This window comes from Coffea arabica, chromosome 5e, assembly GCF_036785885.1.
Source record: "Coffea arabica cultivar ET-39 chromosome 5e, Coffea Arabica ET-39 HiFi, whole genome shotgun sequence".
Taxonomy (NCBI): domain Eukaryota; kingdom Viridiplantae; phylum Streptophyta; class Magnoliopsida; order Gentianales; family Rubiaceae; genus Coffea; species Coffea arabica.
In genome coordinates, this window is record NC_092318.1 from 27,292,411 (window position 1) to 27,364,499 (window position 72,089).

The 72,089-nt window shown below is 37.3% G+C and overlaps 2 protein-coding genes across 3 annotated transcripts; one reads left to right on the forward strand and one right to left on the reverse strand.

The window, feature by feature from the left end:
• Positions 1-25,213: 25,213 nt before the first annotated feature.
• LOC113688284 (histidine kinase 2-like) lies at positions 25,214-37,328 on the reverse strand. 2 transcript variants are annotated; one of them, XM_072048457.1, is made up of 14 exons: positions 36,052-37,328; positions 33,893-34,177; positions 33,080-33,571; positions 32,637-32,912; positions 32,301-32,470; positions 31,953-32,165; positions 31,678-31,864; positions 31,446-31,497; positions 31,138-31,367; positions 30,917-31,015; positions 28,515-29,182; positions 27,190-27,702; positions 26,234-26,626; positions 25,214-25,961 (listed from the first exon to the last, which is right to left on the reverse strand). In XM_072048457.1, the coding sequence occupies exons 1-13, from the start codon at positions 36,412-36,414 to the stop codon at positions 26,362-26,364; spliced, it is 3,813 nt and encodes a 1,270-aa protein (XP_071904558.1). In that variant the 5' UTR covers positions 36,415-37,328; the 3' UTR covers positions 25,214-25,961; positions 26,234-26,361. The 2 variants fall into 2 exon arrangements, with proteins under 2 accessions (XP_071904558.1, XP_071904559.1); XM_072048458.1 differs by lacking the exon at positions 33,893-34,177 and having other exon boundaries at positions 36,052-37,200.
• A 14,565-nt stretch (positions 37,329-51,893) lies between these two features.
• LOC140006937 (uncharacterized) lies at positions 51,894-52,639 on the forward strand. The gene is made up of 2 exons (XM_072049613.1): positions 51,894-51,983; positions 52,085-52,639. Exons 1-2 carry the CDS (start codon positions 51,894-51,896, stop codon positions 52,637-52,639), a joined length of 645 nt encoding a protein of 214 aa, XP_071905714.1.
• Positions 52,640-72,089: the final 19,450 nt, after the last annotated feature.

A 72,089-nucleotide genomic window follows, 5' to 3' on the forward strand; every position in this document is an offset into this window, starting at 1 on the left:
AAATTGGTTACAATTATCACTAATTCACACCTACTAGAGTCTTTTCCCCTCATTATCAACCATCATAGATGACCACAACAACACATTCATATTAAACCAGAAAATTTCTCAAAAATATAAAAACTTCACCAAATCACTTCAAATCAAGAAATAAAGCACAAATATCATCACTTTAACCACTACTAAGCATAACTTAAGCATCATTAGATGTAAGAGTAAATTCACACACCACTCACCTAGTAACAAGAGAGGTAGAGATGTTGGCCACCTTAGCTCTTCAAACAAGCTTCACTAAACCACTCACTAGCACCAAAGGGATAGAGTTTATGGAGTAGAAACTTGATCAAGCACTTGGTTGGATGATTTGAGCTAGGTAGTTACCAAGATTTTGAAGAGTTTTCTCTTCCTTTTTAGCTCAAGAGGGCCGGCCACCAAGAAGGTAAGAAATGAATGAATTTTGGTTAATTTTAGGATATTTAACCAATTGGTCAAAATGTCAACAAAAATGAATAGTAAATCTTAAGTTACTTCCAATACAATGGTGACACTTGTCACCTCCATTAATGCACTCCTATCTTTTCTTTTTCCTCTCACATCAATCAAATCACCTCCTCTACCTATCTCCTAACACCCGATAAATTTTACACAGTATCCGAAACTTAACCTTATTGGCCGAATTTTTCCGAACTTTTCGCACTAGTGGGTCCCACGTCCGATATACGTTCTTATTTTCTCAAAATCTAACCGATACTTGAAAAATCATCTAAAACCCATATTTACTCATAAAAATTATCTGGAGAAAGTTCTAGTAAAGAAAAATGTAGAAAAGGCGGGCGATAAAGAAAAGAAACAAAAACCCCACTTAAACTTTCTAATAAAATAAACTAGGGTTTTCAACCTTAACCGAGGTTAGGGTTTTACTCCTTAGCCTTAAAACCCGAATTCCATCCCACCGATTTACGAATAACCCTCATCTCAGCTTACGGACGGACTGGGGCCTCACATTTGTTCTAAAGATCAATTTGCTGATATTTTTACCAAAGCTTTGCCATTAGATCAGTTCACTCATCTAAGATCAAAATTGGAAATAATCGAAAAATCATCTTAAAATTTCTCAAAGTCTTCGGACGTCCGAAAGAAGATGAACGGACGTCCGATAATGTTCTTCAGCTATTTTTTCCAGAAAACACCCGTTCGGACGAAGATGTCGGACGCACGACTTCGTTCGGCCGTCCGACAGTGCAACGGCTCACTTTTTAAAATCACTTTCTCCCTCATTTGCTTCAAACTCTTTTTCTTCTATTTCCTCTCGGACGACAACTCTCTCATTTCTCACTCTCAAATTCATACCAGTCTGAAGCTCTCATTCCCAAATTGACTCAAACAAAACTTTTCCTGGTTGATTGCGATTCATTTCTCCTGATCATTTCACCAAATCGCTTAACAATTCGTAAATTCCCAAATTTCCCTCAAAACCCTACTTTCTCATAACCGCTCTGTCAAATCTTGTTCAAGGCCTTTTTGTCCCAAAATTTCTGTGCGATTCACTTCCCTACTACTGTGTGCATCATTTGCATCCTTCATTCCACACATTTCGCACAATGGTGAATCTAAGAGGAGGAAAGGTTACTGCCGGACGCAAGCATCCACTCAGGGATGAGGAGGAGGATCTTCCTACGGTCAAACGTTCATCCAAACGCTTCAAGAAAGGAGCCGTAAAAGGTCAAATGTCATGGCCTACTCCACAACCCACCTCTCAACCCGAATCTGGACAGGGAACCTCTTCTCAACCGCCTCCAAAATCAGCCACACTCCCTACATTCTTTGATGATGCGGCAAAAGACAAACACTCCTGGATATCCCAGAAAGGTGTCATCCCTCAACGAATTGTAAACTCTTCTGAATTTCGCCACATAGGTTTAGAATCCATTCTGAGTCTATTTGCTTTCCAGAAATGGTCACATCTCGTTTCTATGCCCAATGTTTATTACCCTGAAATGCTGTATCAATTCTTTGCTAATCTTAGGAAAGGCACTGATCAGACTGAGATTATGTCCAGGGTTAATGGGATAGACTTAGTCTTTGATTCTGAAATTGTGAATGATATTTTAAAAACTACTATTGAACTTGGATGCAAGGACAAAATTGCAAATTTCTTTTCCTATGAAGAGCACCCTACTGCTGATAATCATTTTGATGGGGCTAAAATGTTAACTTATTTTAAAAGAAGTTTTACCTCCCCTGCTGATGCTAAACTGAATGATCTTGCTCCTGTGAATCTAATTGCCTTTTCAATCATTTCAAACCTGCTTGTACCCACTGATGGCCATAGAACTGATGCAAACAAAATGGAGTTGTATCTCTTTTACTGTTTTCGAGAAAAAATTCGTATTGATTTTGGTTTTGTCATGTGCAAGTTTTTACTTCGCTATGCCACTGATTCTCGCAGAAAATTATCTTATGGAAAGTTTCTTCAAAAGATTTTTGAGTTTTACAAAGTTCCAATTCTAGGTGTTTGTCCCAAAGAAGCATCTTCTTATGCCTTTACCAAAGGATATTTTGAAAGGAAAAATCTTGTTTTTAAAGATAATCTGTGGGCTTATAAGGGGGCATCATCTAGTGAACAGAGGTCTAAGACTGCACATGATCCTTCATCTGTTTCACTCACTCCCATTCATCCCAGGAAGTCTGCCACTAAAGCAGCTTCCTCCTCCAATGATGAAGTGATTGAGTTCCTTCGTGAACTCAAACAGCATGTTCTTCTTCTAGAACATGGTCTAATGCTCACCATGTCCTCTGAGCAACAAACAGCCTTCCTAGACAAAAAGAACCTTCTTTTTCCCCACCTGTGGTTGAGGAAGTTTCCCATGACAAAGAACCACACCCCACTGATCCAAGCTCATCAATTCCAGACCCTGGTTCATCAACTCCTGTGACTCCTCATGGCCCTTCCACAACAGATAAAGGCAAGGCACCAGTTGAAGAGGCTGCTGCAGATGATGAAGAAACTGAAGAGGAGGACCTCTCCCAATATCAGCTCTCTCGAAGAACACCTGGATCCACATAGTTCACCATTTAGGACATTTGCATTTTGTTTATTTCATGTGTTTGTGGTGTTCAACAATGGATATGTAGATGAATTCAACATTTGGTTATGATTATGTTTATGTTTCTTTTGGTACTGTGTGATAGATGTTTAAGTATTTTGAATGATGATTGTGTGGATGTAATGAATTTTGTGGATGATTGTGTGGATGTTTAAGTATTTTTGAATGATGTTTGTGGATGAGATGGATGTGATTGATTGCCCTTTTGTGATGACAAAAAGGGGGAGAGGACTGGATTGATTGATGATTGATGATTTGATCAAATTTGGATTGGCTGATGGATTGAATTGGTAAAATATTGGATGTTGGCTGCTTAATTGTCATATTTTGGATAATTGTTTAATTCGGTTGGGCAGCCAAGTGAGGGGGAGTTTTTCAAAATTTTTTTATGATTCACTAAGTAAGGGGGAGTTCTTGTCTATTGAGAAAGGGGGAGTTTTTATTGCAATCATCAAATCTCATTTCAAACCTTTGTTTTGTCATCATCAAAAAGGGGGAGAATGTTATTCTTAGTTTTGATGATCACAAAGGTCTTTGAAATGTTTGTTTAACTCTCTTCAAATATAAGTGTTTTTTTGCCTATCAAAGAATCAGGTACGAATATGTCAAGAAATGAAAATCAACCAAAAGAAGAAGCAAAAACAGGACACTCATGTCGGACGTCCTAAGGAATTGGTCGGACGTCCGAAAGGATGAAGATCATTAAGAAGAAGATTCTGTCGGACGCTCGTGAGGAAGCATCGGACGTCCGGATGGATCGGACGTACTCCTCGGACGCACATCGAACGTGTCGGACGTCCTAAAAATTCCACAAAATGTTGATGAATCTCTGCCAAGACTCTGTCGGACGCTCGTAAGGAAGCATCGGACGTCCTGAAGGATCGGACGCATGCTTCGGACGCACATCAATCTCATCGGACGTCCTAAAAATTCCACGAAGATTTGATAACTCTCTGGACGACGTTCGGACACAGAAGCTCAGACGATAAAATACCATCGGACGTCCGAACAACAACTTGACTGAGTTTCGGACGATGGGATCGGACGATGACTAAGACGTCGGACGTCCGACAGCTCCAACGGCTAGCTGACTCTTCATCTGCCTTCTATCCGTTGGAAGTATTAATGAAGCTCATTTTTGGCTCCCTTTAAATACAAACGATTCTGATTCAGAAGAGGACTTTTGCACACTTTGTTTACAAGATCTCAAGAGATATTTTAGCTAGAAAATAGTCTCCAAAGCTAGATTTGTTCTCCAAGTGGTGTGAATTTCTTGTGAGCTTTTCTCTTGTGGTTGAAAGTTTCATTAGTGTAGCTTTGTTGAGGGTTATCTGAGTGATTGTAAAACTTCTTAGCTTGACTAAGTGAGGCTTAGGGCAAGGAGGAAGTGCTCCCCTCATTGTACATCTAGTTGATCATCTTTCATCAAAGAGAAGTTGCTCAACCTAGTGATTGGTCTTCAAGTTTGAGGAAAGCTTGGTAGACAATCGATTTGATATTCTATCTTATTCTTTTTGTTTAATAAAATTCTCATTGCTTATCTATACTTGTTTTTCGAATCAATATTGCTCTATTCTTCTAATCTACTTGATTGATTATTACTAGAAAAGAAGGTAAATTTTTATTAAGCAAAAATTACATAAATTTGATTAAGATTTTAATCAACCTAATTCACCCCCCCTCTTAGGTTGTCTTTGGGCCTTACAGAGGTACCTAAGGCTCTTGTGGTCTAACTAAACCTCGAAGGTCATACCGTATAAGTAGTGTCTCCACTTTTTCAGAGCGAAGACAACGGCGGCTAACTCAAGATCGTGGGTTGGGTAGTTCTGCTCGTGGAGTTTCAACTTTCTAGAGGCAAAAGATATCATATTCCGGTTCTACATTAAAACGCATCCCAAGCCTTCTCGCGACGCATCGGTATAAACGGCAAACCCGTCTACTCCGTTAGGCAAGACTAGAACTGGAGCCATGGTCAATCTTTTCTTTAACTCTTTGAAATTTGTCTCACATCGAGCATTCCATACGAACCGACCATGTTTCTTTGTCAGGTCGATTAAAGGACCAGCTAGTTTGGAGAAATCTTTAATGAAACGCCGGTAGTACCCAGCCAGCCCTAGAAAACTACGAATCTCCGTGGGATTTTCTGGCCGTTTCCAATTGGTCACAGCCTCTACTTTCGCCGGGTCAACCGAGATGCCCTCATGAGAAATTACGTGCCCTAAGAAAGAAATTTTCTCCAGCCAAAACTCACACTTACTGAACTTGGCGTATAACCGATACTCTCTTAGGGTTTGCAAACCAATTCTTAGGTGTTGTTCATGCTCCTCGCGAGTTTTGGAGTAGACCAAGATGTCATCAATAAAAACAACGACAAATCGGTCCAAGTAGGGCTTAAAAACCCTATGCATTAGATCCATGAAGGCGGCAGGAGCATTGGTTAGTCCAAAAGGCATAACTGCGAACTCGTAATGCCCATATCTCGAATTGAAAGCAGTTTTCGGAATATTCTCTTTCCTAATCAACAACTGGTAATACCCTTGGCGGAGGTCCAGTTTTGAGAAGACCACTGCTCCATGCAACTGGTCGAACAACTCATCAATGTGGGGCAGTGGATACTTATTTTTAACCGTGATATTGTTCAGGCCCTGATAGTTGATACACATCCTCAAACTTCCGTCCTTTTTCTTTACAAACAACATAGGGGCTCCCTAAGGAGACCCACTCTCTTGAATGAACCCCTGCTCCAAAAGGACTTGTAATTGCAACTTCAACTCCTTAAGTTCAGCAGGGGCCGTCCGATATGGGATTTTTGAGATAGGCGAGGTTCCCGGTAATAGGTCGATCTTGAATTCTATCTCTCTCTCCGGAGGTAGGGCTACTAACTCATCAGGGAATACATCCGAAAATTCCCGTACTATGTGCACATCCTCTACCTTCAATTTATCTGTGGGGGTGTTGATTAGAAAGGCTAAAAATCCTTGTGCCCCTTTACTTAGCAATTTTCTAGCCCGAATGCCTGAAATCAATGCAGATGAGGCTAACCTACCTCTTATATCCAATCTTAGGGTCGCCTCTCCAGGAATGCGGAATTCTACCATCTTCTTCTTACAATCTAGTTGGGCGTTATACCTGGCTAACCAGTCCATGCCCAAGATCACGTCATACCCCTTAATGGACAGGCTTATCAAATCCCCTAACTTCCTCTCTCCTACCCAAACCTCGCAGTCCTTATACACCATACTAGTAACCAAGCAATAATCCCCCATAGGCATACTAACTTCTAGGTCGTAAGGTGAACTAGCAGGCTTTATGTCATTGCCACACATGAAATTAGGGTTAACAAAGGAATGGGTGGCACCGGGATCTACTAAAACCTTTGTAAAGCGGTGGAATACAGGGATCGTACCTTCTACGACCTCAGAGGAATCTGGGACCTGTTGAGGCTCTAACGAGTACACTCGAGCTGGCACCTTAGGTTTCGTCCCATCTCCCTTAGCTGGTCCAGCGTTGGTCTTTGACGGTGGTTGACTTCCTTTTCCATCTTGTTTTAGGATTGGTCAGGTGGCAAGCTAGTGGTCTGCACTTTCGCAACGCAGACATTTCCCATCTTTCTTCCAGCAGTTGTCCTCAGAATGATTTGGCTTCCCGCAGTACCCACAAGGTCCACGAGACGCCGAACCTGAACCCCTCTGGAAATTTCCTCCCTGGCCTCTCCCAGTTGGGCCACCCCTGGACGGAGCCCCTCTGCCTACTCCCGACTGTCGTCCCCCTCCGGTTCCCCGTCCGAACTAGGGAGGGGTACCCTTATCCCCCTGCCCTGAACTGCTCCCAGGAAAGCCTCGCTTCTTTGCCTGGAAGTTTCTTAATTGGAGCCTAGCGTTTTCCACCCGTTGGGCTTTCTCCACGGCCTCGCTAAAAGCATTAATCTGGGCCACCGCGAGGTCCTTCTGAATTTCTACATTCAAGCCCTGGATAAAGCGCCTTGTTCGCCGTTGCTCGGTCATGATCAGCTCGGGGGCAAATTTGGATAGGCGGGTGAACTGACTCTCGTATTCCGCTACAGACTGGGCCCCTTGGTGAAGTCGGATAAACTCATCTTCCTTCCATTCCTGGACTAGAGGAGGGAAGAATTTAGCGTTGAACTCTCGCATGAAATTCACCCAAGTCCGGAGCGTTTGCTCCCGTTCCCACTTCTGCCGGATGACGTTCCACCAAGAACGGGCCGCCCCTTCCAGTTAGAAGACGGCGAAGGTCACCTGCCTTTACTCGGTGTAGTGCAAGGCAGCAAAAATATCCACCATTTTCTCTAGCCATCTTTCGGCTATATCTGGATCGGGCTCCCCAATGAACTTTGGTGGGGCAAACTTCTGAAATCTCTCGAGAGCCCTGTCCTCGCTCTCCACGTGGTTGCCAGGGTTCCCAAGGTTGGGATTAGGGTTTTGACCCTGTTGCTGCACCACTTGGGCCAGTAAATTAGTCATTTGTTGCATAGCAACAGCTATTTGAACGTTGGGGTCAACCCTAGGTTCAGGGTTGGGCCCAGACGAAGTTTCCCCAATGCCCCCATCCGACGTGGGTTGCCTACTCCCGTGCCCACGCCCTCTTCCACTACGTGTGCCTTTCATAGAATCTATTCAATCTAGACAAATTTAACTAGAACAATAAAATAACAATACATGTACATAAGAAATCATAAACTTTTACAATAAAGCATATACACATTTCAAAGCAAAGTCACCAAAACAAAGTCAAACAAGGCACATATTAACAGTCAGTCAAGTATAACAAAGACAATCCACAAGGGAACGGCATCATCAACAGTAGTATATACATCGCTAGTCCAAACGTACAAAAATGGCTAGCTAAAGTTCTTTTCCAGGTCTACCATTCCCTATCCATCCTATACACAATAGTCAAAACCATCCAAAATCCTAAGACTAACGGCTCAGTCCGTCGTCGGGCTAGTGGACCCACCCGACGGGGTGGATTCACCTCCAACCTCGCCCCCCGCACACGAAGCCTCGTCACTCTCCTCCTCGAGCAAATCGTCGCAAAGGTTCAAAATTGACTCGACTCGAACCCTAACTTTCCTAGTTCTCTTAGTCATACGCTCACGTGCCTCTCCAAGTTGGGCGCAAAGGTCGTCCACCCTATCTTGACCTTCGATAACGTCGTACTCTAGCTCCTTGATTCGCTCGGCTTGTTTCTCGTTAGCTGTCCTTAGTTGGTTCACTTCGGCCTCAAGCCTAGCGTTATCCCTCGCCAACTCCTTTCGTTCCTCTACCACAGCCAACACTAAGGTGTTAGGGTAGGCGTAAGTGTGACGGCACTCACAACGTCGAAGGCGGTTAGCCGGACTCCAACGTACGACGGCCTCTCTTGGCCGAATCTGGTACTTAATCGTCGGAAGCACTCCACGGGGTCGCTCACCAGTAGGGCTACCACTAGGCCCACTATGCCCGTCCATCCTACACCAAAAGAGTAAATAATCATAAATAATCTTAAGGGACACAATCAAAGTAATCCTCAAGTCGAGCATTTCTAACACGCCCAGGCCAATTCAAACCTAGGCTCTGATACTACCTGTGACAGCCCCACCTTCCCCTTAGGTAAACCAAAGAGGTTAGCGGACTGCCTTTCCAACTCTCGCCAGGACTAACGGTGCAGTTAAACACAATCTAAAAGGTTCTGAAAAAATAAAAGCGCGCTCAAACAAGTCAAAATCGCAAAATAGCCAAACGAAAATCAAAATCGTCGATGAATAGTGGGTGCCATGTCATATAACTCAGAAAACATTTCCAAACCAAATAGGACACATAAACAGGGTTAAACAGTGTTATACACATACGTTTGTAATTTACAAAACAAAAGGAAGATAATTAGATCAAAATACATTTAGGGTTTTTCCAACTATCGAGGAGCTTTACAAAATATATTAAAACTAGCTCAACTCATGCTTCAAAACATCATAGTCCCCAAAAGTGGTTCCCTGTAAGGAAAACAAAATTTAATGGAGTGAGCTTACGCCCAGTGAGGTACACTCATGCAGATCAGTAAAATTCACAAAGCACATAGTTGCTCAGTCCAAACGTTCAACAAGTAATCTGAACTAACATTACATTTAAATTCAATAAAAGGATACGGACGGCTCTCAAGACCCCTTATCCTCGCTTGCCGTACTTGATCTCGCCCCGTTGACCCTCCGTCAACGCTTAAAGAAGTAACCAATACCGTAGACCCCATTTTCTTCACTTTCCATTCACCTCACATACCCCTACTGGGCCCGAACTCCAAACAGTAGAAAATTAGCAATACTCGAGTATACCGGAATCGAGAGTCTCATACTACAAGATTCCATATAACAGTCCCCATGGCTCGTCAATTTTCACGACCAAGCCCTTGCCGGCTCGATTCAATTGACCACCAATGGGGTTGAGCTCATTGAGAACAGTAATGGCCGTTGGCTACTCGTCCAAACGACACCAATTCCAATATTTCACATACCATTCAAGTAACGCAGTAAACAGTCATATGTAAGACATAAAGGGTGAGAGTGATCAAGTACACCCTCGCTTGAACCAATTTCAACGTTGCAAATAAGCATTCAAGGCATCAATTTCAAGTGTAACAAAGCCACATAGTAACAAGCAAGTGAGTGGTACACTCACCAAGCAAGCAAATGAAATTTCATAAACTTCCGCCCAAAGAGCGTCTTGAATCACCGTCACGCCCTAAAACATTCAAACAAGCACAATGAGACTCGAATACGAGTCATAAATTGAATCCACATACTACCAAAAATAAGGCTCTATTAGAACATATAAATACCAAAGTAAGCTAGGGAAAGTCCGGAAATGAAAGTTAAGCCCTAAAGCCCAAAAATAGTTTTGATGTTATTTAGCGTATTGGACACAACCGGCGCTACAATTATCGGATGAATGTGATATTTATACCACTTCGAAGATAAGACAGAGGGCTACAATGTTGAAGAAGGCCACTCAATCCAGTTTGTAGTGAAACTAGGTCAAAATTTCAATGTACCAAACCAGAACCGCAAAAACAGGTTAGCGAACCGCATTCTGGTTAAATAACCATAATTCAGGTTACCAAAGTCCAATTCAAGTGATTCCAAATCCATCCGAAAGCTAAAATACCAGGCTATATTTCTTAAGAAGACATTGACAACCAAATCAGTAGTATTCCCGGTCAAACTAACCAATTACAGAAGCGGATTATCAGTTTCGGATAGAAACAGGGCAGCAGGGGTATTTCGGTCTTTTCAAAGGCTACACTGCTCCGATTGAGCTGAAGTTTTGTAGGCAACTATAAAACATCATACGCTACAACTTTCATGTTTTAACCCAAGGCTAATTCGGCCTCTAACTTGGAGAAACAGTACCGGACAGAATGGGGTTAATTGAAACCCTAATTCCGAAATTTCCTTTCAAAGCGCAAATAGCCACAATTTATGCACTATAGCTTCATTCTAAACCATTCCCAACCATCATCCATGACCAACCAATACTAAACATATAAAAATAGAAAAAATCATGGATAAATATAAAATTCACCAATTTCTACCAAAAGTCAAGAAATAACACATCAAACCATCTCTTTAACTCACATAAGCCAATAATTACACATTATTGAGAAGAAAAGAGACGTTCCTTAGCTACTCACCTTACCAACTCAAGAAAGGAAGCACTTAGCACCTTGGTCTCCCAAATCACTTCACAACCAACCTTAATACCACTAAACTAAGAGGTTTTATGGAGGAAATCCAAATTTAATCGGTTGAAGTTGAGGATTGAGCAAGATTAGAAGCAAGAAAGTTGGGAGTTTTCTCTTCTCTTCCCCTTGAAGATAGCCTACCAAGAAGCTTGCAAATGAGGATGATTTTTGGGTAATTTTTGATTTAATTGGTAAAGTAGTGAATAGTGGTCAAAGTCAAGAATTAACCACCAAGTGACACTTGTCACTACCATTAATGCATAGCTATCCTTTTGTCTCTCCAACTCTCATCCATTGGGTATCCTCTAATTATCTCTTAACACCTGCTAAAATAAACCCGGTATCTAACACTTAACCTAACTGGCCGAATTTTACCGAACTTTCCGCACTAACGGGTCCCACGTCCGGTATACGCTCTTAATTTCTCAAAAACTAACCGATACTAGAAAAATCATTTAAAAACTATATTTACTCATAAAAATTATCTAGAAAATTTTCCTAATAAAGAAAATACAGAAAAGCATGCAATTTAATAGAATAAAACCAAAAAAATAAGAAAATTTACGGGGTCTCACAACTTTCATGTTGCAAAATTAATGACCTATTTTCAAAATCATTTTAATACTCCTGCGGAGGCAAGATTGGATGATCTCAGTCCCCAAAACTTGATTATTTTTTCCATAATTTCGAATCTGTTGGTGCCTACTGATGGTCATAGGACTGATGCCAACAAAATGAAACTTTATCTGTTCTACTGCTTTCTTGAAAAAATCAGAATTGATTTTGGCTTTGTCATGTGCAAATTTTTGCTCAAAATCAGCACTGATAGCCGTAGGAAACTTTCCTATGAAAAATTTTTTACTCCTATCTTTGCTCACTTTGAAATTCCCTTCACTAAAAAATCACCAAAAGAAAGTGCATCAACTGTTTTTTCCAAGCCTTATTTTGAAAGGAAAAATCTGTAATTTTTTTAGGGTCATTGGTGCTACAAAGAAACTGTTTCGAAGTCTAGGAGAAAGAATTTTCATGAAACTCCTGTCACCCCTAGGACTCCTCGAGATCAGTCCATGTATGTATCATCTTTCACTATCCATCCTAGAAAGTCAGCCACTAAGTCCTCTTCATCCAACTCTGAGGTCATTTCTTTGCTTGAGAACCTTAAACAACACATCCTACTTCTTGAAGATGGCCTGATGATGACCATGTCATCCAAACAACAAGCAACCTTCATTGACAAAAGAAATCTGCTTATGCCTCCCATTCCTCAAGAAAATGAAAATGCACACCGAAAGGTGCCACGAACTGTGCCAACTACTGAAACTACTCCAGAATACCATGCCTCCAGTTTTCAGCCACAGGACAAGGGAAAGGCTCCAGCAACTGAAAAAGAAACTGATGATGATGATGATGATGACACTGAAGAGGAAGAAGATCCTGCTCAGTTTCGCCTAGCAAGAAGAAGACCTGGATCCTCCAAAATCACCATTTAGGCACTTCTAGGCAAATGCACTTCATGATTAGGATGGTAGTTCATAATAGGCTTTTGGCATCTTCTGTATTTTAAACATTTCGTGTGTTCTGTACTAAAGATTCTATTTCCCTTCCTCTGCTAGTCTGTAAAAACTATTTGGTTATCTTTTGTGGTTTGAATTAATGTTATTTTTTATGGATTATCCCTTTGTCATGGATTATCCCTTCTGCCTAACTCTGTTTGGCCTCAAATTTCTGATATTGACTGCTGTTGATAATTGCTGGTTGCTGCCTCTAATATGGACTGCTGTGTTTTGGATTCTAGTTTTTTTGCTGATAATGGTTGATAATTGTTGATTGTATTATTGATTGATTACTAGCCTTTAATTGATCTAATGATGACAAAAGGGGGGAGAAATGGATATTGGTCTCTAAATGGATACTGGTCTCTAATGAGGTCAAGTGTAATAAAGGGAAGTCACTCTAAGGGGGAGTATTCACACATAAGAGGACATCATTCTGAGGGGGAGTATTCACTCCTCGAAATGCATTAAGTAAGGGGGAGTTGTGCCTAAATTATTTTTCTCCATCCATTGTTTTGTCATCATCAAAAAGGGGGAGATTGTTTATCTCAGTCCGTAACTTTTGATGTGATGTTACTAATGTTCCCTAAATAGACCTTTTTTGAAATGGAGCAAAATAGGGTCAAAGATTAAGCACAAAGGATGCTGAAACTACTGTCGGACGCACAAGAAGACTGGATCGACTGTCCGACAACCTTTGCACAACTTCGGACGCATGAAGAACTTCACCCTCGAACGTCCAAAGATATTGAATCATTCCTTCTAAGCTCACTGATCTCGATCGGACGGACATTATCAGAGCACCGGACGTCCGACAAACGTTGCGACACTTCGGACACAAAACATTAGAAGCACTGGACGTCCGAAGAGAATTGAAGAAGAATTCTCAGTTTCACCCCCTACCCTTGGACGCATACATTGAAGGTACCGGACGTCCAAAATAATTAAAGAAAAATTCTTGAGCTCACTACCTACGATCGGACGCAAGAAAGTGGTTTACTGGACGTCCGACACTACCAACGGCTAGTTGACTCTTCAGGTGCCTTTTGTCCTTTGGAAGCATTAATTGAGGAACTTTTTGGTCCCATATAAATAGGACAAAGTCAACCACTCCCAAGAACTTTGCACATTGAGACTACATCATATCTAAAGTGATTCAAGTGCAAGAATACTCTTAAAAGAAGATTTGTACTCTTAGTTGTGTAATTTTTGATTAATTCTTCAAGTGTGTTTCAGTTACTTACTAAGTGCAGTTTTGTGAGGGTTATCTGAGTGATAGTAAAACTTCCTTAGTTGACCAAGTGTGACTTGGGGCAAGGAGGAAGTGATCTTTCCCTTGTACACAAGAGATTGGTTGTAAGTTGATCAATTTGAAGAAGCTTGCTCTATAAAGTGACATTCAAACTCAAGAGGAGTTTGTATTTGGTTTGATACTTTATCTCTTTTACTTTATGTTTTGATATATAAATTGCTCATCTCTTCTACTCATAAGCACTTGTGCTTTCTCATTCATTGCTCCATTGTGTGATCTTTTAGAAAAAAGAGGGCAAGTACTCAAAAAGTGACTCATAACTTGGCCAGTTTTTAACCTACCTAATTCACCCCCCTCTTAGGTTGTTTTTTATCCTTACAGTGTCCATGTTTAAGAAGTATCACCCAGACCCTTCTCATATCTTGCAACCGAAAAATATTGAAATTGATAAGGCGCTGACCTATGAGGAGAAACCGGTAAAGTGCCTAGATCGTAAGGTGAAAGAATTGAGGAACAAGCGGATTTCGTTGGTGAAAGTTCTCTGGAGGAACCATGGACTAGAGGAAGCAACCTGGGAAGTTGAAAAAGAAATTCGAGAAAAATATCCAGACTTATTCTCAAATCAAGGTAAAATTTCGAGAACGAAATTCTCTTAAGGGGGAGAGGATATGAGGACTCGTAATTTATTTTATTTTATTTATTTATTTTATCAATTTATTCACTTATTTATTGGTTTACTCCAAAATAGTTATTTTCATGATTTATTACCCAATTATTAATTAGTTATACTATTGTTACAAGAATTTCTTAGAAATTTCGCTTTATCGCGCGCGAGTCAGAAGTTCGCGTTTTCGCGTGCGCAACTAATTGAAGAACTTTAGAAAATTATTGTTAGACTACTAAGAGTGGATAATAATAGTGTTTAAGGAAGTGCATTAGAGATTTAGTGCACAAGTGAAACAAACCCGAGAGAAAACAGGCACGAAACGCGTGCATACGCGCACTATTGAGAGTTGACTTTTGTGCCAAAATTTGAACTACAACTATCAAGCTTCCAAGAGAAGCTTCACCATCAGCACAATCTCTCTCTTTTTTCACCCTTGCTGACCGAAACTCCAAAGGAAGAAGAAGAGTCAAACCCTTCATCATATCACTTCATTTCTTGCACCTTTTCACTCCAAATTCATCACACAAACTCACAACAACTTGGAGAATCACTTGGACTAGGAAGAGAGCAACTTTCTCATGATTTCTTGGAGCTTTTGGTGACCCAAAATTTCTGATTTTTCATCATCCAAGAGGTGGTAATCATCTAACCTTTTAAACTTGGTTCTAGTGAGTTAAATTTGACTTGGAAGCTTGTAGCTTCATGTGAGTATCTTTATTTGGTTGAAAATCATTTGAGTAGGCTCTATGAAATCCCAAAATGGACATGTTGGACTGATATGATGATTATGGATGTTATTTATGCTGATTAAGTGTTAAACAAGTAGAGATAAGTTGAAAAAGTGGAAAGAAAATCAAAGGAAAGTTGCATGAGAAGCTTAGCCGATTCTGCCCTATTCTTGTCGAGCCCTTGGTTCAATTTTTTTGTGATCAAATGGCCTTAAATTTGTTGTAGATATGTTGCATAGGTTGTGTGGAAAGTTTCCACAAAAAATTACTTGATTTAGTTAAGAAAAAGTTGAGTTTTGAACAAGAACAAACTGGAAATTCGCGTAACAGGGGTTATCTGGCAGTGAACTTTGAACGATCATAACTCTTTGCTCCGATGTCAAAATTAAGTGCTGTTTGCGGCATTTGAAACTAGATTTTCCAGTTTTCTAATGATATAAAATGCATCCCCTGATTCAACTTGAGTGAGCCGTACCAGTTCTTTAAAATTACCTATCCTGTTTTACTGCTGTGCTCGAGAGTCAGTGATGAGCTGAGGGTTGTTGCTTGAATTTGAGCTAGCTACGAACTGAATTTCAAAATGCTTTCTTCTGATAATTCTATCCTATTGAATGTAGTTTCCAACGCCACCAACCATGCCCAATTCCAAGTTGAATTGACTGAATTATGGCCAAATTACAGAACTGCACCAGTGATAGAAAACCCTAATTTTGGCTAGCCGAATGGCTTAGATCGAATTGGGACTGGTTATTTTGAAACTTTTGGTGTCAATCACCTACCAAATGTATGTTGAATATTTCTTAGACTTTTTATTCATAAATGAACCATGTTTGAGATGATTTCATTGGCCAAAGGTTCGAAAAAGAAAAGCGGAAGCATGAAGACAGTTTTGTCTTCGGATTTCCTTAAACTTTGGTAGTTTAGTTAAATACCTTCCCTTGTGAATTTTTAAGCAAAATTTGGTAGAAGAGTAGTCCTCATATGCAAGTTGAATTGTCCCAATTTTGGTGTCATTCTAAGACTGTTTTGATGTACAAATAAGTTACCAAAGTTATTCTTCCAAATCTGGAAAATTGCCCAACAGTCCTCATTTTGAACCAACTTTGAGCTGCTATATCTTGCGCTCAAAACTCCGATTCTTGTTCTGTTTATTGTGTTTTAAACTTTGATTGTAACTCTAATTTAATTTCAAATTTTAGAGGCTAGTTCACTTTCTGTGAATTTTTCCGAATTTCCAAAGTTTGCTAGAAACCAACCCCGAATCTGTCTTGGAAGTGCAAGTCGGTAGCTTTAAACTGAAATTTGAGTGTCTTCCATTTAGAATCATGGAAAAGTGTCTTCTAGGAACTTTTAGTACTTTGAAACTAGTTTCCAACGGTGCCAAGTTTTTTAATTTTGGACCTACAGAGAGTGAGATAGGATTTTTCAAAGATTGCACCTCAAATCTGGAATTTCTGAACTTGAAGGGAATTAAGTTTTTAGAAACTCTCCATTACCCTTCGATATTGCTTGACCGTTTACACTTGGTTTCAAAGATGAAAATTAGTTTTTCCTTGTATTATTAATCTCCACTTTTGAGTCTCGATTTACGAGTAATTAAGGCTCTCTTTCATGATATTTTCTTAGGTTGTACAAGTGTACAATCTACCTTGTTAACTAGGGATTTATAAGGGATTGTGTGTGATAGTTAATTATTATTTTCTCAGGCACTCAAGAAGACCTTCAAGAGGATCTCACAGTGGATGCCTAAAACCCTTACTTGAACACTTGATTGTGCACCATTCTCTTATTTTGACTAGGTGAGTGTCAAGTGCATGTTCTGTTGCAATTATGTGAATTGCTTCTCATGAACTGAAAATTGATAACTACTGAGTCGAGTGTGTACTTTATCGTACTCGTTCTCATTTAAATGAATTGTAATTGAATTGCCTGAATTGAATTGGATTACCTAACTTGAATTGAATTGAATTACCTGACCTGAATTGAATTGAATTATATGCTATGACTGCATATGTCGCTAGAGTAAAACTCCTCGACCACACCTGACCTGGAGGACGCCCAAATTTCATCGACTGACCTTGGTCTCGAGCCGGCATAAGCTTGGTCGGGAACCTTGGTGAGCTATGAGAAAACCTGTATAAGATTCATCTATTGGAGAGATCTTTCTTGGCCTACTCGTGCAGTAGCGCCTTTATAGAAGTTCAGGCCCGATGGGGGGTTGTATGGTGGACGGACCTGGGAAGTTAGTGGAGATCTACGAACTTAAAATACCGACCCGGTTGACGGAGTGTCATCGCGGAAAAGTATTCGATCGAGGTTGGCAAAGCAAGTGGAAATTAGCTCCTGAGAGCTACCATATCCTTAAATTGTTTCTGTTTAAATTTCACTTGAATTGTTAATTATCCGAATATTACTGTTTTACTTGTTAAATGGGATTGTTACGTGGACAACGTGCTTGCATGTGTGTTTCTTGGCCTCACGAGCAATCGCTCACCCCGTAGATTTGTTTTCCTTAACAGGAGCGGAGATGGGGTGAAACTTGGAGAAACCTTTGGGATGAACTTTTGTATTAGGGTTTCGATTGTAATCGACTAGACATCTTTTGGCAGTTGTATATTTTGGAAAATTGATGTATTTTGAACTCGTGGTGTAAGATCGGATATTTATATATGGAAGCATATGCACTTTCTTACTTTGTCTTGTCGCATTAGCTATTATTGTATTAAGTTTGAATTGAATTGTCTTGAGTCCTGACAAGAGTTGGGCAGGCATCCCGCGGATACCCTTGGGTTCGCCCTTGGGAGAAGTGGGGGTGTCACAGGAAAAACTAATGTTGTTACTGATACATTATAGCGTAGACATTCCTTGCTTACTCTACTTGATGCAGAGTTGTTAGGTTTTGAGTTAGTTAAGGAGTTAAACTCCAATGATCTGGATTTTTCAGTTATTTATTTGTCTTGTGGTTCAGCAACTCAAGGTAAATTCTATATCCTTGATGGATTTCTCTTTTATCTCAATCGATTGTGTATACCTAATTTTTCTATTCATTCTTTGCTTGTTGGGGAAGCACATGGAGGTGGTTTGATGGGGCACTTTGGCATGACCAAGACTTTAACTATCCTTCAAGAACACTTCCATTGACCAAGGATGAAAAGAGATGTGGAACGACTGGTAGCTAAGTGCATTACTAGTCACAAAGCTGAGTCAAAATTTTGACTTTATGGCCTTTATAGTCCTTTACCTATACCTACGGAACCTTGGATTGATATTCCTATGAACTTTGTTTTGGGGTTACCTAGGTCAAGAAAGGATAATGATAGCATCTATGTTGTTGTTGATCGGTTTTCTAAAATGGTACATTTTATCCCGTGTCACAAAACGAATGATGCATCTCATATTGCTGATTTTTTTTCAAAGAGATCATTAGGTTGCATGGCATGCCTAGAACGATTGTCTCTGATAGGGATGTCAAATTCTTGAGTTATTTTTGGAAGACTTTGTGGGGAAAGTTGGGTACTAAATTGCTCTTTTCTACTACTAGTCACCCACAACTAATGGCCAAATTGAGGTTGTCAATCGCACACTTTGTTTACACTCTTACGTGCCATCATTAGAAAGAATATTAGGACTTGGGAAGAGTGCTTGCCTCATGTTGAGTTTGCATACAATCGAACTGTGCATAGTTCTACTCGTTTTTCACCATTTGAGATAGTCTACTAGATTTGTCACCTTTGCCTCAATCTGAGCGTGTTAACTTAGATGGTGGTAAGAAAGCAGATTTTGTGAAGAACTTGCATGAACGAGTTCGTGTGAATATTGAACAAAGGACGGCTCAAATTGCTCAATGAGTTAACAAAGGGTGACAACGCATGGTGTTTGAGCCTGGTGACTGGGTATGGTTGCATCTGCTCAAGGAAAGATTTCTTATACAAAGGCACAATAAGCTACTTCCACGAGGAGATGGACCGTTTCAAATCCTTAAGCGCATTAATGACAATGCCTATAAGCTTGATCTTCCTGGTGAGTATAATGTGAGTGCTACATTTAATGTATCTGACCTTTCTCCTTTTCTTGCAGATGATGAAGCTGATTTGAAGACAAATCCTTTTCAAGAGAAGAGGAATGATACAAGTCAAGCCATGCCATCGAACAAGATTCAAGTTCCACTAGGACCGGTTACATGAGCTCAAGCTAAGAGGCTGCGAGAGGCACTTCAAGGGCTGGTTCGTGGAGTTCAAAGTCAAGAGGTTGCTCCGAAAGCCATTGAAGGACTTGAGTATGATGATTTGAAGTTGGTCCATCTTGTGCAAGCAAAGGAAGGTCACGAAGGACCAAGTCCTAGTTGATACTCGACCTAGGGTTTGGGCAAATCCAATTTCTTGTGTAGTCGAGCCATGGTGATGGTTAGTTGTTTAGTTAGTTATTTGGAGTATTTTCTAGTCATGTTTTTGTCATTTCAATTAGGGAAATAATTCGGCCAGATTACATGCTCTTGAGAGTCGACTTTAAGTGTCCTGTTATTTAGGAAACTTTGTCTTTCCAAGTAACATTAGGGTTACCGTTTGTAAGGTTATAAATACTATCCTAAGTGTCGTTCTTTTAGACATTGAATAATATTCCAGATTTGAGAGTTTTCTTTCTCTTGGCTTTTACGAAAGCACCTTGAACATCTTAGAGGATTCCTTTGAGTGTTCTATGACTTATCAATCGAAGATCACGTTCGATTGTGGTGTCATCTACCTTATACCAAGGTTTGTTAACCACGTGATTAACGGGTCAAGGTCTTCCGCTTCCAAACTTTGGTACCAATTCTAGATCCTTGGGCTTCTCTCTTACGGGTTTCGGCACAAGATTCCTCCAAAGTTGTAAAACAAGTTCTCCAAGGTACTTTTTCAAGTTGAAATCATCAAAAGGTACTTTTTCAAGTTGTAAAACAAGTTCTCCAAAGTTCCAAACAATCATGTTAAAATTGTGTAACTTGTGTCTTGAAATAATCAAAAGGTACTTTTTCAAATTTCCATTGTTACTTTTGCAAAAACCAGCTGAAATTGATCTGTAAATGAGTTGAAAAGGCTATGTGAAAATTGAGCAAGTGGCAGTGCGTGTTGCACAATCACCTCAAGGAAATGTGGAGTAGGTCACGTAAGAACCCGGCGTTTCTCCTCTCCTGCTTTTTGTTTGTCTTTTTCTGTTCCAGCCAAAATGAGGGGTAAAAACGCGGACACCCTAGCCAAACTGGGTCATGTTTTCTGCTCAGAAAAATATGCTTGTTCATTTAATCATTTCCAATCTATTTTTGAATTACATCCAATGTTTTAATTGAATTTTGCTTGATTCATATTGATCTTAAATCATTACAACCTACAGATGCAACAAGCTAAAGAGAGCAAGGTCATCCTCAAAATTCTAAAAACACATTTGATGCGGATACGGGTGCGCAACAACTTCAACCTTGGGTCAATGATCCTTTGGTCAACATTGGTGGTCTGATGACAAGATCAAGATCCAAGAGGGTGAAGGAAGCTTTACAAGCCTTGATCATTCACCATACAAGCAAGGAGCAAGCTAAGTTTGAAGATTTGGTGGACTATGAAGTTACCTTGTTCACTTGTACGTTTGAAGTGAAAGAATGATCTCATACTTGTTAGCTTAGTTAGTAGTTGTTTTAAAGCTGCCTAGTTTAGTAATCACGCAAAGAACATGTTGTCCTCTAGTTTTTAATCCTTAAAGTAGCTTAGTTAGTTGGTCATAAGCTTGCTTTAGTCAAGCACCAACATTATTTGTTCGTATTAAGTTGATTAGGGTTTTCCTAGTTGCACTTGGGCTTGGGCCGAGTTTAGCAAGGGAAATTCCAAGTCGGATTAGATTTTTGTTGGCAGCTTAGTTTAGGTCTTTTACAAGCCTATATAAGGCTTCTTGTCTTTCAAAATTAGGGACGGAATATTACAACCAAAAATCGTGAGAAATTTTCCTTCAAGTTCTTAATCGAACTTACTCTTGAATTCTTGAGTTCATAGCTTAGGATTCAAATCAGACTTTATCGATTAGTTTGTTCCCTAATCGTGGTGTCTCTTCATCCATCATTATTTGCTTAAGATTGTTGATTACCTTCATGTGTCAGAGGTCTTAAGTTCATGAGAACAATCGAGTTCAATTTCCATTGGGAGAAAAGATCCAACTCTGATATTACAAAGTTGGGAGGTTCTAGGAGGGTCTTCCCCTAGGATTGCTCATCAACATTAAAACTAAATAAACGAACACACTAAAAACATGTAAATAAAATACTTATCGAGATTATTTAAAAATAATATTTAAAATAATTATTGTAGCACTTTTGTCATGTGATGCATGTGATGTATATTGAGAATATAAAAAAGTGGATAGAAAGTTTGTTTATGATATAATCAAAATAATATTTCAGACAATGTGTATTTCCAAACATGGCAATTTATATTTCAAATAATATTATCTAATTAAGTAAGTATCTTTGAGGCTGTTTCTTAAAACACAATCACATGCACAATGGAGCATTCAAGTGTTTACATCAAGTATTTCTACACTTTGTCTTAGTTAATGATTAGTAAATATTGTACGTAATAAGGGTTAGAGGTTCAGATCAGGCTCAACACTAGATTTGTTTGTATTTGAAGTTAGGTAACTCATCCTCATTGTGTGTTATCCAAATTATTTGCAAAAGAAAAACTCTTATTTTTTTTTTATTTTCTCTTTTTGATTAAATCACTTTTGTAATCTTTGAAGTGGAAAATTATGTCTTTTAAGTGTTACACATTATATAAGATTCTTTTGTGTGACTTAGAAGCTCAAACTAGAGAAATGGCATGTTTTGAAAAGTATTTTAATTTATGCATGTTTGTGGGTATTACAATATGAACCAAAACTTGCAGTTACTAATAATGAATAATTGCAACTAGTGGTGAAATGAAAGAAATAAAATTTTATTAGGACAGAAATGAGAGCTTGTGACAGAAGAACATCGTTGTCACGAAGAAAAGGATTGCAAATGTTAGTGCATGTCCTGAAATTGTTGATAGAATTACTTCTTCTAGCATATGCCCAATTTACTTGTAACTGATTTTATCGAAAGGGACACACTTCTTATGCTTGCAATTTTAAAGAGGCAAATGAACTTTGAAGTTATTTGAGTTTACAAAAGTCCACTAAAATTCAAAGATCCAGGATAATGTGGATAATAGAAGTGGTTCAACAAAAAGTTTTAAAAAATGGTGATTTTTGGATGCTGGACACTCAAAGCAAATAACTGATGATCCATCATTATTCATTCAATTAGAACACCAAGACACTATAAGGGTAGCATTTGACGATAAGAAGAAAGCAAAAGATAATTGAGATTATAAAATATCGATAAAGATGACCAAACCTTTGTTGAAAATGTGTTATTAACTAACAAATTAAATTTAATCTTGTGTGCCTTAATCAAATTTGTCATTAAAATAATTTTATGTTACTCGAAAAGGATAATTTATGTCATTAAAATAATTTTATGTTACTCGAAAAGGATAATTTATGTAATTATGCGTTAGCCTACGTGCAAGCCATCAATATATGATTTTTTATTTTTGGGTTGCGGAAGCAACTACTCGTAGCAAAAATACATATCAAATAGAGCAGCAAGAATTTATGCGTCATTATCTCAACAAAAAGGATAATTTATGTAATTATGCGTTAGCCTACGTGCAAGCCATCAATATATGATTTTTTATTTTTGGGTTGCGGAAGCAACTACTCGTAGCAAAAATACATATCAAATAGAGCAGCAAGAATTTATGCGTCATTATCTCAACAACCATTAGCTCACCCAAATATATGTTACAGAAGCAAAATCGGTTGCACTTTCCACTAAGGGTACGTTTGGTTCTACAGAATTGGAATTGAATTGGAATTGAAATTCTATAGAATTAGAATTCTAGGAATTGGAATTCCAAAACGTTGGAATTCTTTTGTTTGGGAAATGCATAGAATTGATATAGAATTCATTTGGAATTCCAAATTCTTTGTTTGGATGCGAGAAGAATTCATTAAGAATTAGAATTGTTTCCATCTAACATTTGCTTACATAAAAATTTTCTTTTTTTCTTTTTCGTATGGAATAATTTTTTAAACATTTAGCTAATTCTTACTAAAGTTTCAAGGAAAAAATCAATTAATGCCTTTAATAATTTATTTTTTCTTGCATTTAACCAATTGTTATTAAAGCTTTAAAGAAAAAAACCAATTAGTTCCTTTTCTACAAAATAAAAATATAGTATTACTCTTGTTTCCTTTATTCTTAATTAAATTATATTAGATACAAAACTAATTGGGGTATGTAAGACAACAAGATAAAGTTCGTTGTGTATGTAAGTAAAGTTTCTGGACAATGATGAACAAGAAAGTAACTATTCACAAAATAAAAACAAGAAACTATGAAGTCTAAAGTATCTCTTAACAAGACCACATTAACATGCCTTTTCATGCAGACACGTTTGACCCAAAACTTCAAGAACAGTTTTGAACAAAAACCTGCATCACTTGTTACCAACAAACCATAAATATCTCATCTTGTGCAATTCGTTGATTTTTAAAGAGAAAATTATCAGTGGAAAGGTGTGCTGCCAAACATACACAAATCCACATGCATAAACAGATTGTACATGGTTGCACAAGTGAAGTTGCTCTAGTCCCTGCAAGAGAGCTTCTTCGACCTTTTGCAAAGAATGCTGAAGATCATATATTCTCACAACTTGCTGAGCACTAATTATCATGACATTAATTATCATGACATGAGTCTTAACATCAAAAAAACGATACATCTCTCAAAATGGTCCATCGCTTCTTGAACAAACCAAAATTGTGGTCTTGTTGAGAACAATCACACCACAGCTTATTTGAATCCATCAACTGTGACAAATACAAGTTCATTAACTTGACTAAAATTGCATCCACTACTAAAGACTTCAGCAGAAGTAGTAATTAAATCACCAGAATGCAGCTTTAGGATGAAATAAGTTCCCTTGTTGAATGTCAATAACCTCAATTTTCTTTACTCCATTTTCTTTCTGTCGGTAGATTCTTTCTTTCTCCATTTCCTCCCTCCTTTGGTGCATTTTAGATTCTTTATTTCTTCCTCCTTTTGTACTTTTAGAATCCATTAAATTTAAGCGCTAATTGAGTACTAAACTTTATATTGAATCTTGGGAAAATGTATATATCACGTTTCAAACCTTGTCTAAAGTCTGAACTTATTTTATCAAGGGATACAGAGTATTTATCTTTGAGTTGCATATGCAAAAGGCTGGAGTTGAATAGGCCACAAACCTCCAGGATGTGATGCAACTTGCCGTCTATCCTTGTTTTGCTCATCATCCTCAAGAATAACAGCTTTATTATCTCCTAGAGCTGACATTAAGTTGACACCACAAAATTAAGACATGGACTTCTTTACTATATAGTATATTAGGAACAAAAATTGCATGATAACAAGGTTGTACGTGGGGCTTACGCTCTAAAAATGTCAATACTTCAATAAAAAGAAGATTGAACATGCTGCTCATACACCAATCCAGTACCAAGTTTCTATAAAAAAATAGACCTCCGTCCTTAACAAGGGTCTTTCCAACTGTAGGTTCTGAGCCATTGCTGGGCTGTAAAACCAAAGTCAAGAACCATTACTAGAATTAATATCTGGCACTCAAGGGTTAGGCAGTGCTTTTTAAGAAAACGTCAAATTTCAGTGCAAATTCTTAGGAGATATTACCTTCAAGACTGAAGAACCCAATTCGAGAAAATTAGGCAGGGGTAAGGAGAGAGCACTCAGATTAGTCTTGCGATTGGCAAGATGATGGGTGGATGCGTGGCAGGAGAGGCGAAGGGCAGAGGGATGGCTGAAACGAAGAGCGATAGGGGAAACGATGGTGGAAGCGGCAAAATGTTAGGGCAGAGGTAGAAGCGATGGTGGAGAGCAGGAGCACTTGCGGCTGAGAAAAAATGGTGAATTAGAATAGGAGAGAGGGATGCTTGTATATTTGACCCGCTTTTAATTTTTTACCCATGTTAGATTCGCGTGTATATCCATTTCTTATGGTTTAGTTGTGAAATTGGAATTAGAATTCTTTTGGTCCGGTAAAGAATTCAATTCATAGAATTGGACTCCCATAGAATTCAAATTGAATTCTAATTCTTCAATTGGAGCATAATCCAAACAACAGAATTAGAATTGGAGCCCCAATTCCAATTCTAAACCCCAATTTCATGGGGAACCAAACATACCCTAAATAGCAACGTATTCACAAATATGACTCAATTCTAAAACCGACGTAAAAAATTAGTACAACTCCAACCACCCTTTGATCCAAGAAAAGACTTTAATGCATAAAGTACCAAGTGAGCATTTCCCAAAAAGAAGGAAAATTTCCCAATCCATAGCCACATTTCCACATCAAAGGTTCATAAACGGCCAAACTGGGAAGTTAAATCTGTATGCAGTCAATCCAATTCAACATTACCACCGGTTACTCCCAAAGTCTTATTGCACGCCAACCTTGAACCAGCTATACTGGCCAACATAAACCTTGTGATGAAAAATGAGCTGGCGTCCGAATATTTTGCCATCCACCACCCCCACCTGAAGATTTCTAACCATGTACAAGCTTCTTTTGCACTGAAATTCCAAAACGGGCAATTACTCGTATCATGAAACGGCTTGGGAAAGAGTGCAGAATGTATTGAGCGGTGATAAAATGAAAAAACGATGGTATAGTGTCTCGTTCCATCCTTCCCTCTAATTCTAGTACATGGAAGTTTGTTGTACGTTGAATTTTGTCAACAAGAGTTTTGACAGGTCAAGTATATTGATGGCTGTGGTAAGGTGTCTTTGTATTGTCTAAGCAATCTTGGCCCCTATTCCTGGACAAAAAAGCACGAATTACCAGTTGATATATGCATTCAGTTGAGTAGTAAAAATTCGAAGAACTAAACAATCATATGCCGTTATCTATACTCGAATATTGCCCCAATAATATTTGCCATGTTCTACATTCATACATGGAACAACATAAGTACCACATGATGTTCCACACAATCAAACATATGAAGAAACACACCCACACACTCACAGAGAGAGAGAGAGAGAGAGAGAGATCTTGAACAATTAAAACAAGACTGATGCAGAAAGTTACCTCACAAAGCAAATGATAAACTCTGGATGAGTTCAGGGCCACACCAATTAGCATGAAGTTAACCTGCTCGGTCCACAATCTAAGAATGCTATATGTGCAAAATTGTTGTGAGACAAGTGAAACCTAAGTCAAACCCATTTTCCATCAGCACACTCAAAAAATCTTGCTACCGCTGAATAAAGCTGTCCTTCTTCGAATGGTTTAGATGCATAACCATCCATCCCCCACTTCATGCACTCTTCATTTGTTGCTTGAATTACATCTGCCGTCATTGCTAATATTGGTGTGTGCCATTGAGCCACCATGGACAATATCTGAGTAGATAATTCACAAGAATTGGTTTGTCGATTATATTTGTACTCAAGATCACGGATTCGTCGAGTAGCTTCATATCTGCATTTCAAGACAGAACAAAATTCAGAATGGCCTATAGAAAGAAGAAATATGTTCCAGAATTTGAAACAAAAAAAAAAAATCCCATGAGAATAGTAGGAAATTCATCTTCTCACCTTACCATTAGTTCCAACACATTGATGGGACTCACTAAACATCTAAATACAGCTTACCACAATTACAATGTGCAGTCCGCAAACTAAATGGATTAGTTAAGTAATACTAGAAGTATAAAGATCCAATAACTATTTAAATTCACAAAATTCATCACCAAAATAACAGCAAGACAAGTTAATCCTAATTCAGAAGCACCAGAGAAGTCTTCCTTGGCAGGTGTTAAGTGTCAAGCAAATGATGCTACCATGTCTAGGCGCTCGCTGCAGTAGAAGTATAGTTCTAGTTTCCTTTCCAATATTATAGTATAGTTCTAGTTTCCTTTCCAGTACCATAAACTTGACCACAGCCAAAGGGCAGAAAATCTAGTCATTTTTCAATGTGTCAATTTGGCAGGGTTTTGTCAAAATACAAGTAAAAGAGATATTAAAAAGCAAAAGGTTATTTACCCATCCATTAGTGGCATTTGGAGATCCATAAAGCAAGCATGGAACTGGTGAGGTGGGTCAAGCTGCTCTAAAGCAGCCTTTCCATTATCTACACAAGTCACAATTGCTCCATATTTCTTCAGAGCTGCTTCTGCAACTCTTCTGTTTACTACATGGTCATCTACTACCAAGATTTGCTTGTCCCTAAGCAGATTTCCAAGCATTGGTTGTTTGCCCCTTGCTACTTGCCTGTCTCTTCCAGATCCAGTCACTTCTTGAATGCATGTAATTAAATCACTTAACCTAATGGGCTTCGTTAGCACATGATTGACTACACCAATTGATTTCAGCTCAGCGAGTTCAGCTGGATTTGTGCTGGTTGCCAACAAAAGAATATCTGAAGTTGAAATTGTTCCCAAATTGGACATAGAACCCCTGGATCTAAGGTCTTTTAGTACACAAGATACTGCAATGTAAGCCTCATTGGCCCAACTGTCTTTGTCGATAAGAACCATAGCTAATCGCTCCGATGCACTGCATAAACATGACCAAGAAACTATTAGCAAATCACCAATCTAAAAAGGAGAACAGAAAAAGTGAACATCATGCTTTTGATTAAGAAATTGGATATCTATAGTTCACCAATTTAAAGAACAAATGCTCATTTTTTGTTCTCAGGAGATGGAACTTTAGATTCACAATACATCTCTAGCTCCACTGCAGACACATCAATCAACTGAAATCTAAGTCCAGATAATATGTGACACTCGGTTAAAAGAAGGGATGCAAAGTTAGGAACTCTTGATTAGTCTATGAGCGATAGGGCTGCCACAGTGGCATTGGAATTAACAATCAAATGTCTCTTGATGATACACTTCACCTTTTGGTCAAGATTATTGCCTTTCTCATCCAAAAAGTTGAGAAATGCTTCCTCAGGGATGTCACAAATAAGTAGACATAATATGCAATCCTGAGGAGGAAGAACCAATCCTGTAGGCAGTCTAATGAGGGCTCTATGAATATGTTATCTTGCTTAATCAAAATTTATTACATTCTAATTCTTCATTCATCATTCTAAATGTAATGCCGATCCTATTAGCCTTTTAATTTCATCTGATAGTTGATTTTCCACTATTAGGAGAGAGACAAGGATACTTTCTAGTAGTTCACAGCATACAGATAATATCATCTATCAAAATTTCATCACAGTTGTAACATCTGACAAATGATGCACTGATTCAATCCTAGTTTCTCAAAGGATATAATCTTCTCAGGTATTACAGCCTTCATGAAGTGTATTTGATTATTAACAAAGTATATTTCCAGAAAAGGATACAATAGTTTACCTTGTACTTGCACAAGAAGAAATATAAGAGCAAGCAGAATCTACAGTAGATTTTATATCCACAGACATTCCCAATCTCTTAAGGTGGTATCTTGTCACCTCAGCTCTGATGTTTTTCTGATCAATCACCAGTGCTTTTAGTCCCCGAAATTCTGAAACAGCTTGATCACACTGCTGCCAATGCATACCCATACAAATGTTTTCTGCTTTTCTAAAGGTTACAGTAAAAGAAAAGGTGCTCCCAGTTCCAGGCTCACTCACAAAACCTATTTCTCCGCCCATAAGATCCACTAAATGCTTACTAATGCTCAAACCTATTCCTGTGCCACCATGTGTCCGTGATGTAGAACTGTCAGCCTGCATAAAGGGCATGAAAATACGGCCTTGTGCATCAAAAGGAATTCCCTCGCCAGTATCTTCAACAGTCACTAACAATTTGATCTTCTCAGCATCCTCTGCTTTGGCACTCAGCTTTGTGAAACTTTCCCAACTTTTCCACCTGTCTACCACAGGAAACCCACTCAACGTATTAAAAGGAGCATTTGTACCATCCTGAGCTAAGATTAAGCTTTGTCTCAAAACTTCGTCCCTTGCATCAAGAAAGCTGTTCACTTCATCAGCTAAATGCACTGAAACAAATATGTGACCTTTGTCTTTGTCTTTTGTGAACTGCAACACAATTATGATAATATAATAATTGAGGCTTTAGAGAACATTGAGTTTAACCATCAATAACACTCAACGAAGATAACTTTATCTAATTGAACTAATTCTAATGCGGGGAAAGTGTAGCAGGGTTCATAGTTGGATCAAACAATTCTGAAATTTTCTTTGTTGTTATAGTTTTGACATAGAGAAGAAAGCTTAAGGGAGCATATACACCTAGTATACTTGTCTGCCTATTCCTGACTTTTCTTTAAATCCATCACCAAAGAACCTGACTGAAAGTTTGAAACCAAAGATACAGAGCTTGACTTGCTGACATTTTGAAATTCTGTCCAATTCATAAATTAGAAAAAAGCAGTGGAAACTGAAATTAGGCAAAACAGCAAAAGATGGTAATCAGATCTTTGCTACCAATATTTGAGATCTGTGGTCTAGAATTTTAAAACTCTTCAACTCAACAATCTCAATAAGTTTGAATTATTAAAGTGTAATTTTGATACTGTTAGCTGATCTGCTAATGTACTTCCCAAGAAATCTAATGCATATGTTGTTCTACTAAATGCCATTACTGTTGGGGTATAAGCATGAGAAATGCTAGATGAATTAATTTAGTATGAAAATAAAGTGTTGTAAGATTTAAATGAGATATCTAGTCATTTATACAGTGCTTATAAGGAATGTTAAAATTGCAAATTCTCACTATCCTCATTATTTATCTTTGCTACCAATATTTGAGATCTGTGGTCTAGAATTTTAAAACTCTTCAACTCAACAATCTCAATAAGTTTGAATTATTAAAGTGCAATTTTGATACTGTTAGCTGATCTGCTGATGTACTTCTCAAGAAATCTAATGCATATGTTGTTCTACTAAATGCCATTACTGTTGGGGTATAAGCATGGGAAATGCTAGATGAATTAATTTAGTATGAAAAGAAAGTGTTGTAAGATTTAAATGAGATATCTAGTCATATATACAGTGCTTATAAGGAATGTTAAAATTGCAAATTCTCACTATCCTCATTATTTTTGTGTCGATTTAACGTATGTGTTTATCCTCCTAAAAGTTCAGGAATGTGGTCAACTTTCTTGTGCTTCAGGATTAAAACAGCAAATCTATCATACGATAAGTAAACAGGTACCTAATAGGACCCAAAAAACAAACAATTCCAATTTTAATCCTTAAACGTAAAAAATGGTTAATATCTCTGACTTCTTGGATTAGGGAAAAACTTTTTCACCTCTCATTTGTTTCCTAATGATCTATTATCTCAGCTATATATATATACATAAATATGTATGTATGTATGTATGTATGTATGTATGTATGTGTATATATATATATATATAAATGTACATATATAGCAATATATATGTATGTACGTATGTATGTATGTATGTGTATATATATATATAAATGTACATATATAGCAATATATATATGTATGTACGTATGTATATATAGCATATATGTATATATAGCACACATTTGGAAATACATCAGCCATATCCCACAATATGATTAGCTGACGTCAAATCTTGTGCTATAGGTGGTTTTATTTCTTTTTGATCTACTTCATACACAAGAAAGTGTAGCGTTAGATTCACAAGTACTCCACCATTTATATGGTGGTACTGCAATATGCAAAAATACATATGTAGGAAAGAAAAGCACAACATTGTAATTTCTTCGTTCAATCAATTTCACCCAAAATAAAAATCCAGAAAATGAACAAACCTTAATTGAATTTCCAACCAGATTCGTAATAATTTGGCCGAACCGCCCGGGATCTCCAATAACAACTTCTGGCACCTCATCGGAGACATAGACAGCTAACTGTAACATCCAATATTGACAAATGAAAAGAGAAAGAACACTAATTACATTCTAGCCAGATCAGTGGCCCAAGATTGCTGCATAATAGTAGTATAGAAATAATTCAAGATTCAGCTCCAAACCTCAATTTCCTTTTCGAGAGATTTGCCTGCCAAAAGTGATAAAACTTTATCAAGATCCGCGCGCAGATTGAAACGTACAGCTTCCAGCTCTAGCCTTCCTGATTCAATCTTAGCCTGATCTAAAACCTCATTGATCAATGCTATTAAATCTTTCCCACTTTCATGAGCTGTCTTAGCATAATCCCATTGGTTTTCATCCAGATTTGTGTCCATTAGCATCTGAAGCATTCCTAAATTGAAAATAAGGAGTTTATATGATCAGTGGCAAAAACTGCATACTGTACGTTTAAGCACAATTTTGTCATTACCTAGTACACCATTCATTGGTGTCCTGATTTCATGGGAAACTGTGGCGAGAAACTGAAAAAAGGAACACCTAGGTTAAAGAACATGGCAGAAACAGCACATAAAGAGAAGTCACATAGAGACAGAGGCTTAGCCTTGGTATTAAACGATACAGAAGCTAGACAACTATAAAAGGCTACACTTTGCCAAATAACAGGCTTAAAAATTACAAATGGAATGATATTCTATGTACACCTGGGATTTTGCTACATCTGCAGCCTCAGCCCTATGTTTGAGCACCATCATTTCCTGGTAGTCATGCTCCACTTTTGCAATTCGGTTTATGGCAGCATGAAAGATATGACCCAGAAGCAAAGTGATGACAAGAACTCCAACAGATGCTGTTGTTGCTGTCCAGGGTATAGGAGGTTTTTCTTTAAACCTGTGACCAGAAACTTAACCGGTTAGGTTTACAACTGCATTTTTTAATATAGACTGCATTATTGTAAACCTAAAGGAAAAATTCTTACCTGCAATGCATCTCATGCTTACGAGCTGGATCCCCAAAATCAAGGTTACTGATGTGAAGTAGTCCTGTATCCATTCCATCTTTGCCATACATATTAATTGGAGCCGACTTGTTAGTCGAGTCATAAACATTGACGATAATTGTTTGTTTGCTAGCTAGCTGATGCAGAAGCTTCTCGACCAGTGAGGGGACATCATATGAAGCACCCAAATACCTTTATTAGAGTACCAATAGGCAAGATGGACCAACTACGATTTAGACATCAGAAATAGAAACATGCTGCAAGAGAAAATCACCTTACCCCAATAAAATCCTGGATGTTAAACCATAACTTAGAGGATATCATTACCCGACAGTAGCATTGATACGTTGCATCTGGGTAGCATCAGGAGGAAGATGAGTATTGTAGACAGCAAATGTGAGCACAACACCTAGGTGATTGGATTTTAATAACTTGAAAGGTGATGTTAAGACTCCCTTCCCAGATGCCCTTGCTCGCAAAATGTTCTCACGGTCTTCCTGTATAGCGATGGAAGAAGTTGAACAACTTTAGCAATCCAATTGTCCAAAATGGTTAAAAACTTGCTCTAGCAGAGGCAACCAATCACATATAAAGAAAACAGTGAAAAGCATTACTTTGTAACAAGTTCAATAATTAACTCGCTGTAAATATACTTGATTTTACCTTTCCTGACATCATGTCTATTGAAACGATATGGGAGACAGTTTTCTGAGTAAATATAACAGGAGCATATTCTTCTTGAACAGGTGAAGGATCCAAGTTTTCAGGTACAAGATCTTGGGATAGAGTTTGATCTTCAGTCTCCATTTTCTTAATTGTCCATCCTTGCTGCTCCTCAAAGCGTTCTCTCATCAAATGAAGAACCCGTAAAGCATAGGCAACGCCACTAGTGAGAGGTCTCTCAAAAGCTGTTTTCTCTGTATATTCTTCAAAAGTTTTCTACGAAGTGCAAAGGATACAAAGGTCAAGGTTGATTTTCCTAAAAGGAATGTTATACAAGTAGACATTGGAGACTACAGCCTTGCAACGCCTTCTTAAGCCCTCAACCAAATCAAAAAAGTAAAAGAATTGATAATTTCTGCATATGAATGGAAAGAAAAGAGTACCTGATCTAAAGCCAAAGGCTCCAATTCATGGTAAAATGTTGAGACAAGAATAGCCAATGCATGAACATGGTTCATGCTTACATTAAACTGATCCTGTAGCATCCGAGCCCTTTCATCACACATGCTTGCAAGCATTTCTTTCCTCCTCAACGTAATATCTTCATTCAAATACAAAAATAACCATATGGATCCAAATATGCCAGCCAAGACAAAAATAACCAGAAGCTTTTTCCTCCACTTTCCTGCACTTTTTGATGAACACGCAGTTAGCGGTTGGCGCAATTTCTGTAATAGTTTAGGACGCTGATCCAATGGCTTCTGTTGAACCAAATGCTGCTTTTGATTTCCCCAGAGCTCCTCTGGTAATGTTCTTAATTTCCAGCTCAATACCATGCCAATAAGAACCCACCAGCAGATTTTGATGATGTCAACTAAAAGCCACTCACAGTGATATCTGGTGCCCCTCACAAGTGGCCACCTACTTAGCATATCCTATACAAGGCAGAAAACCGGAATTCCACAATTAAAACTTTCAATCAAACATAGGTAATCTGAACTTCAGAACTCCATAATTGGTTTGACATAATGATAAATTACGCTGCAGCACGACACCATGTTAAACAAAGAATCCAATTAAAAATATGATCCTTGCATGGAATCACAATAGTTAAACATGCTTACAGTTTTCGGTTCAGTTTCTGCCAAAATGACATCATATTTTCAGAAAGATATACAATTGGATAGCATTTTTTATGTAAATAACTTGTTTATTTTCTACCTAAAGAGGTTTCATGGGAAATAAAGTGTATAAACCTTAAAAACCTCTAGCTGGACTGAACATTCATGATCACTAGAAGCTGAAGATGTACACCATGAAATGAATGAGCAACCGTCTTTAAGAACTGATAGATCAAGGTTCTGGGAAATGTTGTCATCATGAACAGGGCACATCAGATTGTCAAGTTTATTATTTTCTGTAACAAAATCATGCCATTTCTCAATATCTGACATTGAACTTATCATCTTTACAGCACAATTCTTGATAGGGCTCAATGACATTTGATGTCCATACTGTATGTTACATGTCAAAGATGAAACCTGCAACACAAACAAAAGTGAAGATAATCATCTTGCAACTCAGCTACCTAAATGCAAGAGGACAGGTAGAACAACAAACAAATCTTATGATGTACACAGATATTAAACAATCTTGACTATTTAAGGCAATGCATATTGCACCGCCTTATTTATTGCCATATTGTGCCATCTTATTCAGCAAAATACAACTTTCAAAAAAACAAAACTCCAGGCTCAGCCAAAGGGTATTCTATGTGGTTACATTCATGAGAAAGTGAAAATTTAGTAGATTTCGGCATGACACAAAAAGATATATATCCTGCATGACCAATATAGTCTTTGCTATTGAAAAAGTAAAACCACATACTGTCTTGATGTAAAGATGGAAATAAAAATCCATCCCAAAGTTCAAAAGATTATCTTCCTCATTTTCATCTACATTTTCCTTCTTCAAGAAGACCATATAAGGACAACTTAGTAAATTATCTATTCCTAATTTTGTCTGCCAATATGAAAACTTTCTCCTCCTACTTTGGACGTTGGGATTGACATAAGTTAATGGAGACTAAGCAAATGATATGTACGAAGGTAATGCACAGTGAACTAAATTTGAGGCAAACACAAAGCCCATAATCCTTATTTTTCAGATTATTTCGACTTTCCTTCATGCCTCATGTCTGGTACAATAATAATGATGGTGACACTGTAATATATTTCATTTCCATGGAACTTTTGAGTTTGAGTTGGCCTATCAAATTTGATCTACCAACAAATTGTGCATAAAACTATAAAACATGTTCTCCTAATGAGTGCAATGAGGATCTATGTCATTCAAGGTCAGAGCAACGAAGATTGCAAGGCTGGGAGCTGAGAAGTCACCAAGTTTGAGTTTGTAGGAATTGGCTGCTGTATGTTGAATTATGCATTGCAAACAGAATTATTCTGTCTTCAACAAAAGCTCATTAATAATTACTTTGTCGTCCACTTCCTATAGAACCTATCACTAAAATAGCCCTAGAGGGGGATAAAGCTAGGCGGAGCGGAAAGGGTTTTCCATGAGATGGGAAATGAAAACTATTAGCCCCACACGAAGTTTGTTCCTATAGCTAAATCCACCAGGAAACAGAAGAAAAAGAAAGCTTCCAGCTTTTATTCCCAAAAAAACTGGCAACAAAAACAGGATCACCAGATACCACACTGACATTTTTGTTGACATTTTTGGTGGTAGACGGGGTATAGTCATCCAATTTGTCTGGCAATCATGATGTTTTCCCTCGTGTGAAAAGAAATGTTGGGCATTAAGAAAAGTAAAGAACAAAATACTCATCACTCCAGAATTTTAGGAATTATCAAGGCCTGTAAGCTTGTACTTTCAAGTAACTGAATGTAGAAGGTAAGTACTAGAGAGAGCTACTCACTTGTAAAACGTTTAAAAACAACTCATTTTAGGTATCATAACATTCATTGAACAAAGATTTGATGTTATTTACAATTTTTTTCTGTTAACATGCATTACACGGAACATCAGTTCTTAAAAAGAATGCAACCTCCATTGTGCAAATTAGGAAACAGAATCACTCTAGCACTTCTGTTATTCTTGCAGCTTCAATTATTACATTTAACCTTGGTATGAAGACCTATTTATTAGTCAATTTTCCAACCAACACCAAAAGTCATAAGTTAGTCTACAAAAAAGCATGAACTGCTTCTCCACTCTTTAACAGTTTGCACCTTCATTGTTTGAAAATTAAGAGAAGTTTCAACGGTAACGTTTTCTGACAGTATATTTATGAAGCCTAACAAATAATCAATAAAAAGAAAAAGAAAAAACCGAGGAACGGTCACATTAACAAGAAATAAAAGCTTGTGATGGGTATAAAATATAAATACTGCACCTGCTCTGTCTCAAATAGAGAAGCTAAAGAATTAATCTGTTCCTTGCTGACATTGAAATGTTTAAGCAAGATTTCAACTTTTTCTTCATTGAAAGGTGGAGTCTTAACAACCCAACTTTTTCCACTGAAACTAGACAAAAGCATGGCAAACGCAACAATAACCGACACAATCCACAAAAAGATTAGCTGTCTCTTCAATTTCCAGCCATGGGTTGCTCCAGGCAAAGCCTCGCTAGCCTTTTTCAGTCCGAAATGCAGAAAAAAGCTACACTTTAAGCCAGAGAGGTTGCGATTGAGAGGCATATTGACCGATACCCACCTACATAGCTTCAAGGAGAGACTAGATCCTGAAAGCAACCCCATATGCAGCTGAGGAAATCATCCAAATCGGTCAGACCTGCCACTCCAAAGCCGCCAAGAAACAACTTGCAATGCACCAAAACTGGGTGAATTTATTGTAGAACTTCACAAATTTCAACTAAAAGCTAAAAATTTGTTTAAAGCTACTGAATCTTCTAGCTAACTACAGCTTTGGAAACTCCTCAAATAAGGCCTTTCTTAAAAAGAAACAGAGACCTCTGGGCCGGCAAGACCAAGTAAAAGTGCAAAACCTGCTGCAGATTCATCATCAATTAGCTGTCCCCAATCTTTAAAACCTCCACAGCCTTAATTTTGTGTTACAGTTTCATTTTTGTGTTATTATCTGTTCCCCGACAAAAGATACAGCAAAATCCTATCAAGACCCAACCAGTTTTGGAGAAGAATAGGAGAAGGACAATGATACCAAAGCAGAAGCTGGTGCAGAGTCAGATATTACTTTGCTAAACTGACTGAAATGATTGAAATGGAAAAGAAAAAATCTTCCTTTTTTTTTTGTTTTTCCTTTTAACTATAACAACCTTCACTCTTATATCAGGAATAATTTGTGGGGACAGAGTAAAAAGGCAGAAAACTATGAAAAGCATCAGGACTAAAGCTTTTTCCAATGAAAACTCGTTATCGAACTTGGACGAAGCCAAGTTGGTTTCTCAGCAGAACCAATTATCAGATTGTGGGATGTAAATGGCTGCTTTTATCTTCCCACTTTAACCCGTCCCTCTTTAACCCCTGTCCGTCTCTCTCTCTCGGTGTCTGTCTTTCTTGTTTGGTGCGGGCATATGCTGTTGAGCTTGGGGACATCATTGTCTCAATCATCTGGTGGGGAAGCCTGGGGGGAAAGGATTGAGCAAAAGAATACAAAGGTTCCCTTCACGGTAAAGCATACCAGTAGCAGACTTAGAACAACACCCATACGTCATATAATATAAATACCTAATGCGTACAGACAGCTATTATTAAAACACTAGTGAGACGGCTGCGCGTTGCACAGGTGAATTAATATTTCCCGTGTTAATTATTTTTTATTGTGTGAATTTATTAGTATATATCTATGTTATTATCTAATTCATGCAGATCATTAGAGAATTATCGCTTTTATTAAAGGTGACAATTACGAAATATATAAAATACATAAGAACAATAATATATAGAATGCATAAGCGTAAATTAAAAAATTGTATAAGGTTATTTTGCATTTGAATTAAGATAATTAGAGAATTATAAAGTGAATCATTCTCAAAAAAGTATTAATCATTGTTGACACGAAAAAGATGGGACCTGGCAAGTCAATTAAGCACTTAAACCATAGAACTTGGCATTGTTAAAATTAATCACCACATATCACAGTAATAAAACCCATTTTTTTAAGTTACTAAAGCCAACAATGGTTTATTAATTGTTTCCTCAATAATTGTGCATTTACAAAACACTTAACAATTTTATTTCATGTCAAGCCAACAATAATTTATTAATTGTTTCCTCAATAATTGTGCATTTACAGAACATTTAACAATTTTATTTCATGTTACAGTAATAAAGGCCATTTTTAAAGTCACTAAAGTTAGCAATAATTTATCAATTCTTTCCTAGGTAATTTTGCATTTACAGGATACTTTAAAAGCAAATAATTAACCACAAAAAACCAACTTTCAAAAGTTTCACTTTTTACACCACCAACCTGCTTTAAACAAACAAAACAGGCAATTTGATGAAAACAGCCCCGACATCCAATAACAATTGTAGGATAACCACTTGACAAAAAAATACTACTCATAGGGCAACTCTCCCTTTTATATTGTTAGATAATTGCAGGATAACCACTTGACCAAAAATACCATTCATAGGGCAACTCTCCCTTTTGTATTATATATATAATTATATTATATTTTTTTTGAAATTTGGAGTACTTTAGTTTTTTAATGTATGAAACAATCTAATTAATGTTACATGTTTGACTAAAATAAAAATAAAAAAAATAGCACACCATATTGCTTTTCAGTTTAGAGTCATTAGGAAAAATGAATGTGTTAAAAAAATTTATAATAATTATATATATTAAATACGAATATGTTAGTAAAATAAGAAATTAATTCTTTTAAAAGGAAATAAGTTAACAATCTAACTCACATACAAGTCGGAAATAACTTTATGTTTATAGAATGGAAAAATAACAATAAAGATAAGGGCATCAAAAAATTTGTAATAATTATATACATTTAATATGGATATATAGACTATTTTTTTTTTTTTTATAATTGTGCGTCTTAAATAGTAGAAGGATTATAAACCATTTTTAGTTCCAAATCTTGACACGTTAGCCAATTCTCGTTACCTGTGATGACAATGTTGGACTTCTATTTTTTTTTTGGTTCAATTTTTGGGAATCATGCAATTAGAAGCTTCTTGTCAACATGGTAGACAACTACTCCACCCAATGCAATGAGTAATAAATTGCATAGAAAGAGAGGCACACACAGAGCTTTTATTTACCGCCTAACAAAGTAAACCACCAACGGGAGATAACCAAAATAGCCAATTGACAAAAATAGCCTCCACATCCAACAATAATTGCAGCATAATAGCTTGACCAAAAAACACTATTCATAACCCAACTCTCCCCTTTTATATTGTTAGATATTATCTTTTATAAAGGGAAAATAAGCTCATAAATTAGCACACACATATAAATAGAATGAAAACTATAATAATAAAAATAAGGGCACTAAAAATGGCTTTGCACACATATAAATAAAATGAAAACTATAATAATAAAAATAAGGGCACTAAAAATTTTGTAATAAAGAAAATAAAGAAAAGATTAAAAGAAAGAATCCGTGTATGCTTAATCCAGTTGAAGAAGATAAAAGGCCGAAGCAACTCCGTTTAGGAGTTTCAGGTGGGAACAGGTGTGACTTAGGAGGAAAAGTAGGAGCTTTGTGCGGCTCACTTGGAGAAACCAAACACACGCCTGAAGGACAAATACAAAAGCCAACAAAGTTGTCCATAATTACCGAATAACCGCTTGACCAAAGATCAATTTCCACCAGAGCCATTGCCATCCAATTCCAAAAGACCAAAACGCCCCTCAAAGTCACAAAAATAACGGCATAACCGCTTCACCAAAATGGCACTATTCATTTGCCAACTCTCCCTTTTATTATATAGATATCTTTAATTTTGGTTGTGGAAATGAAAAGGTTTCACTCACATTTGTAAAAGGATGGAGTCTCACACTGAATTGAATTTGCTCCAAATCCTCATATCATCATTTCACCTCGAAACCAACATGTGATATTCTAAGAGCAAAAACGTAGAACTGGGTATCACTATGACTAAATGAATCGGACTTGACTTGTTAATGGCTAGATTTGAGTTTGGTTTTAACAAGTTCAAACTCGAATTCAAACAAGAATTATGATTCGATTAAAGTTTTAAATTAGATTCAAACTTGTACATATTTGGCTCGTTAAGGTTCAATTATGCTCAAATAATTTTTTTAATATTTTTTATTTACTATACTTGTTAATATTTTACATAAGCTCTATATTTACTATTCTATTATATGGATTATTATGTATGTATTATTAATATGATAATACTAAAAACTAAATAAATTTAAGCTCTCGAATTGAATTTGACTCTATTCTATGTTAAGTGTAAATCAAATCGAACTCAAATTTAAATTTTAAATTCATATTAGGTCGAACTAAAACTCAAAAAATTTGAGTTAAATCTAACAATATAAATGTTCAATTCGATTCGGTTCTTTACTGCCCTAGTTGCCTCTATCCAAAGAAAATAAGAGTGGCATATGCTACATTTTTTGCGAAGAAATTGCCTAGTCTTGCCTATTGGCCTTGTAAAATTCATCACGTGGTGGTTCTGTAATGGTTTTAAACGAAATTGTGATCAGAGTTGAGGTTTTGGACTAAATTAGTGTGTCTTTTAACTTTGTCAGTAATTTGGCTGTATTAAGCAACGGACACAAAAACCAAAGCACAAAATCTAGCTAACACGTTTTGCATATTTGCCTTTTAGTTCTTTTTTATTTATGCAGTACTTCAACTTTCTTTCCCTGCCTGTACTTTTTTTTTTTTTGGGTCAACTTTTTCAATTGGATCACTTAATTATAATCTCTTCCTTCCTTTCCGAATTCATTTTTTTCGGCCCTTTTCTTCTAAAAGAATAAATACTACTCCCTCCGTTCCATTTAAAGTATCATACTTTCCTTTTTGAATTGTCCCAAAATATTTATCATATTTGACATTTCAACTATTTTGTGCCGTGAAGTCTCATGTATACCCTCCATTAATAATGTGATAATGCATGTGCAGCTTGGCCCATATTGGTTTGCGGTCTTGAAGGACATGCAACTTGTATGAAGTAGTTGTGCGAAGTTTGACTTCTGAGTTCTAACTTCCAGAAAACTCTTTGCCAAGAATCATCATATGGCTCTTTCAAAACTCCAATTGAAGAGCTGAAGCATATTTAAATTAAAATCTCATTTTATTCGGTTTTGTTATGCTAGTATACCAATATGATAATTTCATTTCTTTTGCAGTAAATAGAATATCAAGATGACTTAATTAATGATTTTTTTTGATAGCTTTGAATTTTTAAATTTTTTTCATATGCACTAATTTGTTTAAGAATAATCAACTTTCACAAAAAAAATCCAAATTTGAAGCATGAAAATAGTGTAAAAAAAAGCAAATAATTTTAGATTGACCCAAAAACTAAACAAGCAAACTAAGGCGTGTTATTCTATTTGGGAAAAAAAGCAACTGCTCATTACAAAATTTAATTTAAACATAGTCTATGAAAGTGTCTATTCCTCTCATTTTTCTTTACTATCCCAAAATGCAAAAGTAGATAGCAATTCTACCTACCCCACTACAAATGATCCAGTAAAGGAGCAAAAGAACGCAAGCCAATATACCAAATTTCCACTTTATAGAATAAGGCTATTGATAGTTTCAAAGACTCTAGCAAAAGTTATCCATGTACATATGCATTAGTCAAAATTGCACATTTTTCTTTTTGTACAAAAGTCATAGTACTACTACTCCTACTAAACTTCAAACAAGCTTTACAGGGCTAAGCTAAAATCTTGTAAGTTGAACAAAAATAATCAATCCAAGAACCACTAGTACATAAAGAAGTGCTTCTATATTCTTTGCCCAACCAAAACCTCACACTACAAAATCAAAAGGCTTTGATTTCTTGACTTCAATCATCTGCCAAAAGATGAAATAGGAGTAATTTAGTGAAAAGCAAAAAGTAAAGATGTGGATTGCCAAAGTGAACAAGAATAGCTAGCCAAATGAACATTGCATACTTGTACATTTTGCACATTAGAGCACCAGTACTATTTTGTTAAAAAAATTATTAGTATTGTCTAAGCACTTACAAATATGAACATAAAGTACACTAGTTAGTTTGACCAACCATAAACTTACAAATTTGGAAATCAAAATTCATAAAAAAAAAAAAAAAAGTTTCATAAAATCTGACCTATCCAGTGAAGATAGTCATGCTTGCAAATGGCTTAGAACTTGGTTCACAAGTTCTTTTTCACATTGTATTTGTAGTGGAAGACAACCATCTTTCATTAAATGGTGCTTCCCAATGTGTGGCACTTTATAATTATTTCCCCTAAGATTCTTCATTGCCTCTACCATACATGATTGCAATGCTAAGAAAATATTTGTTTAGGCTTTCACTTGATAATTGTCCAAATGACTTTTCCATAGCAAAAATTAGCTCATCAATTGATTTGGGTACTTCTTGATGTTTCAAGGCTTGTATAGCTCTAAAATATCCTAAATCAAGAATGTTTATGTCGGGACTATTAGAAGGTTCAAATGACAAGCGAATATCAAATCCATCCCTAGAAGCAACTTCAATAAATTCAGGATCTATAGGATCAATATGTGGTTTCGCATTATCTTACTGGATCAAAATTTCAGTAACACTACCATCATCTCATGGACATTTAGCACGTATTGCAGGCAAAACCTGTTCAATTAAACATCTCCTATACACTTCCTTGGTCACTGATAATATTGACTTGGTTTCTAATGTACCTGCCATACAATTTTTACTACTTCTCTTTGCTGGCTCTTTGAATGCAAAAGGGAAAATTTTTCCATCAAATGTTGAGTTACTAGAGCAATCAAAACGTGGCCGAGCAATAGCAGCTAGGAACATAGCTTTCTCAATGAACTTTTTCCTCTTACATGTCCTAAGAGGTTGTTCTTCTTCAAGATAAAGATAATACTTTTCACATTCTTTAGTCATGTAGAACCACTTTTCATCAATATGGACAACATTGAACATAGGTCATAAACATTGGTTTGGTGTTGAAACCTTCAAGCATTGACAAGCAAAAGTTAAGTCCTACTTGTTTATTCTGATTTGTCAATTGTGGTTTGAGTGCATTTGAATGTGGCCTTATAGCACCCTTTTTAATTCGTCGGTGAAGGGTTCATTTGGGCACTTTCATTTCACTGGAGAGTGATCGGATATTTGTTTAGCATCAGAGAGGAATTGCCATGATTGAACTAAAATCAATCTCCACTCATTTTCTTCCGCTTCTTTTTGGAAATCTGAGTGATACATTAACTGTTCGGATTAATCTTTCCTACACTGATAGTGTATACACTATCTATGAGGACTCGTACTTTTATTCTTAATTTCACCTATTTTAAAATTATTTGCATTGGTGTTATTTAATTTTATTATTTTAGCATGAATTTTACTTAAATTATATTTTTTATCGCTTACGCTTCAAAATTTTTCAAAAGTCGCACTGGCACGACTAATTGGGGATTTGGAGAAATTATCTTGGACTAGTAAGAATGAGTATTAGTGGTGCAAGAGAAACTATCTTGGAAGATTAGTATTTGAGTGTAGCAAACAAGAAGGAAACTACTAGTGCATGACACTATTTGGGCTACTATTCCTAGTTGACCTTTTAACCACCAAAAGCTATGAGGACCCAAATTTTACTTACTTTTAATTCTATTTTACTGGCTTATTTAATTATTTATTAACCCGTTTTCTTCGAATAATTTATGTCAACCATTTTAAATCTAATTACGTGGAACAAGGTCTCATTTATATTTTAAAACGTCCCGTTAGCAAATTTAATTTTTCTGTGGCTCGTCTAGTAAGAAATAGCGAATACACATTTTTCGAGGCAATATCCGATTCGAGAGTGCAATAATCTTGGAGAATTAAGAATGATCAATAGTAGACTAAGAAAAGTTAATTGAGGGATTAGAGTTGAGTGAGTTCAAGTTTTCGCTTTATCGCGCATGAATCGAAAGTTCGCGTATTTCGCATCAAAATGACTAAGTGGAGATTTAAGAAACTTATACTAGACTACTAAGAGTGAATAAATACAGTGTTAAAGGAATTACATTTGAGGATTAGTGCACAAGTGAAACAAACGAGAGAGAAAAGTGGTAGTTCGAGACATTATTCGCGCACTATTCGTAGTTGACTTTTGTATAGCTTTTGGCCACAAATTCTTCGAGCTTCCAAAGGAAGCTTCACACAACACAAACCCTTCTCTCTCTCCCCTCTCTTGGATGGCCAATCAGCAAAGGAAAAGAAAAGAAGAAAGCTTCTTCACCTTGCACCATTCTTGCTTCCATTTCACTTGAAATTTTCCACCTAACTCGCATACTACTTGGAGATCAACTTTAGCTTGGAGGAAGACCTCATCTAGTGGAGTTTCTTAGAGGTTTTGTGGTGAAAAATTTTGGTTTCATCAAGGGTTAAGAGGTAACCCTTCACCTTCCTCAAATCTTTCCATTTTCTTCAAGAATCAAGCTTAGATAGCTTGGGTTTGAAACCCTAAGCATGAAATAGGCTAGCGGACTTGAGGTGTTTCATTTCTTGCTTTAATCTTTAAGCTAGCGGTCTTGAGGTGGATTATAGGTAGTTGGATTGAGGTGTAATTAGTTGATTGTGGTTGTTTATGTGTTATTTGAGGTGAATACGGTTAGAAAGCGAAGGAAAATTCGAAGGAAGATTGGAAGTGCAAGCTGGCCGAATTTCTGGTTGTGATGTTCTGCTTTGATTTTGAATTTTTGATGGTTATTTGACTGTGAAATTGAGTGATATATGTTATATATTGTGTGTACAAAGTGCCTTGTGAAAATCGTTTCAATTGGTTGCTCAAAACTAGAATTTTTGAAATTAAAAGAAATCTGGAAATGGTAATCTAGGCAGCCGAACAGTACCTCTTTGTTTGAACGTATCTCTCTGTAAAAAATTTGAAACTGAGTGCCATTTGTGGCATTCAAAACTAGACATCCATAGTTTTCTAACGGTATAAAAATCATCCGCTATTTCATTTTGAGTCATCCGTAGTGATTCGGCAAAGTTTGCTGTCCTGTTCTGATTGCCTGTCCGAGAGGAATGGAGGAGCTGCATCTTGTGACTCTATTTTCTCTCACTTGTGAACTGATTTTGAAAATGATTTCTTCTGATGAAATGTGGCATTTTGAATCTAGTTTCCAACACCACCAACCATTCCCAATTTGAACTTGTATTGAGTGAGATGTGATCTGATTTCGAAAGTGCAACAAAGCTGGGAAACTGGAAAGCTTTTCCATTCTTGCTGGCCGAATGGTCAGGTTTGGTGTGAGATGGTTTGTCTCGAAATTTTGGTGTCAATTGCTTTTCAATTGCTTATTAAATGTTTCTAGAACCTTGGTTTCAAAAATGGATCGAATTGGGACTGATTTCATTGTGCAAAACGTTTGGAAAAGAAAGAAAAGCATGAAGGCAGATTGGCCTTGAAATATTTTTCAAACTTTGGTAGTTATTTTAACTACCTTCCCATGTGATTTTTTGTGTGAAAATTGATAGAGAGGTAGTACACATATTGAAGTTTAAGTGTACCAAATTTGGTGTAATTTCAATACCATTTCGATATCCAAATAACGTCCCAAATTTTGCTCTTCAAATCTGGAAAATTTCTGATCAGTGTTCAAATTTCAGCCAACTTTAAGCTGCTATATCTCGATGCTCAAAACTCCGAATTTAGTTCTGTTTGTCGTGTTTGAAACCTTGTTTGGAACTCTTACTGTGCTACAAATTTCAAGGGCTGATTCACTTTCTGTGAATTACGCCAAATTTCCAAAGATGACTGCAAAACCAAGACTGGTTCAAACCTGTCCTATTGGAACTGAAACTTTGATTTGAAAAATAAGTGTTTTCCATTTAGAATCTTGAAAAAGTGTCTTCTAGGAACTTTACTCCGAATCTAGTTTCCAACAGTGTAGAGTTTTCCATTTTTGGACATGTCAAACTTAAGTTTGATTTTTCCAAGTTTGTCACTTAAAGCTGAAATTTTCCGACTTGTTAGGAAATGAGTTTTTGGAAACTCTTCCCTATCCTTTGATATTGATTGATCATTTTAAACTCGATTTTATGGAGAAAATCAGTTTATCTTGTGTTAATAAACCCTCACTTTTGAACCTCGATTTTCGAGTGATTAAGGTTCTCTTTCATGATATTGTTTTAGTATTGCAAGTGTACATTCTTCCTTGTTAGCAAGGGTTTTGTAAGTAATAGTGAGTGATAGTCAATTATTATTTGCTCAAGCGCTCAAGGGGATCTTCAAGAGAATTTTGAAGCGGACGCCTGAAGACTTACTTGCTCAATTACTCACTTTTGACTTGGTGAGTGTCAAGTGTATGTAGTGTTGCTACGTGCTTAATTGTTCTCATTAATTGAGTATTTTGAAAGTGTCGAGTTGAGTGTGTACTTTATTGCACTCGTTCTCTCTTAAGTGAAGTATATTTGAATTGTATGAAGTAAATTGCTAAGTGAATTAAGTGAAGTGTTGCACTAGTGAATTATGCTATGGTTGCATATGTCAATTGGAGTGAATCTCCTCGACTTAAATTTATAATAGTGGGGGATGCCCAAACTCATCGGCCGACCTTGCGACTCGAGCTGACATGGGCTTGGTTGTGAAGTTTGGTGAGCCATGAGAAAAATTTATAAGCTTGATCTATTGGAGAGATCTTGCTTGGCATACTCGAGTAGTATCGCTTTATATAAAAGAAGTGTGGGCCCGGAGCAGGGGGTGTAACGGTGAACGAGGAAGAGTAAGTGAAATTCTACGGACTTAATACCCACCCGGTTGACGGAGTGTCATCGCGGGGAAGTATTTGACTGAGCCTTGGCGAAGCAAGTGGAATATAGCTCCTGAGAGCTTCTGTATCCTTATCAAGTGTGTTTTATTGTTAATTGTGAACTACTTGAATGTTATAGCTTTCATTCTCGTATAAGTGCTATTGTTATTTGAACTACGTGATTGCATGTGTGTTTCTTGGCCTCACGAGCATTCGCTCATTCCATTAGATTTGTTTTCCTTATCATGAGCCGGAATGGAAGGATTTATGGAAAAGCCGACCTGATGCACTTTTGATTAGGGTTTTGAACGTAACTGATTAGATGACTTTTGAAAGTTGTACATATTGGGGAAAGTGATGTACTTGGTATCTCAAAGTGTAAGAATTGAATACTTATTAAGGAAGCAACTTTTCTTTATACCTTCGACTTTTATTATTCGGTTATTTATCCTTAAGCTTGAATTAAAATTGTATCAAGTCCTGGTGAGAGTTGGGTAGGCATCCCACCGATACCCTTGGGTTCGCCTTTGGAAGAAGTGGGGGCATCACAAAAGCTACCTTTCTTCTCACCTTCACATCACAATTCAAAGTTCATCTTCTCTCCTTTTTTCTCTCTAAGTGGCCGAACCTCCAAGCTCCAAAAGAAGAGGAGAAAAACTCCAACATCATCCACAAATCTTGCTCCAAGAATTCATCCAACACCTTCAAACCTTTGAAAGTTGATCTAGCTAAAAGAAAGCTCTTACCTTGTGGTGATTTCTTGGTGGTTTGGTGGTGCAAATCTTAGCTCTAACTAGGGTTGAAGAAGCTTTGGAGAGGTAACAAGCTTCACTTCCCTTGATCTTTAGCTTTATACAAGAGTTAGTAGTGGTTTTGGGTTGTTATGCAAGGACGTTTGAAACCCTAACCAAAGCTAGGTTAGATGACTTGAGGAAACCCTTGTTTTCTTAATTTATACTTAGGTAGATGCCTTGAGGTGGATGATTAGGTAGTGGACTTGAGGATTTCTTGTTGTTTGGTTGTTATTTTTGTGATTTCTAGCTTGATTGTTGGCTTGAATGTTGGAGACAAAATTTGAAGAGAAAGAGAGGAGGTGCTGTCCGAAATTTTGCTGATTTATTTCTCTTGATTTAATTTCTAATTATGTCGTTAAATTTTTGTAAAAATGCTTTTTATATGTTGGATTGTGTGTGTAAAAATTATCTCTCAAAAATCATTTCATTTGAGTGGTTGAAAGTTAGGCTAGAAAAATCAAATCTAGAAAATTGATCTGGGCAGTCTGCCTGTCCGCACTCAACAGCCTATAAATTTTGGTCCAAGAGTCGAAATCAAGTGCTGTTTGTGGCATTTGAAACTAGACTTCAAGGGATTTCTAACAATATAAATTACCCCTACTAATTCATTTTCTGTGAGCCGTGGTGAACCGGCAAAATTGACTGATTTGCTCTTACTGTTTTACCCGAGAAATCTACACAGCTACATCTTGTAGCTTATTTTCACTCCTCTTGTGAAATGAATTTGAAGATGGTTTCTTCTAATGATTTTTAGTACTTTGAATGTAGTTTTCAACGCCATAAACCACACTAAATTTAGACTTGTGTAGCCCTAGTTATTCCCTGATTTCAAAACTGTGTTGATGCTCCAAGGCTGGAAATCCGTGGATCAGGTTTCAAAAACCAGTTTTCGTAAAACTGTTGTAACTTGGTGTAGGAAAATCTCAATTTTGTTCCACTTGTTGTGTTTGAAACTAGACTTGAAGTTATTTAAGTGTTATCAATTTCACTGGATAATTCGGTTCCTATGAATTTTGCTAAATTTTCAAATTTTACTGAAAATCTAGACTGTTTTGCCCTGTTTTAATGAAGCAGCAAGTTGGAGCTAATATTTGAATTATTTCTGATTTGAATATGGGAAATGTGTCTTCTAAAAAGTTTTATTAAATTGAATCTAATTTCCAACGATATAAAGTTTTCAATCTTTGGGCTAAGAAAACTCAAGATATGATTTTTCAAATATTGTTGCGAGCTGGAATTTTCTGGTTTCAAACAAAAATGTACGTTTAAGATCTTCCAACTTTCCTTTGAGATTATTAGTCCGTTTTAAGTTTGATTTCATGGATGAATACAAGGTTTCTTGTGACTTTAGACCTTTATTTTGAATCTTGGTTTCAAAGGATTAAACCTCTCTTGATGCATTGTCTTGGTTGTCTAAGCCGATGAGTTTTCTCTTTTGTATGCTAAGTGACTTAGGGTACGTGAGTGATGGTTTAAGGGGGAAATTGACCTAGAGGTGATTTGCATTTATTGATGGTTGGTTGATATTTCTTCAGGTGTTCAAGAGGATTTTGAAAGGAATCCTAGTGCGGACAATTAAAGGACTTACTTGCTCGCTTGTTTTTGAAATTGGTGAGTGTCAAGTGCACGACTTGTTGCATAATACTTGGATCACTTCTTGTTGATTATATGAATTAAACTTGTCGAGATGAGTGTGTACTTTATCTCACTCGTCCTCTCTTGCTTGACTTGATAATTGACTTGTTCGTACTTGACAATTATACTTGTGCTTGACTTGTCGTCGATTTGAGAGCAATCTCATCGACTTATACTTGAACTTGGGGGCCCCAAAACCCAATGGCTAGCCATTCAACTCAAGTCAGCAAGGGCTTGGTTGAGGAGTTTGGTGAACATTGGGCTCGTGTACTTGACTTGCTTGCATATATTCGAGTAATATCTCATTTCGTTTGACTTACGGGCCCGGCCGGGGATGTAACGGTGGACGAAAAATTAGTGAAAAGTGGGGTTCTACGGACTTGTTACTTACTCGGTTGACAGAGTGTCAACACTTGGAAATTGTGGATCAAGATTTCGATGAAGCATTGTGGATTTAGCTCCTGAGAGCTTCCGTATCCTTTATTAATTGTGCTTTTATTTTCTTTTGTGAGTTATATGAATATTATGGCTGCCTTTCTTTTATAAGTTTTAATGCTAGTTGTGCTTATTTGTTTGCCTGCTTTTCTTGGCCTTGCTGAGCGTTAGCTCACCCCTTAAGTTTGTTTTCCTTAACAGGAACTTGAAGTGGAAAGATTTTGGAGAAGCTGGCTTTGATTGTATTTTGGTCCAATTATGGATGTAAATGAATTAACCGACTTTTGGTGGTTGTAGTTTTGGGAAAATTTGATGTAACTTTTGAAAATATTATGATGTAAAATTGGATGACTATTGAAGGAAGCGACTTTTCTTTATATTAGTTTTTTTATTGGTTGATTAATTCTAAGTTAAAATCTTGACTTGTATCGAGTCCTAGCGAGAGTTAGGCAGGCGGCCCACCAAAACCCTGGGGTTCGCCCTAAGGAGAAGTGGGGTTCTCACAAGTGATATTAGAGTCTAGGTTTGAATTAGTTGGATTATTAAGAGTCTTGATTTTATGAAAAGTATACGTGATAGTATGAAACATTAGGATCTGGTTTATTGAGTGTATTTGAGTTGTCTAACCTTCTAATTGTAATTGTAGGCCATGGAAGGAAATGGTGGAAATGAGCCGTCTTGGAGCGCCTTCCAGTGATCCGTTATCGAAAGAAGCCTGGGGGCGCTCTTTGGATGTGGAATCCAGTTCTTCGAACTAGGCCTTCATGTGATTATCGGAGAACTTACTCGTACCCTAACAACGTGGTGCTAGCATTATACAATGAGTGTAGGCAGTTATCAAATGCAAATGGGATAGCCCAAAAGGATAATCGAGAACTGAGGGAGACTGTGGATGCCCAGACCACTAGGATTCATGAACTAGAGACGGATGTACTTGAGGAGCGAAGCAGAGCAGAGGCTCTTCGTAAGCAGCTTCAAGGGGCTAATCGTCGGCTTGCTAGGGTAGTACAAGAAGTAAGGGATCGAATTGAGGGAATGTTGGCTGAGTGTGTGACCTTGGTTGAACAAGTAGTTGATGGCAAGGTACTTGATGAGGGATAGGAGAGTGCAACTCCTAGTGCTGAAGATGAGGATGATCCTACCGAAATGGTCGAAACATCTGGCTCTACCAATCACTAAACTAGTAGTCTATTCTACTTTAGTAGTTTTGTCAAGGATAGTTAGGGTTGTGCTTGTTCTAAGACCATTGTAATTTGCTTAAACTATGCTACTTATCTTTTGAAACACTTGAACGTTACTTATGATGTGCTTGACTTTGTTGTTCTATAACTTTTAATCTATGCTATGGGTTGTGTATATTTGCAATTATATCCATGTCTCACATATTTATTTCCCTCTTGCATATTTAAAGTGTCATTTTAAACTTTACTTATGCATATTTATCTTACGTTTATGCCTTTAGAAATATACTAAAATTATGGATGGTCGAAGAAGTGGAAGGGGCCGAGGACAATGGGTTAGGCAACCCCAAACTCAGGAAGACGATCTGGGATCGGCAATCGGACTGAACCAAGGGCAAAGGAACGAAGGGGATAACCAAGTAGCTACCGCTATTAACCGTATGACTGATATCTTAGAGCGGTTGGCCGATCGTCAGGGTCCAGAACCTGTTAACCAACCTGTGGCTCAGGAGAGAGGAGAGGATAGAACCTTAGAATGATTTTTAAAGTTTCAAAAATAGCGAAAAATTGGTTGGAGAGAATGACAAATATCTTTGCCGCCCTAGACTATACTGAGGAGAGGCGAGTGAACTTTGCTGTCTTTCAATTTGAGGGCGCGGCACGTGTTTGGTGGAACGTAGTTAGGGGTAAATGGGAAAGAGCACTGACTCCTTGGACCTGAAAAAATTTTGTGAGAGAATTTAATGAGAAGTTTCTCCCGTCCATGGTTCAAGAAAAGAGAGAGGGTGAGTTCATAAAGTTGAAACAGGGGACTTCTAGTGTGGCTGACTATGAGGAGCGATTCACTAAACTTTCTAGGTTTGCTCGAGAGTTAGTGGTCACTGAAAGAAAAAGGATAAGGCGATTTGTACAAGAGCTAAATGTAGAGATTCAATAGGGGTTAGCGGCAGTCCAAATCTCTACTTTCACTGAGGTTTTGGAGAAAGCGCAGCGAGTTGAAAGAGCAAAATTGCAAGTTAGGGATTTTCATGCAAAAAAAAGAGGCGCTCCTAGTAACCCTCTTGGACAAGCAGATAGGAGTGCTCCATCTCCTAAAATGGGAAGAGAAACAGGAGGAATAAAGACGTCCGGTACACCAAGAGGGGCTCTATCAAGAGGAGGTCACAGTGGACGAGATCAATCGAGGGGGACACCTCCTAGTGGGCAGGCTGTAGCCCCACAAGTTGTTTGCTGCTATTGTAGTAAGTTCAACCATACAAAGAATGAGTACTGGAGAAAAACGGAAAAGTGTTTGTATTGTGGCAGCACTGAGCATCAGATCTCGAAATGTCCAAGTGTACCGAAAGAATGAGGTAGTACTCAACGACCAGACAAGTCGGTGTCCAAACAATCTAGTACAGGAGGAAGTCGACCGAAAGTGCCAGCTAGGGTTTATGCATTAAACCATTGGCAGGTTCCCAATTCTGCTGAGGTCGTTGATACGATTCTTGTTTACCATTGCTTAGTTAAGGTTTTAATTGACCCTAGTACGATACATTCTTTTGTAAACCCTAAATTCATGAGTGGGGTAGATGTGAGGCTGATTAAGTTACCATATAACTTGGAAGTGAAAGCGCCTACTGGTAATCAAAGCTTGATTACTAATTTGGTGTATAGAGATTGTGAGATATGGGCTGGAGAGCGGAAGTTGTTGGCCGATTTGATGAACCTAGCTATTAAGGGGTATGATGTTATCCTAGGTATGGATTGGTTAGCTCGCTACCATGCTCAGTTGAATTGTAAGACGAAAACGATAGAGCTATGTATTCCGGGAGAGGCAACCCTAAAATTGGATGTAAGAGGTAAACTAGTCTCGTCTGCCTTTATTTCAGGAATTCGAGCTAGAAAGATGTTGAGTAGGAGAGCTCAAGGATATTTGGCATTTCTTATAAATACTCCTGGTGATAAGATGAGGTTGGAGGATATGCCAGTGGTAAAGGAATATCCAGATGTTTTCCTGAGGAATTAGAGTCTTTGTCATCAGAAAGAGAAATAGCATTTAAAATTGATGTCATTCCAGAGGTAGCACCTATCTCGAAGACACCTTAAAGAATGGTTCCAGCTGAATTGAAAGAATTGAAATTGCAATTGCAAGATTTGCTAGAGCGAGATTTTATTAGAGAAAGTGATTCTCCGTGGGGAGCTCCAGTATTATTTGTTAAAAAGAAGGATGGGAGCTCAAGACTGTGAATAAATTATTGAGACTTGAATGATGTTACTGTTAAAAATAAGTATCCTTTATCCCATATTGATGAATTGTTTGACCAATTGCAAGGGGCGGTAGTATTTTCACAGTTGGATCTCAGGCAGGGTTATTATCAATTGAGGATTTTGAAAAAAAATATACCTAAGACTGTCTTTAATTCAAGATACAAGCACTTTGAGTTTGCGGTGATGCCGTTTTGGTTAACTAATGCTCCTGCAGCTTTCATGGACTTAATGCACCGAGTTTTTAAACCTTATTTAGATCAATTTGTGATGGTGTTCATTGATGATATACTGGTGTACTCTAAGACTTTGAAAAATCATGAGAAACATTTGAGAATTGTCTTGCAAACCTTGAGAGAGCATCAATTGTACGCTAAGTTCAACAAATGGGAATTCTAATTGAAGAATGTAGCTTTTCTAGGTCACATAATCTCCAAGGAAGGAATTAAGGTGGATCAGCTAAAGTAGAAGCAGTTTCTAAGTGGAAGCAACCAGAAAACCCTACTAAAGTATGAAGTTTCTTAGGGTTAGTAGGGTATTACCGCAAGTTTATTAAGGATTTTTCTAATATTGCAGGACCCTTAACCGAATTGATTAAGAAAAGTGGAAAATTTATATGGAGTTCTAAGTGTGAAGAAAATTTTCAGGAATTAAAGAGACAATTGACAAGGACACCTATTTCAGCTTTACCTAATGGAAAAGATAATTTTGTAGTTTACACAGATGCTTCAAAAGAAGGCTTGGGTTGTGTGTTGATACAAAATGAAAGGGTGATTTCGTATGCCTCTCGAAAGTTAAAATGATACGCTCCTCGGTCAACTTGTTTTGAGACACGTAGTATAATTGCCCAAGGATCTAGACGGATGATCAATCGTTTGGATTGCAGAACCTAGAATCAAGAAGGACGACTCGACTTGATAATAGGTAGTAGAACAGCGACTCTAATTGAGGTGATTACTCAAGTAGATAGGCTGGATTGAACAATCAAGGACAATATGCGAGATTGAACAAGAAACCCTTGCCAAGCAAGTAAGAGAATTTGCTCTCGGTTTGATAAGACAAACGAAATCAGAGTTTTATTCCAAAAGTTTCGTCTTTCAACTCATACATGAGGTGCCTTTTTATAGGCTAGCAAACGAAGGACCAAATTCGTTTTGGACACGGATTAATGTCTCTATGAAAGCCTTTAATGGACACCAAAGTAAATAATTTTAAAATAGGGACAACTTGATTATTTACTTTGATTATTTACTTTCATAGAGACATTGAAGGCTTGAAGGATGTTAACCAAGTTGTCTACACTTTGATTCAAGCCGAGTTGTCTACATTTTGATTCAAGTCAATGAAGCTTAATGTCTGGTCATGAATGTTCTTCATTTATTGTGGCCACTTAGTAGTTATTATTAGTCATTGGTTTGGTAGTTAGTTTTATTTGGTCATTTGTGTCAAATAAGTCAGCCCACTAAAGAGTATGTGTGGGCCGAGCTCATTGCTAGATTAAGTAGGATTAGTGGTCCATTAATCCGTGTCCCAAACGAATTTGGTCCTTAGTTTGCTAGCCTATAAAAAGGCACCTCATGTATGAGTTGAAGGATGAAACTTTTGGAATAAAACTCTGATTTTGTTTGCCTTCTCAAACCGAGAGCAAACTCTCTGTTGACCTTGGTTGATTAGTCCTTGGTTTTGATGATTAACAAACCAAAATGTAGATTTGGACTAATGTTTTTATGTGAGAAATTTGTTAGAACAGGTCATTGATCCAAAAGAGAATCGAAAAGATTTGAATCAAAGAGAAGTTAAGAAATATGAAGGTTCGGACGTAGAGGATCGGACGCTCGATAGAGGATCGGACGTCCGACAGACGACGATACTCTTCGGACGCTTGGATCGGACGCTCATTCATTGCTTCGGCCGTTCGACACAAAAAGAATGAAAGTTGAACATTCTGACTTCTATCGGACGCAGGGTTCGGACGCAGAACAAATGGTTCGGACGCATGGTTCGGACGCAGAGCAAATGGTTCGGACGTCCGACAGGCCAACGGCTAGTTTCGACAGCATTTAATATTTGACCGTTGGAGAGCCTTTTGGAGCCATTTCTCACCTTCTATAAATACCCCAAAACACAAGAAAACACAGACTTTTGGCCAACACTAAATACAAGCTTACAAGTGAGATCTTTGAGTAGAAATATTCTTTGTTGGTTGTATAAGGGGTTGGGAAAGTTGGGTTGTGAGGTTGCTCTCTAGGAGGAGTAAAACCTTGGTGAAGGTGACCTATCACTTGGAGTGGTAAAACCTTGATAAAGGTTGCCTCACTTGTATAAAGTAGTTCTTAATTGAGTGGGTAAGCTTTCAATTGTAGCTAGTTGAGGGTTTACTTGGAGAGTAGTAAAATTCCTTTGCTCAACCAAAGTATGTTTGGGGTGAGGAAGGAGTGAGCCTTCACTTGTACAAGTTGGTTAGCACTACCATCAATTGAAGAAACTATTTGGTGGATTCAACTCCAAGTTTGGAAGAAGTTTGGGAGTTTGATTGGTTTGAATTTCTTTTACTTTATTGTTACTCTATTTTTGTGCTTTAAAATTGCTTATATTCTTTGTCATTGTATTTACTTGACTACTTGTCTGGTTGAGTATTTTGGTTGTATTTGGTTGCATCGGGGCTTACACTCTCTTACTTTCTTGGCAAGGGTTTCTTGTTCAATCTCGCGTATTGTCCTTGATTGTTCAATCCAGCCTATCTACTTGAGTAATCACCTCAATTAGAGTCGCTGTTCTACTACCTGTTATCAAGTCTAGTCGTCCTTCTTGATTCTAGGTTCCGCCAATCCAAATGATTGATAATCCGTCTAGATCCTTGGGCAATCGTGCTACGTGTCTCGGAACAAGTTGACTGAGGAGTGTATCAGTTGATTCTAGGTACTAACTTGTGTAGATGGAGCTTCAAGGTTTTCAAGCTTAAGTTCATTGCTAGCATTCATAGATACTTCTGGAATCAATGGCGGACTAGAAGGAGCATCTTCTTTACTACCATTGGTTGACACATGATTAAGTTGCTCAAAATATGAATCTAGCATTTGGCTAATTCTTCCCATCATAGAGTCAAACAATTCTTTAGTCCGACTTCGGAAATCAGGCTCTGACTCAATTCGAGAATTCTTAGACTCCATGACTCGATTGTCACAACAGTCCTTAGATGAAGCTCGTTTGCTTGATGAAAACCTCAGCTTAGATGCTCTACGTAAACTTCGTTGTTCCTCCTCATACTCATTACAAGTACACTTATATCTTTCATATATGCACAAGGCACGGAAATGATCCATTTCCTCCTGAAGGGAAGGGAACTCATGTTGTGAATTAAATTGCATGGAACTAGAGTACTTGGAAGTTGTTCGCTTGGAACCCCTCCTCTTGAGAGGCTCGTGGTCCAAGAATTCTTGATGATATGAATGAGATGCAGCTCCACAAGGCATGGTTAAGTGTCCTGCAAAATTGGTTAGCAAAGAAAAGAAATTCCTCAGAACACACACAAGCTCACGTGTATGCACTCGTAACTTGTGTATCACTCCAATTTACCCACTCTAATAATCTCACAAATAACTCTTATTGGCCTTTGTTTGCTTCTCTTGAAGAAATCAGGAAATTTCCTCAAAGAAGCTTCAATGTCAACGATCAATCTCGAACCAAACAAGAATGAAACAAGGGTAAAGCTGGAACAAATTTAGGTTTATGACACACTTGAGATGCTGTTTTATGACTCAAATAATGTAGGAAAACAACCCTAAGATGATTGACACTAGACACGACGCAAAACTCAAAAGCTGAAATTTGGAATCCTAGAAAGGCTGCTACCCGAAAACTGGAATTTTGAGCTGCTGTTTTTACTGAGTTCTGGTCAATATTTTGGAGGGTAAATGGTGCTTTTAGGGTGTTCAAACAATGTAAGAATCAGTCCTCGAATTTCAGCCCAATCGATTTGCAACAACTAGCTCAACCGATTTTGGAAACTTAAGAAACGATTTGGATAAGGTCTTTGTGGCGGTTTAGGAAACTGATTTAGGGTGTTTTTGGGGCTGTCCAGGTCGGTTGGGGTCTTGGAAACCACTCAAGAATGGGAAACTCAAGATTTGGGAACCAACCAAGAATTGGAAACTCAAGATTTGGAAACTTGGGGTTTCTTGCTAGAGCCGATTGTTCTTTCCTTTTTTTTCCTGTTTTTTTCTCTCTTTTTCGTTGCTTTCTTTTCTTGGCTCTTCAAAAACACAATTGCTGATCCAATTTCATCCAAATACAAGATCAAAAGTCCAAGAAGTTCAAGAACTTGGATAAAGGTTATTTCAAGGTTCAAGAACTTCCCAAATCAGTCTTTGGTGGTCCAAGAACTTCAAGAATTACGCTCAAGAAGCTCAAGAACTTTCCAAATATATGTTGGTGTTCAAGATTTGCAAGAAACGATCACAAAAGTTCAAGAATCAATTGCAAAGCAGGTTCGGCAGTCCCCAAAGAAAAATTCCAGCAATCGACTCAAGAAACAATGAGGTATGTAGCCCCCTCTTTTGTTTTTTTTTTTTTTTGACTTTTGCTGGGCTATTTGCAGAACCCGAAATCGACACAAACTCACAAGAATTATACTATGATTTGAACAAAAACCAGTAACAAGTAACGAACGAAATTCTGGACAGATTGCAACTCAAGAACAAGCCTACTTGACGCGACAAGAAGAGAACGAAACCCTAGGAGCTACAATATTTTTTTGTTATTTATTTATTTATTTTTTTTACTGGACAAACACAAATACCCAACGAATCACAACAAACCAGACATAAACCCTAGAAATAAAACTGGAAAAATTCGGACAGCAACACAACAACACAAAACAGAATTTACGACTTGACACAAGAATTTCCAACGACCCAAGACAAAAGAGGAATACTAGGAGGTTCAACGTTGGACAGATTTGTAAGTCAAACGGAGGAACACAACTTCAGACAGAATTTTAAAACAAATGAAGAGACACAACTTCTGATAACATGTACCAAGGCAGCGGAAAAATGATAAACCCTAAAAAATGACTAAACAAGAACAAACAATGGGATATAACGATTTGATACCTCAACCTGGCTCTGAAGCCAACTGATAAGCTCCTCGGTCAACTTGTTCCGAGACACGTAGCACGATTGCCCAAGGATCTAGACGGATGATCAATCGTTTGGATTGCGGAATCTAGAATCAAGAAGGACGACTCGACTTGATAACAAGTAGTAGAACAGTGACTCTAATTGAGGTGATTACTCAAGTAGATAGGCTGGATTGAATAATCAAGGACAATACGCGAGATTGAACAAGAAACCCTTGCCAAGCAAGTAAGAGAATTTGCTCTCGGTTTGAGAAGACAAATGAAATCAGAGTTTTATTCCAAAAGTTTCGTCCTTCAACTCATACATGAGATGCTTTTTTATATGCTAGCAAACTAAGGACCAAATCCATTTGGCACATGGATTAATGGACCACTAATCCTACTTAATCTAGCAATGAGCACGGCCCACACTTACTCTTTAGTGGGCTGACTTATTTGACACAAATGACCAAATAAAACTAACTACCAAACCAATGACTAATAATAACTACTAAGCGACCACAATAACTGAAGAACATTCGTGACCAGACATTAAGTTTCATTGACTTGAATCAAAGTGTAGACAACTTGATTAACATCCTTCAAGCCTTCAATGTCTCTATGAACACCTTGTTGATCTTGGACATTGCGAACAAGGTTTTGAAGTGACTCTTTGAACCTCTTCGCCCTTGAGTCAAGGCTACCATCCCTCTCGCCATCCGTGCACACATCATAAAATCTCATGAGAGAAAATACCCAATGTGAGGACTCATATTTTATTCTTAATTTAGCCTATTTTAAAATTATTTACTTTGGTGTCGTTTAATTTTATCATTTTGCATGAATTTTTCGTAAATTATGGTTCTATCGTTTCGCGTCAAAAATTTTTCAAAAGTCGCACCGGCGTGACTAATCGGAGATTTGGGGAAATTATTTTAGACTAGTAAGTATGAGTATTTGTAGTACTAGAGGAATTACCTTGAAGGATTAGTATTTAAGTGTAGCAAATAAGAAGGAAATTGGTAGTGCAAGACACTATTTCGCCACTATTCGAAGTTGACTTTTTCACTAAACATAAGGCTGGTTTCTTCCAACTTTTTCACCACAAAAATCAAAACATTTCACTCCCTACTGTGAGAACCCTGAAAATAGACATATAAATATCAGTGCATATTTTATTTGCATTTTAATTCTTTAATAAATTTTAGCACGAAGTCCAATTGTTTTTAAATAAGTTTGTAGAATTAAACGTTATGTGCAAAATAAAAGAATTGTGCTAAACTACTAAACTTCTTAGTTTTGTTACATTAACTTCATATTTCGATGGTAAACTATTTCATTGATCTAATCATTAATTACTTTGAATTCTAGTATTGTAACTAAGTGTTTTGAAATAAAAGTGTAAAGATAATTTCTATGTAATAAATAATATAATTGTGCCAATATTAAATTATTCGGTTTTGCTATACTAAATTAATATTTCTTGAGTTAGATTAATTCTATTACTTTAAAATAACTTCTTTGATTTCCGATAACTAGTTTTAATCGTTAATAATGTTAAATGTTAATAGGAATTTCCGCGTTAAGATGAAAACCAATGAATTTTAGATAAATATGATTCTAATATACTAAACATACTTAATGCGTGAAAATTCGATAAATATATCCTTATCTTTCTTTGTTTTCGCAATAAGTGCGTAAAAATACTTTTATGTGCAAATTGACACCTTGGATTTAATTATTATTTCACTTGACTTTATATTACTAAATCAATAAATTTCGAGTTAGACTAACCCTATTTCTTGAGAAATAATAATTGGAAATTCTAATAATTAATTTAATCGCTAAATAATATAAGAATTACTAGGGACCTTAATATTCAAGTTTAATCGATAATTATTCGATAAAAAAAATGGTTTAGGTATATTAGGGAATAATTAGGCGTTCAAATCGCACTTGGGGATAATTTTTAGAATTAAGTCGGAATTCAGAAATTAAGTTGAGATTGGGGAGCAAAGTGAAAAGACTAAAATAACCCTACCTTACCTTTCCATGCAAACCAAACGGAACCTCTGACCGCAAATCAAATCACGCAGCTATTACCAATTTTGTACGCAACCCATTTCTACACGCAAACCATTCTCATAAACCGCGGCACCACAATACCATCCTTTCTATCTCATGGCTAAAACCACAAAACCATTCACTCTAATTCACATTTCATATCACAAACACAAACCGCAACTTCCTTTCCTTCTCTGCACAAACAAAACCGCAAACCATTTCTTTCTTGATACCGAGATACCACTCTTCACCAAATCTCATTTCCTCTGCACAACTCAACCTCCTCGACCCACGAATCATCTTCACTTCACCCCACCTCGTGACCATCGAAGGAAAGGAGAGTGAGAGGGACGTAGCTTCGGTATCATCGACAAGAAAAGAAAAGGAGGAAAACCGCGAGCTGAAGTATTTTTCTGGTTTGTCCGTGAGTTGATGGAGAGATCTGAGAGCCAAACTTCATCCAATCCAGCCGCAAGTTTGAGCAAAGGGGAGGAAGATTTGCGGGCTGCAATTTCTGGATAGCCGAGAGGAAGAAAATTTTGCAGCTGATTGTCGTGTGAGCTAAACCTTAAGCTGAGGTAAACTCTGGTCCTAGACTAGCTAATTAGAGATAAATGAGTTGTTTAAGAGCTTGCATGTGATGGTTAAGCACTTGGACGATAAAATCAAAGAATAAGAAATCTGGTTTTAACGGAGATGGTTTTGCCGAGAGCCTGTTCAGAAAATACAGTCCTTAATCTGCTTATTTGAACAATCTAAGCTCATAAATGAAATTAGCTAAGTAAAAATCAGATGATTAAGTCTTGCATGAGGTTAATCAGTCGGCTAAGCAAGAAATAAGGATGTAACAAAAGAATTTGCTGCATGCAAGAGCATCCGAGAATGGTTGAACAAAATTCTGGAATTGTGGATGATAGTAGTTGCTGTCCGAACTTGATTTAAACCAGAGCTGATAGTAATTCCACTAATTAGTCATGCATGTTGGTTTTGAGTACCTAATACAAGGTTTTAGCTGAAGAAACTCCAGATTTGCGTCTAACTTAGCTGCTGGAAATTTTCTGGAATAGCCGAGAGACTTCATGTTTGTTTGCATTTGTAATTGCTGTCAAATGGAAAATTTTGTTATAAATTGCATATAGATTATTAGCTTTAAGTATTAAGTGAAGTTTAATGGAGGAAAATCTGAGGAAAAGTTGAATTGTGGATTGAAACCGAGGGAAATTTTCTGCTGCAAAATATTCCAGCTTGGTCGAGAGAAGGAAGTGAGCATTTAATTAGTTTTGTTTTCGAATTTCAATTCAGATTTTCGTATTGGCTGTTTAAGATTTGCTTGAGGCTTGCTAATCACCTGTTGCATGTTGAGCTGAGGTAAGAATTGAAGTAAACTAGGAACAAAAGCTATATAAATAAACTATCAATTGCTGGCAAATTTTATCTTAGCTGACGACAGATTTATGGGGACTTTTTGGTGGAATAATTTATTGGAATTAAGCGTTATTTGCTTTGGTATATGCTGGTATGAATATCATACTTAAATGTATGATGATTTGAATAAGAGTATTATGATTTTAAAAGAGGAAAAGGAGTTTTTCACAAGTGAAAGATGAAATTTCAGATTTTCGGATGTCTCTGACCAGTTTCAGTAAAATGCTTATATCTTGGTGTAGAAAAATCTGTTTAAGGCGCCGTCAGTGGCATTTGAAACTAGAAACATAGGCCTTTGTCCTGTAGAAATTTCGTATTTTTCCTCCATGTATACTGCTGTCTGTAAATTCTGGAAGTAGACTGTTTTGGTAGGAATGTCCTGTTTCTTTGTGAAACTGAAATTGGGTTTTGGATTGAACTTGTAGCTTACTTGTGGTTTAAATTCTTGATTAAATTGTGGTTAGAAGTAATTGATGTTGTCAGGGGCTAATGATTGATGAAGCCCTTGGCCATTTGAATGATTTTATAAGTAATACAGGGTGATGGAAGTTAATTGCTGGAATGTCTTGGAGGCTTCACTTTTATTTTTAATTGTTTATGATGGGCTTGCTGAAACCAAGTGCTAATGATTGATGAAGCCTTGGTTGACTATTTTATTTTATTCAGAGATGCACTTGTTGAAATCTAGGGCTAATGATTGACGAAGCCCTAGTAATTTGCTATGTGATTTTTGCCATATTTTGATCCATGTTATGACTTCGAAACGGAATCGGAGCGGTGGAAGTTGTATCGACCTTGAGAAATCGAGTAACGGTGATCAAATCAATCAAAAATATTTTTCCAGCTAGTATTATATTATAAAACTCCATATCTAGTGTTTTGCCTAAGACTTTCCAACTCGATAATTTCCTTTAGCTCAAACTAGCCTTGATAGCTATAGTAAATAAGTTCTATAGCTTTTGGAAACACTAAGTCGTATTTTAATTCCTTTTCTTTCTTTAAGCTTTGTAATTGGATAGTTAACTATAGGAAAAGTTCCGAAATACGAGTTTTAATAATTTAGCGAAAAGCCTGGGAAACTTGCTCGGCAAGAAACCCTATTTTAGGAAAAATAGTTTTTAAGGATAATTTTTGCAAAAGCCGTAACTTTAGAGAAATGTTCAAAGTAACTTTCTAACATTGATATTGAGAGGTTGTCGACTTATTTCAAGAAAATAATACTAGTTATATTTTTTTTTAGAAAAATACCTCAAGAAAAACTATAAGAAATATCTCTTCTACTTTTGTCAAGTTTTAACCTAGGGAACTCTTGATTTTTCTAAGGGAAAGTGAACTAGTAGTATATTAAATATACCTCAATGACTATAAGCTTAAAAACTGAGTAGAAACTTATAGTTTCAAAATTTTGGTTTTAGGGTTTTTCGAGGACGCGGAATTCGATCCCCAACTTGATATCTGAACTCCACTCTTGGTGAGTGTCCCTGCTTGTTCTATGCCTACTTGATTAAAGTGCTTTCTTGACTTGATATGTGATAATTAGAAAAATGGTTTTCTGATCCATCGAAGTGGGCAGTGTGTACTTTACCGCACTAGCTCCTTCGAGTGGTGGCTTGCTTGAAATATTTTCGTGAATATCCTGCTTGCACTATCTACATGCTGGACGCCACGTCGTTGGGTGAATCCCTCGACTAGTCTATAATAACCTCATGCTGGACGCCACGTCGTTGGGTGAATCCCTCGACTAGTCTATAATAACCTCATGCTCCCTCGACTAGTCTATAATAACCTCATGCTGGACGCCACGTCGTTGGGTGAATCCCTCGACTAGTCTATACTAACCTCATGCTGGACGCAACGTCGTTGGGTGAATCCCTCGACTAGTCTATAAAAATAATAATAATAATAATAATAATGAATCTACATGGACTTTAGATAGTGAAAGTTGATGGAGGGTCAATTGCGGGTAATTTTGATCAAGCGAGGAAAATGGCTCCTGAGAGCCCCTGTATCCTACCCTGTGCTGTTATACGCTTTCCTACTTGTGAATATAAGTTTGAAGCTATTATTTGCTATTCGTTTATATGATTGCATGTTTGGGGCACCACTGAGCTTTAGCTCACCCCACGTTTATTGTTTTCCTTAACAGGTTCTGGAAACTGAAAGCTGGATGCTTACTTATGTTTTCCTTTTGGCTTGTATTTGAATACTATAACTTATTCTGTGGGCTGTAATGTGTTATTTGGGATAATGTAAATTTCCATTTTGGATTGCTACTTGAAGCTGGAAAATGTGTAAACCCTAATTCTATTGCTTGGCTTGTAAGTTTGTATTTGGGATTTATGTATGTATCTATCCGGACTGGTGCGACTTTAGACTTTGGTTTGTAGCACGTGGGACGTTTAAGAGCCTCGACTGGTTATTTTGTCATTGCTATCTCTGAAGTTAATGTGGCTTTAGGGATGATCTTATTCGGGAAAAATTGTTTTGTAATAGATTAGATTATTCTTCGAAAGATTTGGGTTAGAATGCTTGCGTGAGTCCTGGCGAGAGCTGGGCAGACGGCCCGCCAACCCTTTGGTTCGCCTCAGGGGGAAGTGGGGTCGTCACACCTACTCTCTCTCTTTCTCGGCCGAACAAGGAGACTCAAAGGGAGGAAGAAAATTTCATCTTTTGCTCTTCAATCTTGCTCAAAGATCATCATCCAACCATCAAAACTTTGGGTTTTGCTCTAGCTAGAAGGAAGGTGCAATCTTGTGGTGATTTTTGGTGAAAGTGTTGGTGAAAGTCTTGCCTTCAACTAGGGTTCAAGAACTTGAAGAGGTAACAAGTTCATCCTTCTTTGATCTTTAAATTTTACAAAGATTAGTGGTTGAATTACATGGGTTTGAAACCTTAATCAAGAATCTAGGCTAGAGGACTTGAGGAAAACCCTTGTTTTTTGCTTTACATCCTAGGTAGTGGTCTTGAGGTGGCCTTTTTGGTAGCGAACTTGAGGCTTCTTGCTTGATTGTTGTTGATTTTGTGATGTATGGCTTGATATTGGCTTGGTAAATGGAGAGAAATTGGAAGAAACCTATTGGAAGTGCTGGCAGAAAATTTGCTGCTTTGTTACCTTGCTTTGATTTTGAATTTTATTGCTTATATGGCTGCTAAAATGCTTGTTATATGTTTTATTGTGTGTGTGCAAATTATCTTTCAAAAATCATTTCAATTGGTTGGATAAAACTTGAGTTTTGAAGAAAGGAAGAAAACTGGAAAAGCTACCCAGGTCAGCCGACCAGGGGTTCTTTGTCTGTGTATAAATCTTTGTACAAAAGTCAAAATCAATTGCTATTTGTGGCATTTGAAACTAGACACCAAGAGCTTTCCAACGGAATAAAATTCCCCTGCTAATTCGTTTTGAGTGAGCTGTAGTAAACCGGTAAAGTGGACTGATTTACTTCACCTGTTTACCCGAGAAAATCATACAGCTGCATTTTGTGGCTCAATTTTATCCCTCTTGTGAAATGAATTTGAAAACGATTTCTTCTGATGATTTGTAGTATTTTGAACCTATTTTTCAATGCCATAAACCATTCCCAATTTGGACTTGTATAGAGTTAGTAATGGCCTGATTTCAAAACTGTGTCGAAGCTTTGTGACTGAAAATCTGCGGAACAGGTTACGAAAACCAGTTTTCTTAAAACTGTTGTATCTTGGTGTTGGAGGATCCAAATTGAGTTTCATTTGTTGCGTTTCAAACTTGACTTGAATTTCTTGATGTGTTATAAATTTTAGAGGCTAATTCAATTCCTGTGAATTTTGCCGCATTTTCAAACTTTACTGAAAAATCAAGACTATTTCCGTCCTGTCGCGCCCCATTTTTAAGAGAAAAATAAATGGTTTAAGAAGAAAATTTTGGTTTGATTTTTGATTTGAAAAAGGATTTTTTGATTTAAGGAAAAATGAAAAACATGGGCCTAAATGGGACATAAAAATGCGACGATTTGACCCAAAATATAGTTTAAAAAGGGTTTTTGAATGAAAAATGGAGTCGCCACTTGGTATAGAGTTAAGGTGTACCAAGTCACCAAAAAATGAATTTTTAAACAAAAAAAAGTAGAAAACCCTTTTTAAACGACTCCAAGTCTACGAAAATCAGAGAAAAAGATTCAGGAGTCACATTTGAAGAAAGGGGATGCAATGATAAGAATCCAAGGCACCCTTTCAACCTAGCCAAGGCTAGTTGAGCGATTTAGTCAAAGATTTTCTTATTTTAACCTAACGATTTCTCACATTTGGATGTACTATATGAATGCAAACCCTAGACTTAAGAGGGTATCGGAGGGTCAAAATTTCTCTTCAAAGCTCAATTGGTGCCAATCACATTAATTGTGATGCCCAATGTGGACTCTTTGGAGAGGTCACGAATAATGCAAAAATGTGAGACTCTAAGAAAAGAAAAGAAAAATAAAAATAATTATACAAATATACATGGCCTAAAGGAATGCATCATGTCGGGTACGGGGGACTAATGTTCGTGACTCAATTTTTCCTTTTATAGAGGGAATACGAGCGTGCTAAGGCTAGAAAGCCAAACTCGTCCATATTCCATATTCAAGGAGTTTTTCCTAGTCTAATCAAGCAAATGTACTAACCTAGGTCTAGTGCTTAGATGAAATGCAAGTCCAATGTCATGTTTCATACAAAGGGGTAAGTAATATACATATAAGGGAAAATATGGGGGAAGGGATATACGTATAAGGAGGGATGTCATGCAAAAAATGATAAAAGGCCCTAAAAAATAAAAATATGCATGAGATGAAATGATTTTATCACACAATCATGATCTAACGTGCGGAGGGTTCCTAAGGGTCTAGCGTTGGACTAGCCCTTAACTAACGTTCTCTCACAAGCATTGGACTTGTAAGAGCTCGAAAGGAAGACGATGACTAGCATTGGACTAGCCACGGTAACGTACATTCCATCCACATAATCAGATATAATATTAAAAGCAAATAGGCATGCAAACACATAGTTTCACATATCACGTAACACATAAGCATGCTTGTCTAGATGCAGAATCGCAGGGAAAGCGATTAAACACATAGGCATATAGGCACACGCAAACACATAGCACACAAGCCCTATCTATTACAAAAAGGGATGCCTACTACAATCTAAGAGGGGAAACGGAATAAAATAAATAAAATAATAACCTAGCTGTTACAACTTTGGCATTCAAGTGCCTTCCAAATGATCGAAATTGAAAATAACTATACAAAACTAAAACAAATAAAGTGGATAAATAAATAAATAAATAAAACGAAAACATTCAAAAGACATGCAATTAAGCACATAAATCACATAGACACATAAGGTCAAATAAAGTGAAAATAAGGGATAGAGTGTACCTCCCTTGCAATGGTAATCAAATGAAGGAAAAATAGTTTTAAAACAATAAAAGGGTCAAGGCACCAATTAAATAGTAAAGTATAAACAAAATCACCAAATCCCTCCCAATTGCAACTTAAATGAAATCAAATAATGCATAACTTCCAAGAAAAGTAAATTATTGATCAAATTTCTAAAATAGAAAAACTACCAAGGACCCAATTGCAAATATTAACCAATCACTCAAGTCCAATTAAACATTTTGGGAACTTCAAGGGTCCAAGAGCAAAGAAAGGGCCAAGTAATGGTTCAAATTGCAATTACTCTAGGGCTCAATTGCAATAAATTGGAACATAATTCGGCCATAGTAAGATAAAGGGAAGCTTGGGGGGTTAAAAGGCAAATTTTAAAAGTATTTGCACGCATGCATTGAAGACTTTCGGCCAGATGAAGTCACTTTGCTTCTACCATTTCTGCTGCAATATAATGGGTTTCTTAGATGCAATCCTAAAGCAACTAACATCTCATCCAATCAATCAAAACCATCGACATTAAACTGAAGACCACCACAGAATTCAACAAGCCAACAACTTAAAATGAGGTAATGTAAATTCCAGCAATCTTTCATGCAAATGTTACAATGAAAGTTTCTGCAACCGAAAACATGCGTCTGCAACTTTAAGCTTTCAAAATGCGGATTTTATACAAGACTTCAAACAAAATTCAGCAAAGACCATCACTCAACACCACCTAACAGCTAGACATTATGATTAACGCAATCCAATCATGAACACTAAACCATTAAAATCATATGAAGACAAATGAAGAAACGAATAGAGGAAGTGCAGCGGCAGAGAAAACAAAACCAGCTATCATTTTCTGTAACATCATTTCATTTCACCAGAGTGCCAACGCGGCTAGACAACAGAAGTTTGTATCAAGAAAAGACTGGTATGTCTTGGTGACTTAGCCGAATGTGATCACCCGAACATAATGTTTAACCACTAAACCAAAATGCAAAGCTTCAACCCATGCCCGAACCCAACTATCTACTTTTATTAAGTTCACTAAAAGCAACTTACTATGAAGAATGTAGCTAAGATGCCAAGGAAGGGACCTACGATGAACTTGTTCATGGTTTACCATTTGAAACACATACAAAACACAAGCCCCAATCCAACCCAAAAATCTGTAACCAAAGGGAAAGCCTGCTGCCATTCGTTTCCAACACAGATTTCGGACCCAAGCACACAACTTTGATCAAAACATTTCGACCAAAAATCATAACTGTAAACGAAGCAACAAAACACATAGCTATCACCATCCAAACAAACAAACCTCGAAGGAAATTATGTAAGTTCTGGGAAAACTTTCATACAAAATGGTTCGAAAACCTTCCTATTCACAATAATGCTTTCTACAATTCTGATGCGGCAAAGATACACCAAGATAAAACTTGGTTTGGACATGCATGTGGTGTATCAACTAAACAACAAATCCCAGATTTCAGTCCAAATAAAAGTTCCAGCAACAACCAAGACAATGCTCCAACATCCGAACAGACCAAGACAAATTAAAAAAAAATGAAACAGGCTACTTTTCTTCACAATTTATCCAACAATTCAAACGTACAGGCCATGTAAAATGTCTTTTCTTTTCAAAGTTGGGGTCTTGCTTCTGAACTATAGCCTAGGGATGAAATATAATCCACACCAAACAAATTTCAGACCCTAACATACCCATCATACACCATGACAGCAAAAGGCAACATCTTTAAGCTATAATCATAAACCACCATCGGAACTCTTAACCACATTCATCGACTCATAGTTCAGCATAGTTTCATGATTATTTAATAAAAATTATCTATAGGAAAGGGAAAGGAACCTTACAGTGCTATTTTCTGATGGATTTCAGCAGCAAAACTTGAGTAGCAGCTCCTTTCCTTCTTTTCTGTTTGATCCAAAGCTTTCCTTCACTTCCCTCCTTGGTTTCTCCTCTTGTTCACTTGTTCATTCTTCCCTGCCAGCCCGAAGCTTGCTTTCTCCGTGGGTTTTCTTCAGCCCCAGACCTTTCTTCTCCAGCCCTTGTTCTCTCTTCCCTAGCTTTTCCCTACTCAGTTGTCAATATTCCTCAGCCCCCCAGATCCTTCCTCGACTTCATTTTTCTCCCTCGCGGTGCTCTTTTCCTTTGTTTCTTTCCTTAGCTCCGTTTCTCAGCCGCCACTTCCAGCTCTCCTTTAGACTCCTTCTCAACCCTAGCCGTCACTCCTCTCTCTGGTTTCTTTCTTCAGCCGTCCAAAACCTCTCCCTTTTTCTATCCGCTGTTTTCCCGCTATTTAAATGAGACAAGGGTTCTTAAAACCCTCATCCTCAATGGCCCTAAAAATTCAGATTTTATGGGATTATTAGAGCTGTTGGAAACCTCCTTCTGGATCCTTCTTGATCCTTGGATTAAGCCAAGTGGCCTTGGGCATCAACATAATCAAATGCATCATGAAATGAAGTTACGTTTCTGGTCTTGCGAGCTGCGTTTGAGCCTGCAATATGAAGGAATTTACACGCGCGCGTGGGATCTCCCTTTTTTTTTTTTTTTTGCAATGAAATAATATTTTAACAAAAATAAAAATAAAAATAAGTTAAGCAAAAATAAAAACCCAAAAGTTAAAATTTTGGTGTCTACATGTCCTGTTTTAATAAAATAGTAAGTTTGAGCTGAGATTTGAATGCTTTCTGATTTGAATCCGGGAAAAGTTTCTTCTGAAAAGTTTTAGTACTTTGAATTTAGTTTCCAACGGTATAAAGTTTTCAATTTTTGGACTTACCAAACTCAAGATATGATTTTTCCAAGTGTTGTCGTCTAAAGTTGGAATTTTTGGTTTCCTATAAATTGAACATTTTAAGAACTTCCAACTTCCTTTTGAGATTGATAGTCCGTTTTAAACTTGATTTCATGGATGATACAAGTTTCACTTGTGACTTTAAATCCTCATTTTGAATCTCGATTTTCGATGGATTAAAACTTTTTTGAGGCGTTGTCCTAAGTTTTAAGCAAATGCATTTTGTGACAGCCCCACCTCACCCTAAGGCGAACCAAAGGGTTCGGCGGACCGCCTGCCCAACTCTCGCCGGGACTACAGATCCGGAACAAACGTAAACCCTACCAAACGCTCAAAAGAACGTCGAGAAGAAAGCATTCACCGTCCGAAAATCCAAACAAGCATAACAACTTTCTACAACCCTAGAACAGAACATTTCCAAATCAAAATAACTTATGAACATGGTTAAATACTTTTGTATACACATGTTTGCAAATTTACAATTCAAAAGGAAAACGTTGGACCAAGATACATTTAAGGTTTTCCATACATCGAGGAGCTACACAAAAGAAGATTAAAACTAGCTCAACTCATGCTTCAACATATCAGAGTCTCCAAAAGGTGGTTTCCTGTAAGGAAAACAAGGATAACGGAACGGGGTGAGCTAAAAGCTCAATGAGGTACCAACAGTATAAACAGTAGAATCAGTAGAATTCATGTGAAAGCACTTTGGAGGCACATATTCACATCAAATATGAGAAATGAATGAATGTCACAATGTAAAGGATATGTAGACACCAAATTTTTGGTGTTTTATTATTTATTTATTTACTATTCGTTTTTATTTGTTCTATTTTTATTTGTCACATTTAGTTTTATTTACTTTTACTTTTAGTTATTTTAGCCATTTTAGCTAGAATTTCTCAAAAAGAAGAGGAAAACATTCAAAAAATATGCTTTAATTGTTTTTTTGGGAAAAAGGAAAATAAGAATTTTGTTTTTATTTGGCTTTATTTATCTATTTTAGTCATTTCTACTCAATTTATTTTTGTTTGGTTCATTTAGAAAAAGAGAAAAAATGAAAAATGAGGAAAAAAAGGGAAAAATGGAAAGTTGCATTTTGTTGTTTCTAGTTTATTTATTGTTATCCAATGTTAATTAAGTTGTTTTGGTTATTATTATTATTATTATTATTATTAATAATTTTGTTTAATTAATTAGTTGTAAAGTTTTAAAAAAAAAAAAAAATGTCGCCGCTTGCACGCTGTATTTTTATTGCAGCGTGCAAAGGACGAAGGGAGGCTGATCAAATGGCCAAGAAAAAGGGGGCTGGACGGGGATGATTGCTGACCATTGAACACAGGGTTTTGGGGGTGGTTAGCTGGGTATAAAAAGAATGGAAACAGTAGCCGCAAAGGGGGGGGCTTGATTTTGAGAGCTAACGGAAAGAAAAAAACTAAAAGCAAGAGAGAACCGAGAGAGAGTAGAGAGGATTAGGGAGGAGACGACTGAAAAATCTGGGGAGGAATCTGGGAAAAGAAAGGAGAACCAAAGAGAGAGAGTTCAGGAGGGTTGACGGCTGGCATTTGAAAAACAAAAAGGAAAAGGGAGAAGCGAACAACTAAGAAGAAAAACTGAGAAGCAACAAGAGAGAGGGGCGTGAGACAGCTAAGGCAACAAAAGGGCTAAGCAGGAACGACGGGGGAGGGGATAGGAAAACAACCAGGAGCGAACCAAGAGTGAGATACGGCTGCTAGAAAGGGAGAGAGTAAGACGGGGGTTGGCGGCTGCAAATCTGAAAAGGAAAACCAGGAAGAGGGGAGCAGACAAGGAGGTTTTGGAGAGCAAGCTGAGGACTAAGGAAAAGAAAAATCAAAAGATAGAGGAGAAACCGAGAGAGAGCAAGTAGATAGGGTTTTGGCCTGAGAGCAGAGGGAAAGGAAAGAAACGCTGCAAACGGAGAGGCAAGGGAGATTCTTCAGACGAAGGGCATCAAGTGCGGAAGAGGAACTCCAGAATCTGAACGGCAAGCTAGCATCTTTCTTCACTGGGATTCAAATCTAACCATCCTCGAATTCTTCATGTTTTACTGGCATTTCCTGGTGTTAAAGGTAAACCTTTTCCCTATCTTCCAATCGCATTTCATCAGTTTAAGAAAAGCAGTGTAATCTTGCGATGCCTATGTTTTCTTCAGCAATATTGCACCTTTGAAACCTGTCGGGTAGGGATTCATTTCTGGAATCTGTTATTAGCTACGGTGCTTATTGTGAAAATGATGGTTTTAGCAAGGGTATAGCATGATATTTCATCGCATGAACTCATTTAAAGAAAAACAGTCGCGGCAAGCTGGCAACTTTCAGCTTGTTGCAGCAGTTTCTTGTTTTTCCTTTTGATGCATTGGAATTTCATTTTCCT

Excerpts from the sequence above, each read along its gene's own strand:
- LOC113688284 (XM_072048457.1), bottom strand. The coding sequence starts at position 36,414 with ATGGGGTTGCTTTCAGGATCTAGTCTCTCCTTGAAGCTATGTAGGTGG. Across the intron at positions 32,913-33,079 it reads AGCCTTTGGCTTTAGATCAG|AAAACTTTTGAAGAATATAC; the intron begins GTACTCTTTTCT and ends TGCACTTCGTAG. Across the intron at positions 31,498-31,677 it reads CAGATGTAGCAAAATCCCAG|TTTCTCGCCACAGTTTCCCA; the intron begins GTGTACATAGAA and ends TCCTTTTTTCAG.
- LOC140006937 (XM_072049613.1), top strand. The coding sequence starts at position 51,894 with ATGAGTACTGGAGAAAAACGGAAAAGTGTTTGTATTGTGGCAGCACTG. Across the intron at positions 51,984-52,084 it reads AAGTGTACCGAAAGAATGAG|GTTCCCAATTCTGCTGAGGT; the intron begins GTAGTACTCAAC and ends AACCATTGGCAG.